Genomic DNA, 72,089 nt, shown 5'->3' with positions numbered 1-72,089 from the left:
AAGCTGGACTTTTACTGCATTCACTCTATTGCCAGCCTTGTGATGTTTATCATTTAATTATTTTCTTTTTTAAAGAAATAAAATAATTAAGCAAAACAAAAAAAATTAGAGTAAGAAAAAAAAGAAAGTAAAATACAAAATAAGAGTGAGGACTTTTCACACAGGTTACAGTTTTAATAAAGGATGAGGATATTTCTTTATAATCATCTGTGCATAATCCACACATGTAAGCAATTCTTAGATAAAGTTTGATCCCCAACTTCCCTGCTGCCTATTTATTTAAAAGTTCTCTTGTTTATCAGTCTAAAGTAGCGGTCACCAACTGGTGGTCCGTGAGAAAATTTTGGTGGTCCACAGAAAAATTATTGGCATTTTTTTTAGATTGCACTAAATCAGGGGTCCTCAAACTACGGCCCCTGGGTCAGATACATGCAGTGAACCTTTATGTTGCTGCAGAGAGTCTCTCCCTTCTGTGTCTTTTTGTGTGGGTCAGAGGGGGACAGAAATTCTGACTTGGGGCCTAATTCAGCCTCCTGGTGTGGGGCTTTGAGCAAAGGCTGGAGGGAAGCGCCACTGGTGGTGAAGAGCTGGAGGGCCTCGTTCCAGTGGGACTGCATCATGGCCTGGAACTGTCTGACCATCTCAGCCCGCTGAGCCTCCAGGTGCCAGTACCTGGCCTTGTACTCCCGCAGGTCTTCCCTCTGCTTGGAAAGCCTGTGCTCGTAGTCCTCAGTGAGGTGCTTCTGCTGAGCCTCCTTCTCGGTCAGATCCAATTTGAACTGAGCTGTTTTGCCAACTCTTTCTGGTGGTGGCTGCTTAGCTCCAACAACTGTTGGGGCCTTAAGGAGCCTGGATGGGGAGGTGAGGAGTGGCTGGCAGGGGAGGGGCAAGTAGAGGCTGGCGAGGTGCCCCTAAACGTGAGTGACATTGAGCTGGCCATGCCCACCCAGTCACATGACCACCTAGTCATGCCCACCCGGTCATTAGGCAGATCATATTAGTGGTCCGCGGGATTTAAAATTATGAATTTAGTGGTCCCTGAGGTCCGAAAGGTTGGTGACCCCTGATCTAAAGTCCCATCTTTCATCTGGGGGGTGGGGGAGGTCATTTTCGCCCTCCCAGGCTCCAAGAAAACCTCTGGAGCCTGGGGATGGCAAAAAATGAGTCTGCCGGGCCCACCAGAAGTCGGGAAACAGGCCATTTCCAGCCTCTGGAGGGCCTCTGGGGGGGTTGGGGGAGGCTGTTTTCACCCTCCCAAGGCTCCAAGAAAACCTCTGGCCCCAAAAATGGGCCTACCAGGCCCACCGGTAACCTTTTTGCCATCGCATGTCAAAAGCAGAGTGAGCACGAGGGGGTCACGCGCGCATGCACAGGGGTTGGGACATGGGGGGTATTGAATTATGGGTGTGGGCACGTGCGCACGTGACACCCACCCACCCACCTGCGCTCCCCCCGCTTTTGGCACACGATGGCAAAAAGTTAGCCATCACTGGTATAGGGTCTCCTTCTTGATTAGATTGGAAGACTTCCAAGCTCCCTTCCAACTCTGTTGTTCTGTTCTGTTCTGTTCTGTTCTGTTCTGTTCTGTTCTGTTCTAACCCTGATCAGCAAAAGGCCATGTTTCATTCTGCCACATATATTTTGCCAGATTTCTGATTTCCCCAATGTCCTTTTTTTTTTTTTTTTGCCTAACAATTATGCTGTGCAACTCTCTTTCTCCCCTGGCCTTGCTCCCCGAGACACGCATGCCTGTGGTTTCTCACGTCATTATAGCATTTCTTCTTTTTTTTTCTCAGACAAAAGCAGAGAAAATTCTGCAGGTAATTATCTATGTTCCAGCGGTTATGCAGACAAGAACGATGTAGTGAATGCCTCAGTTGGCAGTCGTGAAAGAAAGGTCATGGGGGGGGGGGGCAGAAATCCCATAAACTGAACACATTAACCAGAAAAGAATATTTTTGTTAAAGGTTTAAACAAAACTGACGTTGAAGTTGTTTCCCCTATTTGGAGCAGCATTTCATATTCCGTCTTGAAAATATAAAAAGGCCTAATGTTAAGGGGAAATAAGCAATTTTTCTCACCTAGAACACCAAAATTATTTTATAACAAGATAATGAAATAAGATACTGATTTTTTAAAAAAATATTCTACAAAGGTACGAATGAAAAAGTCCGTTTCAGAAAAAAAGGAACTTGTTCTTATGGCTTTTTTCGTGATAATATCTCATTTCTTAATAAGCTGGCATGCACAAACTTTATCAAAGAAATGATCATGGTTTGGACAGAAAAAAAAGAGGGGGAAGCATCTCTCATTTCCCACCCACCCACCCACACACACACTCACTTAATGTGGGATCTCTCTGGTGGTTGCCTAGCAACTGAGTTTTCTTGCTCTTCAAAATGGTGGCTGGGCTTCGCTGAGTGAGGAAAACCTAGAAGGTTCAAGAAGGGGAAGGTCAAAAAAGTCAGACGAACCAGTGCAACCAAAGACCCTACACCAGTGATGACCAACCTCTTTGGCACCAAGTGCCCAAAGTACACACGTGTGCACACACCCATAATGCAATGTGTGCTTGCGCACCTGACCCCCCCTGCATGCGCCCCGCACATGTATGTGCAATGCCCACATGCGCAACGCCCGCATGCACGTGCCCACATGCACGCACCCTACCCCATGCATGTGTGCACAGCCCCCACACATGCACCTGTTGTGGCTCCGATCCCTGAGCCCATCTTATCGGAGGAAGAAGGCTCCGAACATGAAGGAGAGGAGCCGGCCAGGCCTCCCTCTCCAGGCCCCTCCTCTCTGGCAGTGCCTCAGGTGCCTGCCGAGGGAGAGGAGATTGGCCAGGAGCCAGGTGTCTCCGATGACAGCGATGTGGGTGATAAGTCGTTCCTGGATCCACGCCAACGAAGGCGAGATAAACGTTTGCAGCAGATGAGGAGGCGTGCCAGGGATTAAGCTGAGTCACTGGACCACACCCCACAGGCTATATAAGAGAGTGTGGTGGCCATTTAGACTCTGTGACGGACAAAGCTAACTTCTGGGTAGTCACTTTGTACAACGCCTGAATCTGCTGAAGGTTTCTGTTTGAGCTGGACTGTTTTTGAAAACTGTGTGTATTTGTTGGTGATTATCTGGTGGAGGAAAACTCCCTCTTCTTGAAGTAAAGCACTTGGCAGACGGTTATCGTATTGCTGCCAAGTTCCTGATAACGAACCTGGTGTGTGCCAAGTAATTCTTTAACCCCCGGCTGGCTGTTTGTGTGTGTGTGGGGACGGGGACAGAACAGCACCCCGCCCTTCCCCACACATGCGCACGCATCTCCCACATGTGCCCCACACCCCGCAGAGCTGAGATGGGGTGAGGGCTCGTATGCCCACAGAGAGGGCTCTGTGTGCCACCAGTGACACGCGTGCCGTAGGTTCGCCATTACGGCCCTACCCCTATTTGCCTAGGCATGTGCCTGCAATCTCTGGGGCCAAATGTTCTGTTGAAGATCTTTGGTTGGGTGAGTAGAATCCCCATGGAAGGTTTGTAATTCACTCTGTACTTGTAGAACTGAACGAAATAACTGAGTTGGAAGGGATCTTGGAGGTCTTCTAGTCCAGCCCCCTGCTCAAGCAGGAGACCCTCTACCATTCCAGACAAGTGACTGTCCAATCTCTTCTTAAAAGCCTCCAGGGATGGAGCACCCACAATGGCAATTTGTTCCACTGGTTAATTGTTCTCACTGTCAGGAAATGCCTCCTTAGTTCTAGGTTGCTGCTCTCCTTAGTTAGTTTCCATCCATTGCTTCTTGTCTTGCCATCTTGTCTTGCTTTGGAAAATAGGCTGACCCTCTTCTTTGGGGCAGCCCCTCAAATATTGGAACACTGCTATATTGTAATGGTCTGTCCCCTTAAGATACAGGAGGAGGAGAAGCAGCAGAAGAAGACGACTAGGCAATGGTCAAAGAAGAAGCAGTTTAATCCCCGGAAGACACAGGTGATGGGGTGAAATGTATAGGCATAACAACATTCTTTCCAAAGGAAAGTCGAAGTCCCTTCCCCTGCACCTACCCACATGTCCATTACATGGTCCAATCAGGTTACCATCCTAACTGGAGTTGCTTCCCAGCCACGCCTCTCCAGGTGCAGGATGAACGTCCTTGATTCCCAGGGGAAAGAATGTTGTTATGGCTATACATTTCACCCCGTCGCCATCCAACCCCCCTCCCAGTTCCCACAGAATGCCCATCCACCAAGTGTGGCAGCCCTGAAGATCCAAAGAAAAAGATGGACTCCAGGGCTGACAAAAGCGGGATGTGGCACAAGGGTAGGATAGCTACCGGTTTAACCACCGGTTTGCTAAGCACACGCTTCACATGCACAGTTTGGAGAAAACTCACCTTCCGCATTGCTGCCAGAAAGAAAAACAGCTGAGGAGCAGCAATCCATTCTGCCGCGTCGATCAGCTGCATTTCGGAAATGGAAATATAGATGAGTATAACCCAGGGGCAGGCGGCCTGGTGGGCCCACTTCAAAATCAGAGCGAACTGGTTCACTCACGGCTGAAAGTCAGAGCTAACGGCTCACCCGAACCGGTCCGAACCGGTAGAATCCCACCGCTGATGTGGCAAGCAACTTAGAATGGACTCTCCCTAACTTCTAAGATTGTAAAGTTGAGTGGGGAGAGAGATGTGTTTTCAGACTTGCAATTTCCTGTTCCTGTAACCTTACTATAAAGATAGAGCTAGTTGTTTGGGATATGTTTTTTGGCTGGACTATCTCACCAGGCTGACATCAATCTTGCAAATCTGGAAGTACGTTCCTCCCTCACCCCTGCCCAGCCCCATTGCGTGTTTCAGGCAGTGTGAATGTAATAATATGTGGGGAGGTCCTTGGGAGATGAGAGGAAGAGCTGCAGATTAATCAGTGATCAGATAAGTGATAGAAAGTGGCAGTGGTGAAATCCACATTTTTTTACTACCGGTTCTGTGGGTGTGGCTGGGTGGGTGTGGCTTGGTGAGCATGGCAGGGGAAGGATATTGCAAAATCTCCATTCCCTTCCCACTCCTGGGGGAAAGATATTGCAAAATCTCCATTCCCACCCCACTCCAGGGGAAGGATATTGCAAAATCCCCATTCCCTCCCCACTCCTGGATGAAGAATACTGTAAAATCCCCATTCCCTCCCCACTCTGGGGCCAGCCAGAGATGGCATTTGCTGGTTCTCCGAACTACTCAAAATTTCCACTACCGGTTCTCCAGAACCTGCCAGAACCTGCTGGATTTCACCCCTGGAAGGTGGTTCCTAGCTCAATAGTAGCAACTGTGAGAGGGATCTAGGAGTCCTATATTTTAAAATATTATTTACCTAAAAGTTAGTCCTGCCTAACTAACAAAATGACACAGCTCTATAGGGATACATTATACCTAAGTCTACATCTGACAACATTACTTAAATCCTCAAAATTATTCCAAAATATTTCCAAATAAAGAACAAATAAAGTGTTCTTCACAAGAAAGTTATTCGGTTTAAATGTATCTGATTTGTTCCCTTTCTTTAGAAAGTATTTATTTTTATTTATTTTATTTTATTTATTGAATTTATATTGCCGCCTATTTGCCCATGGCAACTCAAGGCGGCTTACATAATTTAAAACCACATTAAAAAAAAACCAATAAAACTAATAAAAGAATCAAATAAATTAATATAATAAAATCACCCCCACCTTCCGATTTCCTCCTCCTCCTCCTCCTCCTCCTCCTCCTCCTCCTCCTCCTCCTCTTCCTCCTCCTCCTCCTCCTGGTTTTCACAGGGGCTGCACATAAATCTTGATATTACTCATTTGACAGGCTTATTAATTTGCAGGTGGGATAAGACACAATTCCATAAAGATAATTTATTTCCAAATCAGCTACTTCATATTGTGCAGGATTTTGATGGTTTTTTCCTTATAAGAAAATAGAATATATTATTGATTCTGACCAGTCCTCAAAGCTTCCCTTCCCATCCTTCCAGGTTCTACATTTTTATTACACCCTGAATAGATTCAGAAGACGAAAATTTAAGAACTGAAGGTAAAAGAAACTTATATTGTTTTAGGCTGGTTGGTTGTGGTTTATTATATGGAATCTGGAGAGCTTTAGGATGTTGAAATGGGTTCATTGCTCCTTGTAGCCAATATACTACAGCACTTAATATTCCAGGAAAATAATGATTGGCTGTTAAATCAGTTTCATCCATTTACTTTATTCAAATTCAAATTTCTATACCGCCCTTCTCCTTTCGGACTCAGGGCGGTGAACAGCCAAGATAAAAACATCTATACAAAACATCACAGTTAAAAAATAAAGTTAAAATAATTTATAAATTTGGCCCATAATTTAAAACTTGTCAATTTAAAATCAATATTAAAATTTTAAAACTAACCCTAAAATCAAGACAGACCGGCTAACTGGAAAAAATAAGTTTTTAGGGCCCGACGAAAAATCCGAAGGTCGGAGATCACTCGTATCTCTGGGGGTAGATTGTTCCATAGGGTAGGTGCCACCACAGAGAAGGCTCTCCTCCTGGGGGTCGTCAGCCGGCATTGTCTGGCCGACGGCACCCTGAGGAGGCCCTCTCTGTGGGAGCGAACCGGCCGGTGGGAGGCTATTGGTGGCAGAAGGTGGTCCCGTAAGTACCCTGGCCCTAAGCCATGGAGCGCTTTAAAGGTGATCACCAACACCTTGAAGCGCACCCGGAAGTCCACCGGAAGCCAATGCAGCTCGCGCAGGAGAGGAGTCACATGGGAGCGCCCCGTCGCTCCCATAATCCCCCGCGCAGCCGCATTCTGCACCAATTGGAGCCTCCGGGTGTACCCCAAGGGGAGCCCCATGTAGAGAGCGTTACAATAGTCCAGACGAGAAGTGACGAGTGCTTGAGTGACCGTGCGTAGGGAGTCCCGGTCCAGAAAGGGGCGCAACTGGCGTATCAGGCGAACCTGACAAAAAGCCCCCCTGGCCACGGCTGTCATATGCCCTTCTAAAGACAGCCGCGCATCCAGGAGGACACCCAAGTTGCGGGCCCTCTCCGTGGGGGCCAATGATTCGCCCCCAATAACCAGCGATGGCGTCAGCTGGCTATACCGGGACGCCGGCAGCCACAGCCACTCGGTCTTGGAAGGGTTGAGTCGAAGCCTGTTTCTCCCCATCCAGACCCGCACGGCCTCCAGGCACTGGGACATCACTTCCAAGGCATCATTGGGATGGTCTGGGGTGGAAATGTACAGCTGAGTATCATCAGCGTACTGATGGAACTCCACCCCAAAACCACGGATGATCTCACCCAGCGGCTTCACATAAATGTTGAACAGGAGGGGCGAGAGGACCGACCCTTGCGGCACCCCACAAACAAGGCGCCTTGGGGTCGACCGCTGCCCCCCTGTCAACACGGATTTCGACCGGTCGGAGAGATAGGAGGAGAACCACCGCAAAACGGTGCCCCCCACTCCCAGTCCCTCCAGCCGGCGCAACATGATACCATGGTCGATGGTATCAAAGGCCGCTGAGAGGTCTAATAGGACCAGGATAGAGGAAGAACCCCTATCCCGGGCTCTCCAGAGATCATCCACCAACGCGACCAATGCCGTTTCCGTGCTGTACCCAGGTCTGAAGCCGGACTGGAGCGGATCCAGATAGACAGCTTCATCCAGGTACTGGGGAAGCTGTCGCGCCACCACACTCTCAACAACCTTCGCAATAAAGCGAAGGTTGGAGACTGGACGATAGTTAGCCAAAACAGCCGGGTCCAGGGATGGCTTCTTGAGGAGAGGCCTCACCACCGCCTCTTTCAAGGCGGCCGGCAGGACACCCTCACTCAAAGAAGCGTTAATAATCCCCTGGAGCCAGCCTCGTGTAACCTCCCGGGAAGCCAGCACCAACCAGGAGGGACACGGGTCCAATAAACATGTGGTTGCGTTCAGCCGCCCCAAGATCCTGTCCACGTCCTCGGGAGCCACAGGATCGAACTCCTCCCAGATAACACTCTCAAGGCCTGCCTCAGTCATCTCGTCTGAACTAACCCAGTCGGCGGCCAAGTCTTCCCGAATCTGAGTTATTTTATCATCCAGATACTGTACAAAATCCTCAGCTCGGCCCTGCAAGGGGTCCTCCCGCGCTCCCAGATGGAGGAGGGAGCGGGTCACCCTAAACAGGGCGGCTGGGCGGTTATCTGATGACGCAATAAGAGCGGCAAAATAGCTAGATTTCGCCGCTTTTATCGCCACTAGGTAGGTCTTAATATGAGACCTTACCAGTGTCAAGTCAGACTCGGAACGACTGGCCCTCCAACCGCTCTCTAGGCGTCTTTTCCGGCGCTTCATCACCCTCAGCTCCTCGGAAAACCAAGGAGCTAAGTGAGTTCGGAGCCGGGTCAGAGGCCGCAAAGGCACGACCCGGTCCAAAGCCCCGGCAGCCGCCCTATCCCAGGCGGCCACCAGGTCGTCAGCCGAGTCATGAGCTAGAGTCTCAGGAAATGGCCCAAGCTCCATCTGGAACCTATCAGGGTCCATCAGGCGCCTGGGGCGGAACCACCTGGTCGGTTCCGCCTCCCTGCGACGGGGTACGGCGGTCAGAAAGTCAAGTCGAAGGAGCGAGTGGTCAGACCATGACAAGGGTTCAATAGCTACATCCCCTATATCAAGGCCACTCAACCACTGACCAGAGATAAAAACTAAGTCCAGAGTGTGTCCCCCCATATGAGTAGGGCCGTGAATTACTTGGGTCAGGTCCATGGCCGTCATGGAAGCCATGAACTCCCGAGCTACCTCAGATGTCTCACCGATGGATGGCAGGTTGAAATCCCCCATGACCACAAGTCTGGGGGTATCAGGCGCCACCTCGGCTATAACATTGAGGAGTTCGGGCAGGGTCGTTGCCACGTGGCAGGGAGCCAGGTACGTGATCAACAGACCCATCTGCACCCCACGACCCCACTTCACAAAAAGGGACTCACATCCGGCTATCTGAGGTACAGTGGTCTCCCTCGGATCAAGACCTTCTTTTAAAATGACCGCCACCCCCCCGCCCCTGCCCTGAGCTCTCGGCTGATGAAATGCACGGAAGCCTGATGGGCACATCTCCACGAGGGGAACTCCCCCCTCATGGCCCAACCAGGTCTCCGTGATACCTGCCAGGTCCGCTCCCCCCTCTTGAATAAGATCACAAATGAGGGGGGCTTTATTTACTACGGACCTGGCATTACATAACATCAGTCGGAGACTCGGGCGCTGAGACTCTAAGCAGCCTGGGGAACGGGAAGAGCTAAGGGGACCGGGGCACGCAATCGCTCGAAGATAGCGAGCACGTGCCCCCACCACATGATATGGCCCCCTGCTCCCGCCATACCTGCCCCTCCCACTCAGCGTGCTAATAGAGAAGCCCTCACTAGAGGGCATTCTAACAGTCCCCTTTCCCCCAGAGTCCGAACCCCCTACGGCACCATTAATAGCAGCCGGACTGGTCTCCAACCCCCGTAGGTTTTCCCCCAAACCCACATAACCTCCCCCACCCTCAGAACCCCTTAAAAGTCTAATTAAAAAAGTCTTTAAAAAACCCCTCAATCCCCTTTTTGCGACATGCCACCTCTCGGGGTCCCAAGATCCGTCATTAAGGTGGGCCCTCGATAACATAGAGGGCCAGGCCTGCGAGAGGGGGGAATCTCGCAGCACAAGAAGCTTTGCCCTAGAATACATTTTAACACTAGAGTGATAATACAAGTTTGGCCTAGACATGGCCTAGGGGTCTATAATGATGGTTTCAAATGTCCAGGAAGCAAGACTAAGATAATCGGAAGAGTCACCATTACCCTCTCACGGTAATGGGTAGGAGTCCTCACGTTCAGTCCAGCTGAGGGGAACAATCCAACCACCCTCTCACGGTGGTTGGCCATCCTAATCAGGCAAGATGGAAAAAGTCAGAAAAAGTCCAAAACCACCCTCTCACGGTGGTTTGGCGTTCCTGGCCCTGAAAAGATGAGTCCCGTCCACGGCGAACGTAGTCTGGAGCTGGCTCCATCCATCCTCCCGTAACTGCCTTGTCCTCCATACAGCCAGGAGACAGGACGAAAGACAGAGCCAGGTCCCAAGCTCTGGGGAAGAAAGTCCACATTGGCCGATAGGCCGATAACAGGGCCTAAAAAGGGAGGGGGGGGAGGCCATCCATAGCGACCCAATACTTGAGCCATCCACCAGCCTCTCCAACCCCAGGTCTTTCCACACAGACCCTTAATGTCAGCCATGTATCCTTCAACCCCTGAGCACAATGGGGTTCAACTCCCCCATTTCAGTGTCGAGGCTTGATGTTCCTCTCCTCTCCTCCAACGCCAACAACTCTCCAGCTCTCCAGCACCACCTCCGCCCTCGACCTGGTTGCCACGCAGCAGCCGCCATTACCACAGCGTCGTCCTTGGCGTTGGCCACACCTGAGCTCCCAGCGTTCCCCAGCGCCCCCGGAACATCCAAAAGAAACCCCCAGGGGCATCCAGGGTCAGGGGGGAGCTCGCTGGGCATCACCACCGCCGCCGCCGCCGCCACCGCTCTAGCAGCCGCCGCCTCGGTCAAACAGGGAGAGAAACGGCGGAGCCAATGCAGCCGGGCTGTCAGCGTTCAGCCTCGGCGTTCTTACACCCGCGCCGTCTTCCGCTCACTTCTCCCCAGCCACGAGGTTCCGGAGGGCGAAAAAGCCCTCATCAGGCTGGGGAGAAAGTCCTCAAACTGGAAACGGGGTTGCCGATGTTCATGGCAGCCCCAAAAGACCCCTGCCAGTCCACGAGCCGCCCATCTCTAGACGCGATCTAGATGGGCGTCGCCATCTTGGGGCATGTGCAGAAGGCGTATTTAGATATGCAGACTTCGTTTTTCCAGTCTGCAAGACCACTAAGAATTCTGGAAGAGAAAGACAATATGAAGGATGGCGTGCTGGAGAAGACTTGTTAGGATCAAGAAAAAGTAACCTTTTAACAAGAAGCAATAGGTGGAAATTAATCAAGGAGAGAAGCAACCTAGAACTAAGGAGAAATTTCCTGACAGTTAGAACAAATAATAAGTGGAACAACTTGCCTCCGGAAGTTGTGAATGCTCCAACACTGGAAGTTTTTAAGAAGATGTTGGATAACCATTTGTCTGAAGTGGTGTAGGGTTTCCTGCCTGGGCAGGGGGTTGGACTAGAAGACCTCCAAGGTACCTTCCAACTCTGTTATTCTATTCTAATAGGTACCTTTACCATTTTGAGAACATCTCTTAGGAGCTTTCACAAAATCGCTTCCATAGCTAGTCAAATAATACACATTTACCGGAAGGAAGCTGAATGAAAATTTCACCACTATCCTCTCTAGGTCTCAACGTGTCTTTTATCTGAGCAAGTTTCCAAGAAAAGATATTGTTTTTGATCTAAGGGCCTAGTGAGACCCACAGGGGTTCTTTTAAAGAAAGAAGATAGTACAGGAAGGCTGAGGTGCAGTTTCCCATTTAATTATTTTTTAGGCTATCCTGGTTTTATTTGAGGAGGCAAGGATTTCAGACTGACAGGTCTGGTTGTCACCTGGAATCCCACCATGGAAAGGTTCCTCATAAATAACAGAAGTACGTACATCCAACTCTCAGTTCTGCTAATTTCAGGACCGTGGAGAGTTTGTTTTAATTTGCCACAAGGCAGTTGGAGCATTTGGTCATGCTTAACCAAGACTGCTTGCTGTTGACTGTAGAGTTTTAAAAACCCTTGGCCCTTCCTAGAACTTCAGACGTCTGCATGGCTGGGAAACCACAGAGATCACTGAAGAAGCACACTCTGAGCTGAGTTATCACACAATGGGAGGGCTCCATCCTCAGTGTGAGAACATAAAAGGCTATGCTTAGGGCTTCCTTGAACTTGGGTAAGCAAAGAGGCATGAGATCTGATGGAGCAAAACAGAGGCCTCACTTCCCCAGTTCTCCAGTTGTGATATGATGTAATATAGAATAGAATAACAGAGTTGGAAGGGACCTTGGAGGTCTTCTAGTCCAACCCCCTGCTTAGGCAGGAAACCCTACACCACTTCAGACAAATGGTTATCCCACATCTTCTTAAAAACTTCCAGTGTTGGAGCATTCACAACTTCTGGAGGCAAGTTGTTCCACTGGCTAATTGTTCTAACTGTCAGGAAATTTCTCCTAAGGTGCTTTTCTCCTTGATTAGTTTCCACCCATTGCTTCTTGTCCTGCCCTCAGGTGCTTTGGAGAATAGCTTGACTCCCTCTTCTGTGTGGCAGCTCCCTGAGATATTTTAACACTGCCATTATGTCTCCCCTAGTCCTTCTTTTCATCAAACTAGACATACCCAATTCCTGAACCTGTTCTTCATATGTTTTAGCCTCCAATCCCCTAATCATCTTTGTTGCTCTTCTCTGCACTTTTTCTAGAGTCTCCACATCTTTTTTACATCGTGGCAACCAAAACTGGATGCAGTATTCCATGTGTGGCCTTACCATGTATGTTAGCTGAACATTTTTTAAAAAATGTAAGTATCAGGGAGGAAGGAGATTTTGGAGGGCGCAAGGTAGGAGGTCCACAACCATATTTCCTGCCTGATGTCAAGTCATTTGTATCTCTTGGTTATTGGTCAAATGTATAAACTCTAGATAATTACAAATTGTTCCACTGATCAAATCTTTGACGTCAGAGATCAAAACAAAAATGTTGATGATCTTGACAAAATGCAGGATTTCATTTATTTTGTGTTGAAGGTACGCAAATTTTCCCAGTGCTTCTATCGGAAGACTAAGGGAGAGTGTATTTATCTATGGCAGGGTAGAAAAAGACACTATCTGGTTAAATAGAAGCTGAATGCTTTCGCTACTGAATGTTGCAATAAGATTGCTGTTGTTCTGTTTTTGTTTTTGCTTTTTTTTTAAAAAAAAGCAGCAACCAATATTGAACTTTGCTGCAACATCTTCCAATATCTCTAGGCTGCAATTCTCTCCTCACCTCAATAATCTTGTTACACCTGCGCGCTTTCAAATATTAGCAATTTTCGGAGTCATCTCGGTGAGCTATTTTCCATGTACTCAACTGTATTCTACATGTTTATTTATTTTATTTATTTATTTATTTTTGAATTTGTATACCGCCCTTCTCCCTGAGGACTCAGGGTGGTGAACAGCCAAATAAAAACATCAAATACAAATATTAAAATACAGTTAAAAAAATGTATATAAATTTGGCCCCATTAATTAAAACAATAAACCAAACAATTAAAAAACACTTAAAAAGAGTTAGGCCAGCCCGGCTTGTTGGAAAAAGGTTTTAAGGGCACGGCGGAAGGCACTGAGGTCATGGATTCTCCTTATCTCAGGGGGCAACTGATTCCAGAGGGTGGGAGCCCCCACAGAGAAGGCCCTCCCCCTGGGGGTCACCAGCCTGCATTGTTTGGCTGATGGCACCCCGAGGAGGCCCTCTCTGTGGGAGCGCACGGGTCGATGGGAGGTCGTCGGTGGCAGCAGGCGGTCTCGGAGATAGCTAGGCCCTATGCCATGGAGCGCTTTAAAGGTGATAACCAACACCTTGAAGCGCACCCGGAAGACCACTGGGAGCCAGTGCAGCTCGCGCAGGAGCGGTGTTACATGGGAGCACCATGCTGCTCCCGTCACTACCCGCGCTGCTGTGTTCTGGACCAGTTGGAGCCTCCGGGTGCTCTTCAAGGGGAGCCCCATGTAGAGAGCATTACAGTAATCAAGGCGAGAGGTCACGAGGGCATGAGTGACTGTGCACAGGGAATCCCGATCAAGAAAGGGCTGCAACTGGCGGATCAGGCGAACCTGATAAAAGGTCCCCCTGGTTACAGCCGTCAGATGTTCCTCCAAGGACAGCTGTGTATCCAGGAGGACTCCCAGATTGCGAGCCCTCTCTGTGGGGGCCAAAGACTTGCCCCCAATAGTCAGTGATGGAGTCAACTGACTATATCGGGATGCCGGGAACCACAGCCACTCAGTCTTGGAAGGGTTGAGCTTGAGCCTGTTCCTCCCCATCCTCCCCCCATGTTGCTTCTATGTACTAAAAAAATTGCTTTCTTTTGTCCCAACCAGTTAGAATCTAAGTCACTGGAGTACAGGCTACTCATGCCTTGGGAGGGGAGGGTTTCTGGGTGTAGCTGCAGAGTGTTGGTGGATTGAGTGGGAGGCAAAGAGTCAAAAGAAGATTCAAATATTGGAGGGTGATAGAAGCTTTCATGATAGGGAAAATTAGAGTTAGTTTCACCTTTCTAAGTGCCTATATGATGTACTCAATAAAGGATCTCTTGAACCTGAACAAAGTGTCAGAGTCCTAACTTCCCGGAGTTCTAACAAGTTTCCTCTAAGGAATTTTAAGGGTGCTGAAGACTAAAATGGTAAAGGTTCCCCTCGCACATATGTGCTAGTTGTTCCTGACTCTAGGGGGCGGTGCTCATTTCTGTTTCAAAGCCAAAGAGCCAACACTGTCCGAAGATGTCTCCATGGTCATGTGGCCAACATGACTAAACGCCAAAGGCACAGAACACTGTTCCCTTCCCACCAAAGGTGGTCCCTATTTTTCTACTTGCATTTTTTACGTGCTTTCAAACTGCTAGGTTGTTTGGAGCTGGGACAAGGAACGGGAGCTCACCCCATTACGCGGCACTAGGGATTCGAACAGCTGAATTGCTGACCTTGCGATTGACAAGCTCAGCGTCTTAGCCACTGCGTTGGTCAATAACAGCAATCAGGTTTAAGCTGGGAAATGTCAGGCCAATCAAAGAATGTCAACCTGCAAAACAACTTCAGCGGAAGCCATTCTTACTTCATTTCTTGGTTGCTATTCAAGGGGGAGGGGAGAGAGCATGGGGGGAGGGAGGAACTCAGAAATGTGGTACCTCAGGTAGCCATAACATCTACCAGCTGGCATGAGAACCAAGGTCATGTCAATGGACATCTGTCAACGTTGACCGGGAACCTATATCTGGACTGATTGGCCCATGTGACCTGAGAGACATAGGGGGTGGGGAGGTCTCATTCTTTTAACTATCCCTAAGCAAAGGAATAATTTAGAGTTAGTTTCACCTTTCTAAATGCCTATATGATGTACTCAATAAAGGATCTCTTGAACCTGAACAAAGTGTCAGAGTCCTAACTTCCTGGAGTTCATTATCAGAATGATGAAACAGAATAGAGCTGGAAGGGACCTGGGAGGTCTTCTAGTCCAACCCCCTGCTCAAGCAGGAGACCCTATGTATGTGCCATTCTTCAGGGGAAGGGTTTTTTTTATTACTACCTTGTTTATTAAGTTCTTTCTCATATATCCTGTATCCTGAAATGTATTAGTTTATAACTTTAACCTGGCGCCTAAGCGCCCTGGCATTTTCACACCTTTTGGGGAATGTAAGGGGAGGGAGGGCCATGTGGATTCCATTGTTCGAGAACCAGCAGAAGGATGACCCTGAGAAAGTTCCCTTATCTCTTTCTCAGAGCGACCGGTACAATAACATCTTCACACCTGCGGATTGGCTGAATCCACATCGGACTGTTGGGAGGGTTTTCTAATTCCTTTATTCTAACTGTATGGCCTGAGGGCCCTCAGACCTTGCTTTCTCTTTCACCCTGCTATCACCTCTATTCAGTAAAAGGTTCCCTTTGAAATGCTAAGTTTCAAGAGTCTTTACTTTCTTGAATAAGAGGGATAGGCCAGGCCTTACACCCTATACCTGTGATGGCGAACCTATGGCACGTGTGCCACAGGTGGCATGCGGAGCCATATCTGTGGGCATGTGAGCGTTGCCCTAGCTCAGCTACAGTGCGCATGTGCACCCCGGCCAGCTAATTTTCGGGCCTTCCGGGCCCACCAGAAGTCAGGAAACAGGCCATTTCTGGCCTCTGGAGGGCCTCCGAGGGGGCTGGGGAAGGCCGTTTTTGCCCTCCCCAGGCTCCTAGAAAGCCTCTGGAGCCTGGGAAGGGTGAAAAAGGGGCCTACTGGGCCCACCATGTCATTGCATGCCAAAAGCGTGGGGAGCATGTGGGGGGGCTCATGCGTGTCAGCACTTCAACCTGCATTTACTCTAGTGCTGACATAAGAAGAAGAGGGGCTAGCTGGCAAGAGGATGCTTGACACTTCACCTACTTATTTTCCTTGAAGATAATATCCCCTAGGAGATGAGAGGGAGGGGGGGCATTCCTGGGAGCTTAGGTAGTAGATATGGGGAGAGTGATTTGGAAGAAGGCCAATGAGACACAGAGATTTGGGGAATGGAAAGGGAGGGTTTGGGGTCAGGAAGCCAGAGCTGGCTACGCCACGATCAGGGCCAGATTGTCGTGCTTAATAAAATGAAAGATTTCTTCAAAGAATATCTGTTTGGAAATGCAATTTATTTTATTTGAAGATGATATCGAAACCTGACAGAGTGCATGTGCGGGGGGTGGGGGCATTGAATTATGGGTGTGGGCAGCATGTACGCGACCCCCCCTACTCCCCCTGCTTTTGGCACCCAATGGCAAAAAGGTTAGCCATCACTGCCCTATACAATTCGAGACAAGTGGATTCCCAGTCTCTTTTTAAAAGTCGCCAGAGATGGGGCAACCTACAATTTCCGGAGGCAAGCCATTCCGCTGATTAATTGTTCTCATTGTTAATGAATTTCTCCTTAAAGTTAAAATCTTAAAATTAAACTTCCTTTAATGCTGCGTTGAAGTCAGCCATGGCGCTTTTCCTATGTTTTCCTCTATCGTGAAAGGAAGTTTTGTTCTTTCTACATTATTCTTAGGGTGCTTGAGAGTGAGTTTTGCATTTACCTTAATGGTGTTTTGGCAGTGATTTTATCGTTAGAGACAGTGTCAGCCGGGCTCTGATTGCTACTGTTGTTGCCTGCTAAGCATTTTTTCCAACACTCTATTGACTTTCTGGTCTTCCCAGGTGAGAAAATGAAATGCAAGGTGGCTTAATGGAAGCATGGTAAGTTAAGGAAACAGAATAGCATAATGAAAGATAGCAAAATTGAATCCTCTGAACTTTGCAATAGGAGTGAATATTTATTTGGGGGAGCCAAAAGGACAAACCCAGAAGGATTTTATATGTAAGATCTATAAATCACAAAAGAAGGTTTCTGGGTGGCTTATAAATCTTACATATAAAATACAAGCTATTATAATAATTCATTAGAATAGCAAACCAATTCAGTCTCAGCTTCCTTTGCTGTAATATATCTAATTATATTTAAGGAATATTGCATTCCCTTTTTATGACTCTGTAATTCCTTGTTTTGGGGTAGAACCAGGCTGACTAGATGGAGCTGAGCATTTACTGGCTGGATGCCCTTCCTGACTCCCCGCAGAGTTCACAGCACAATCTTTTTTTTTTTTCTTTTTTTTTTTTGCGGCCAAGAAAAGAAACATCTGCTGCTACCTAGGATTGAACTCTCAATCTTTTCGAGTGGGAGGCAAGCGTCTTCACCACTAGGCCACCACCCTTCTCTCTTTATGGAATATTGCACTGCCAATTTGTAATTCATCCCTGAAGAAGCCATGTTTTCACCTGCTCGCAGAAGACCATGAAAATGGAAGCCATCAGGGCAAGTTATGCTACAGAAGAGTTGTTAAGAGAAAACCAGCCACCATCCCCTCCCACTATGCTTCCTGATAGGTAAGCACTATTAGCAGGTGTCCCCATTAGTTGTTTGGGGTAAGACAGAGAAAAATTGTTGGCAGAAGCAGGTCTGTTGTTTAGGCCTCAGGCCATATAGGGCAGGGGTATCAAACTGGATTTCTTTGAGGGCCAGATCAGCATTGTAGTTCTCCTCCGTGGGACAGCTATGGGGGAGGGAGATGGGATGGACACTTCCTGAAGCACCCTGCTGGCCAAAACAGGGTGTGGGCGAGCACACGAGCCCCCCCCCCCCCGTGCCCCGTTTTCAGCCTGGACGGCCTCCTGTAGCACCCTGCCTGCCAAAATGTGACACAGAGGGCCTCACGTGTACCCCCGTGCCCCCTTTTGGCTGGTAGAGTGCTGCAGGAGAACATCCAAGGTGAAAACGGGGTGCAAGGGGGGCACACGAGGCCCTCTTGTGCCCTGCTATAGCTGCCAGAGGCATTGCGGGCTAGTCCTTTGCTATTTCCAGGCTGGCCCTGCAGGCCAGATTTAAGCACTCTACAGGCCAGATCCGGCCCATGGGCCTTGAGTTTGACACCTCTGATATAGGGTTTTGTAGGTAGCAACCAGCATGTTGAACTACATTCAGAAACCTACCGGTAATCCGTGCAGTTCCTGGTGTAACATGACAGTATCATGACTGACCCCTGAGCATGCAAGCCATTGCATTGCAACCTATATGAAGTTTCTGGCTAGACCCATATAGAAAAAATTCTTGTAATGAAATCTGGAAAAGACAAAAGTGTCTTCAGGTAAGGTCACAACTGATGCATTAACTGAAGCTCTGCAAAGATTCTCTTGACTATGCTGTCTACCTGGTCTTTGAGAGAAGCTAGAAACTTAATAGGACCCTAAGATTGCAAACCCGATCTTTCTGGGGAAGCACAACCCAAGAAAAATCAATTATGGTGTAATCCTAGAATGACTTGGCCTTCAGCCATTCAACACGTAGCTGTCAAGCTCCAGGAGAATCAGGAGATCCAGACAGTTCAAATGGATATAAAGGATCATTGCAAGTTTAAGCTCTCTACAAGAATCTGAACTACTAACAGCCAAAGGAAATTAGTGGGAGATAAAAGTAGAAGGAATTCAAAGTGGGCTGGATTTAGATCTCTTGTGGGCATGAAGGGATTCAAGACTGATGACACATTTGACCCCTCCCTCAGGCTCAGTCTGGTCCATCTGGGAGTTATGTGCTGACCCCAGAGCCTCCAGAGTCTGATAGCAGCGAGGCAGAGGAACAGGGGGAGTCTGTTCCCAGTGCGTGGATGTGCAGAGCTGCCAGAAGGCAAGAACAGTTAAGAGAAAAGGGGCAACTCGGGAGTAAGGCTTGGAGATGATTGGCCATAAGACATAAAGGTGGAGCAAAGGTACATGAATCTTTGCAGGAAGCAACTTTGTTCATTCTGGTCAGTTTAAACTCTGAAGCTCCGTTTTGACTTTGTGCTCCATTTGGCCTTGAAAAGCTAATTGGCAATTAGGTATTTGGCAGCACTTCAAGGGAGATAAACGTGGGTGCTTATCAGCCTTATCCCGAAAGACTGTGGCAGACTTCTTTCGGACTATTCACAAACTGCTTGGGACTCATTACGGGCTGTGAATGAACATAATTCACAGCTGTTGAAATAAAAAGAGGGTTTTTGGGACTAAGCGTGTGATTGTTACTGACTCAGGAAGCCTTGGTCAGAACAGACCCCAACTATGGGTGTCTCTGGAGAAGCCAAAAGTATCCACAGTTCTGAAGGCGCACCAAGATGTCCTTTCCAATCCATAACCCAGGGGTCTGCAACCTTAAACACTCAAAGAGCCATTTGGACCTGTTTCTCACAGAAAAGAAATCACCAGGAGCCACAAAACCTGGGTGGGCGTGGTCAACTCGACATCACTCCCTCCCACCCAGTCACATGACCACCACCACCCCCTCAGCCACGCTTACCCAGGTTTTGTGCCTCCTGGTGTTACTTTATGTAATCGCCCTTACCTTCTTAGGCCAGGCGAGGAGTGACTGGGAGGGGAGGGCAAGGGGCAGGGCCAGCCAGTGGTGGGTTCAGCAGACAGGGAGCTACAGCAAGGGGATGAAAGAGCCACATGCAGCTCCAGAGCCGCAGGTTGCAGACACCTCCCCTAACCAAAATGTATTAAACATCAACTGACAAATTGCGCATGTGGTTCAAGAATAACCTGATTATTTTTCTCACACTCTACACCGCAACTTGTCTCTCTCTTCCCTGCCCTCTGACTGTTCCTTATGTAACAGAGTTGAGTGTATTTAAAAAAAAAAAAAAAAAAAAACCAGCTCAGAAGTAGAACATGATGAATTAAGGAAGCCCCATTAATTTTTCATTTTGACAGATGATAGTGCGTCAAAAGCGGGAAAGTTGTGCCTCGTATCAAAACTCTGAGAGTTTATTCTTTGTAACATCAACTTCTGTGGTGATTTCCCCCCTACCCACCCACCCACCCACCCTTCCTTTGGCCTGAATTAAGTAACGGGCACCAAAAGCATGTAAAATTCATGGCTATCTATAATTTACATGCCGAGAGATAAATAATGAACTAAACCTTGTCATTCAATTAAGATTGCATTTGTCATCAAGCCCTATGTTGCTTAATATGGAACTCCTTCCTTCCTTTCTTTCTACAACCAATGTAATATAAAAAGACGACTTTAAAAACTGGGAAAAGCTGTTTTTTGTTTTTAAAAAAATGAAATAAAAGTTGGACACTGAAAGCCAAATCTGGCTCTAGGTTCTGCCTCAGTTTACCTTCCCAATAAGCAACTGAGTCAGAAGATCATTTAAAAGCAGTTTATTAGCGTACCCTGATAAAGTGGGATCTCTCTATATGAAAAAGGAGAGAGAGAACCCCAAACCCCATGTTTCCCTCCTTTTTTTACAGTTAACACAACAAAGACAGTGCAAGAGGAAAGTGGATTTGGCAGAATAAAAGTAACCTCCCCTTTGCAGTTACATCAGTGGTGGGATTCAAGCTGTGTAACAACCGGTTCGCTGAGGACACACATATGGTGTGTTTGAATTCCGCTCTAAAACTTACCTTCTGCTGCAGCCCCGGTGAGTAAAACAGCTGAAACATGGCAATCCACTATGCTGCGCCAATCAGCTGGGCTTCAAACAAAGGAAATAAAGGTAAGTAAAGCGCAGCTGATTGTCAGAGGTTCGCTCGCAGCTGATCGTTGGAGCTACCAGTTCACCCAAATTGGCCCGAACCTGTAGAATCCCACCCCTGAGTTACATGTAATCAAACATGTTAGGCATTTGCATCCCATAATATCACACATGTTCATTAAAATGAGGTCTGACATCAGGAGGGGCGTAATTGTAAGGAAAGGGGTTATTTAAGAGTTCATGAAAGTGATAGGCCAGACTTCAGGTTGTACTAAGTAACTTTTTCTTATCTGGAGCTGGTCTCCAGCTTGTTTATCAGTTTAGGAATGTTAAAAAGCTAATAAATCTGAACATCATTTTAAAAGAGAGAAAATAAATCAAATTAAAATGCACTGTAACTTTGCTAGTTAACAAATAACAAAACCCATGTTATTTGCCCCTCATCACAGGGCTGGGCTGCTGGGGGTTCACAGGGGTTCGGGAGAAACTCTAGGTAAGATTCTGTGCAGTTCAGAGAACCCACAAATCCCAGGCCTGGCTGATCCCGCCCACCCTCCCATCCCCTCCCAGGAGTCCCCCACATGGCCCGTTTTGGATGCAGGAAAGTGCAGGGTACACATGGAAGCTTGGGGAGACCTACCAGAAGTTTGGGAGGGCCTCCTGAGCCTGGGAAGGCCGTTTTCAGCCTCCTGGAGGCTCGAGAAAAGCCTTTGGAGCCCAGGGAGGGCAAAAATGCCCCCACCACAGTGGTGCAGGAGGCTGACTAGGCCACGCCCACCATGGCCACACCCATCCAGCAACCAAGCAAAAAAACCCTTGTTAAAATTTTTGAAGCCCACCCCTGCCTCAACACCCTTCTGGAAAACATCTGGCTATTTGAGAGAATGGTTCATAGGAACAAGTATATAGATCTCTTCTTTAAAATAAATCCTATTGAGTTCAGTGCAATTTAATCCCAAAACAACACAGATCCCAAAATCTTAACTACCATTAATTCAGGCCAGAGGACAACAATTCTTCCTAACCATATTTCTGCCTTAGAAAATTATGCAAAAATGCTTGCCTGGTTCAGATCTATTAAATATTACGGCTTTCTACAAAATTCGCCTTTATTCAGTTGCCACGAAGTTGTTAGGCATGAAGAATCAGGACCACACTTTAAGTTTCAGCTAAGCTGATTTTGCTCATGCTTATACACAAAAAACTAGTCAACTAACAGTAAAGGTAAAAGGTAAAGGTTCCCCTCGCACATATGTGCTAGTTGTTCCCAACTCTAGGGGGTGGTGCTCATCTCCGTTTCAAAGCCGAAGAGCCAGCGCAGTCCGAAGACGTCTCCATGGTCATATGGCCAGCATGACTCAACGCCAAAGGCGCATGGAGCACTGTTACCTTCCCACCTAAGTGGTCCCTATTTTTCTACTTGGGAGATGGTAATTAATTATTCTATTCTATTCTATTCTATTCTATTCTATTCTATTCTATTCTATTCTATTCTATTCTAGCCTAGCCTAGCCTAGCCTAGCCTAGCCTAGCCTAGCCTAGCCTAGCCTTACTCTACTCTACTCTACTCTACTCTACTCTACTCTACTCTACTCTACTCTACTCTACTCTATTCTATTCATTAGGATAGGGGTCAGCAATCCACGGCTCTGGAGCCGCATGTGGCTCTTTCATCCCTCTGCTGCAGCTCTCTGTCACCGGTCAGCTCCACAATTGATAGGGTTTTCGGTTAGGATAGGTAGAGGAAGAAGGACACCGCACTAGGAGGAGACTATGGCGGGGGAATCAGCTTTCCAGTCAGCAGAGAAAAAAGGACGCCGTACTAGGAGGAGATGGTGGGGGAACCGGGCTTCCGGTTAGGACTTTTGTGGCTCTTTGAGTATTTAAGGTTGCCTACCCCTACACTAGGAGATGGTGTGTTCTGGAAGGAACAATACTAATGCAACACTAATGTCAAGAAGAGGGAGAGAGAGAGAGAGAAAGAGAAAGAGAGAAAAAAGAATATACATAGTGGCATTTAAAGCTGATTATTAAGTGGGAGAAGGGAGGGGGATTGATCACATTAAATCCCAGGAGAACTCTAACTTCTGAATGTCCCTACTGAAATAAGCATTACCAGTCGTCCTTAAAGAGGAAAACATATTTTCCTCTTTGAATTAAATAATCAGTTTAACCATTCCTGCTTTATCTTCCTTGCTGTGGAAATAATGTGTATTTCTATTTGCACCTAGTAATCTTTGTGAACTGTCACCATTTTTCTTTACAAAATTCACTGTATCCTTTCAAAAATCTTTGACTTGGATTATGCCTAACTTTGGATAGAGATTTGTACCCGTTAGCTTTTGTTTTTAGGTTTTAGGATTGGTTAGTTTATTCGGTGTGCATGCTTCTTTCTTTCAATACTCTTCAATATTTTAATACTCTTGTAGGGCCCAAGCCTCCCAATTCATCAATATTCTATAAGAGAAAGTAAGGTATCAATTCCACTTGCCAGAATTCCCAACTCTAAGTCTTCAGAACCAAGATGATGACTTTCCTAGTTGATTTTCATAAAACAGAGATACTGCTACCTGTGCTATTTTCTTCGCCTGACATCCATCCATCTTGCTAAGACATGGTAAACGTATCCATGTTTCATAGACAAAATCACAGCTGGTTAGCTCAATGCTGAAATCACAAACTACAATTTACAAACCACAAGGATATATAATGATTGATATAACTCTCTAAACTGTAAATTGTGGTTTACCCTTCAGAGTTAATTTTAAGTGAAAATCAAACAAATCATGTTATGGATAATCACAATAGGTGTAATGTGTATAACCCTCCAAAGACATCCCAGTATTATAACTCCAAATACTGGATAAATTTTCAAGTTATCCTAGACGATATATCTGTATTGTACCCTCAGTCCATAGTGGTATTACTACGACAGGGGTCTGCAACCTTAAGCACTCAAAGAGCCATTTGGACCCATTTCCCACAGAAAACAAAACACCAGGAGCCACAAAACCTGGGTGGGCGTGGCCAACTCGATGTCACTCACTTCCACCAGTCACATGCCCCCCTAGCCACGCCTACCCAGCCAGTCATTAAGGCAGAGAACTAGTTGTTAAAAAATACCAAGAACCACAAAACCCTTTTGACACCTCTCTCTCTCCCTCCCTCCCTCCCCCTCTCTCTCCCTCTCTCTCCCCCTCTCTCTCTGTATCTCTCTATCTCTGCCCTGGTTGCTTCTCCATCCCCTGTCATCGCCCTTACTTCTCAGGCCAGGCGAGGAGTGACTGGGAGGGGAGGTTGAGGGGTGGGGCCAGCAAGTGGTGGGATCACCAGACAGGAAGCCACAGCAGAGGGCCCAAAGAGCCACATGCGGCTCTGGAGCCACAGGTTGCTGACACCTGTTCTAACCTCTCCTGTTTGTTGATTGGGTGGCTTTGAATTTCTGTCCCTTAATATGTCCTGCCTTGGACTCACCCAGGTGACAAACCTTTTTTGCAAGTTTAGGTTTAATACCGTGCCTCGATGGCTTCCCTTTGAGTTTTGTTTGAAGGTTGCAGAATCTAATGCAATCATGATGCTCCCATTTGCAATTTCACTTGGGTATGGTTAGGATGGTTGCCCAGCATGATGGAAGCATCTGATAACTGCTTTTGACAATTGCATGCCCAAGGGATACAGGAGTGGGGCAGAAAGCCTTGAGCACCAGCGGTATTTAAAAAGGTGTACATTTGATTCTGGTTAGTCCCTTCCAAAAGAGGACCTTTTTCTTTGAGAAGTTTTATTGGAGATGATCAAGCTAAGTGGAGTGGATCATGTTAAGAAATTGCTCTGTGGGAACATATGTAAGAAGGCTTTTCAATCCAGGGGTTGGAGCAAGCAACTGTTGCTTGATACAATTCAGGGAAATGTAATCAAAGGAGTATGCAGATATTAATATCTGACTTACCTTAGAAGAGAGTCATAGATCTAACCCTAATCCTTATCTAAAGGTAATATCAAAGATTGATATTACAAAGTTTGCCAGTTTGGTGTAGTGGCGAAGAAGCTGAAATTTATTTAATTAATTAAATTTAATTTAATAATTTAATTTAATTTAATTTAATTTAATTTAATTTCTATCTCACTCATGGAGTGACTCTGAGCAGTGTACAATTAAAACATATCAACCTAAAAAGCATATTTGTAAAAATGCAAAACAGCAGTAAAGAAGCGAGATTAAAAATGAGAATAAAATAATTTAAAAATAAAAAGTGGGGAGTGGCTATTAAGGGGCCAACCACCCTCGGGGTTTCTTAGTGCTCAGTGAGCCCCAGATGAGTTGACAGGATCAGGCTTTCAAACTCCTCCAAAAGGCCAGGAAAGTGGAGGCCTGTAGAAGAAGGAGTGACAAAATCTGGGGGCAGAATTAAAAGAGAGATCAGCCTAGAATCTCTATGTAGCCACAAGCAAACTAGTTCCAACCCCCCTTAAATTTCCTTGACCCTTATCCAAGGGTAGGTTTCTACCGGTTCAGACCAGTTCGGGCGAACCGGTAGCTTCAATAATCACCTGGGCCCGCCTGCCCGTCCATGCACTTTACTTGCCTACATCTTTGCAGCTGATTAATGCGGCAGAGCAGATTGCTGCACCTCAGCTGTTTCAATTCCCTAGCACTAACGCAGAAGGTGATTTTTCATTCAATTGCGCATGTGCGTGTAGCACAAAACCAGTTGTTAAACCGGTAGGATCCCACCACTGCCCTTATCCCAAAGATGCTTTTTCGGAAGCAAATCCAAAACAAATTCTTCATAAACAGTCCTTCAACCCTATCACAAACCTTTGTCTTCTTTGGCACCCTGCCAAAGGCTTTTCTTGGCAAAGCCCCACGAAGTTCAGAAATAAGACATGCTGACAAGAAACAAATGTGTCAACGTTGCTTTCCTACAAAGAGCCCAAGAGCCGTTGCTGCTCTTTTAAGCCTTATGGGAAGGGCCAATCATCTCCTGGCCTTACTCCCGAGTCGTCGTTTTTGCTTTAGCTGCTCTTGCCTTCTGGCAGCTCTTCACATGTTTGCACTAGGAACAGGCTGCTCCTGTTCCTCTGCCCTCTGCTATCTGCTATCCGGAGTCCTCCCATTGCTCCCAGATGGCCCTGGCCCCATCTCTGCCTCCAATGCAGAGCTGTCATCTGGGTCTTCCCCTGATTCCAGGACTGGCCCATTGTCCTCCCCAGCCTCCTCACTGTCCGACTCTGCTGCCAGCTCCGCAGGTTGCTGGCAGACCACAACAGATAGATAGATGGTAGGTAGGTAGGTAGGTAGGTAGGTAGGTAGGTAGGTAGGTGGGTGGGTGGGTGGGTGGGTGGGTGGGTGGGTGGGTGGGTGGATGGATGGATGGATGGATGGATGGATGGATGGATGGATGGATGGATAAATAGATAGGTGATAGAGATGATAGATAAGATAGATAGATAGATAGATAGATAGATAGATAGATAGATAGATAGATAGATAGATAGATGATAGATAGATAGATAGATAGATAGATAGATAGATAGATAGATAGATAAAATAAGATATACAAAGAGAGAGAGAGATACATGCACAGAAAGAGACTTTGATTTTTATATGCTGAAGTAGGCAGTTCTTTTATATGTACTCTATACAACTTTTATCTTGTCTACAATAAAGCAATAAAGCAATGCACCTCCCTGTGTTGTGTCTTGAGTTTTTGCAGTAAGCAAATTCCTGAATATGGGGGGTTAAGTGTTCTGAGAGCTGAGATTTATTTCCTTACCAGGTGTGAAGTCTGACAAATACAGATAACATGTGTAATACCCAAATATGAAGAAATGCAGCCATGGAATGTGAAATTGGTTTCAGCTGATTGCATTTCTTGGGGGGGGGAGGGAGATGGAAAGGTATGTCCTCTGTTTTAAATGTTAGTGGATGGATTTAATTGCTGCCAAAGGCCAATGCAGTGTGAGTTTACAATGTTAAAAATATAAAGAGCATGAGCGTAATAAATGTAATAAACATACTTAGTGGAGTTATACCATTGTTAAGAATTACTAATATGGCACAAAAGAATATTCCAGATTCTCCAAAATACTTTCATCAGGCAAGTGGTTAAAAATGGAGACAGCGAGGAACAATGATAGTTATGCTTGAGCAATTGTAGCTTTTGTATCAATCAGAAGAGCACGGAAAAAAATATCCCCACAAAGATGTGCCTAATAAAGAAGATTGAAGAGTTGGAAAGCAGGTTGAGGCTCTCTGGCCCATTGTGTTCCTGGAAGCTAAACAGTTAAGTGTAAAAAGAACAGCAGTCATCCATCTCAATGCATCAAATTCCTCTTCCATCCTCGCCTATTCTAAATAAGGACATTTAAGGTAAGAATGCTGCTGATAATCAAATCATCATTCCTTCTGACAATCTCTTGCCACAGGAGGAAATATTGTGGGCATTAATATTCTCCTAACCTTGGAAAGAAGCACAGAAATCCAAATTATTTCAGGAAACATGCAGTTCAAAATCAGTCTCAAGATAGCAGTGGGAAACCTGATTGGAATTTGGCACAAGATTTTCTAGGATAGAATACAACATAGAATGACAGAGTTGGAAGGGATCTTGGAGGTCTTCTAGTCCAGCCCTCTGCTCAAGCAGGAAACAACTACATCCTTCCAAACAAATGGTTGTCTGATCTCTTCTTAAAAAGCTCCAGTGTCGGAGCACCCACAACTTCTGGAGACAAGTTGTTCCACTGATTAATTGTTCTAACTGTCAGGAAATTTCTTAGTTCCAGGTTGCTTCTCTCCTTGATTAGTTTCCATCCGTTGCTTCTTGTCCTGCCCTTAGGTGCTTTGGAGAATAGCTTCACTCCCTCTTCTTTATGGCAGCCCCTGAGATATCAGAACACTGATTTCATGTCTACCCTAATACTTCTTTTCTTTAGACTAGACATATCCAACTCCTGTAACCGTTCTTCATATGTTTAGCTTCCTCATTTCAACCCTGGGCTACAAATATTCTCCTTTATTGGAGTTGAGTCTTTTTCTTTCCTAAAGGATCAAGCTGGGGCAGGTCTGACAGTCACCTTGTAATGGAGATAGGCAGCAAAATAGATAGATGATGATGATGATGATGATGATAGATGATAGATAGATAGATAGATAGATAGATAGATAGATAGATAGATAGATAGACAGACATAGCAATAGCACTTAGACTTATATACCACTTCACAGTGCTTTACAGCTCTGTCTAAGCGGTTTACAGAGTCAGCCTCTTGCCCCCAACAATCTTGGTCCTCATTTTACCCACCTCGGAAGGATGGAAGGCTGAGTCAACCTTTAGCCTGGTGAGATTCGATCTGCCAAACTGCTGGCAGCCGCTGATCAGCAGAAGTAGCCTGTAGTACTGCACTCTAACCACTAATCCACCGCAGTGGATAGATGATAGAGATAGATAGATAGATAGATAGATAGATAGATAGATAGATAGATAGATAGATAGATGTAGGGAGGGAGGGAAAGAAGGAAGGAAAGAAGGAAGGAAGGAAGGAAGGAAGGAAGGAAGGAAGGAAGGAAGGAAGGAAGGAAGGAAGGAAAAGAGAGAGAGAGAGAGAGAGAAAGAAAGAAAAAAGAAAGTGTTATGTATTGATACTTTTAAGCGGGAGTTTCAAACCTGCCTATGTTTCTGATTGGCTGACAGTCCCTCCTGGATTGTATATAAGGAGGGCTGCAGACTCTGACTTTTTGCTGAAGTCTCACTGTAAATTAAAGAGCTGTTGTCACTTGCTTGGTTGTGCCTCTCGTTATTCCCGAACCACTTCATTGGCGACGAAGGTGGGATAGAGGTCACAAGAAGCGAACCAGTGAGACCACGAGCTTCAGCTAGGCGACGAGGCGAACTACAGGAGGCATACCGAACATGTCTGCCTACGTTCCGCCCAAGCCTTTTGATCCGACCCGCGAAAAATGGGTCTCGTACCTAACGAGGTTCGAATGCTCGCTCGAAGCCAGCGACATGCAAGGGCTCTCCGCTAATCGGAAGAGGGCCCTCTTCCTAAGCCACTGCGGACCGGACGTGTTTGAGATGGCAGAGTCACTGTGTGAGCCAACACCGATCCAGACCGTCTCCTGGGACACCCTGATGGCCACCCTCCGGGCTCACTATGCTCCCGTGCCCTCCAAGTTCGTGCAACGATACCAACTCAGACAGCGCGTTCAGCGAGAGGGAGAACCGGTCAGCGCATACATGGCCAGCCTGAGAAAAGCCGCAACCCATTGCGACTATAGAGACTTGGACGATGCGTTGCTTGAGCAACTTATCTGCGGTGTTCGGGACATTAGGCTGCAACGGCGCCTGCTCGCTAAGCCTGATTTGACGCTTGCTGGAGCCCTGGACGAGGCCAGGGCTCATGAAGCCTCCACAAAAGCCGCAGAAACGCTGCAGCATCCGCTGACCAGCAAAGACAACCCCAAGTCTGCCCCGGTGCACAGAGAAGACGCCGGATCCAGCTCGGAGTCCGAGTCGGATGAGGACGTTTTCCGAACGGAGCACCAGAGAAAAGACACAGGCAGCCCACGGCGAAGCTGTCCCAGCTGTGGAGGGCACCATGATAGACTGTCCTGCAAATACAGGGAGGCTATCTGCAGGCGTTGCGAGAAAAAAGGGCACTTGGCGCGAGTCTGTAGAGCCATTCTGCCCAGAAAACACCAACCACGTGAGCGCCGCAGCCAACCAGAATCAACGCGCCAGAAACAACCAACGAGAGAAAGCGGCGTGAAAAAACGGCGCGAATTTGAACCTCGAGATGGCCGCAGCATTCACATAGACCAGGCCAGCGCGGAAATCGAGGACAAAGTCAGCACAGTGGTCAAAATCAACGGCAAGCCATGGTCAATGGAGATTGACACCGGATCAGCTCTCTCCATAATGTCATGGGCGACCTTAAAGACCCTCCTGCCGTCGTTCCGGAAGGACCAGCTCTCCAAACAGAGGCTGCACATCCTAGACTACCAGGGGAACCAAGTCCCCCTCGAGGGCGTGGGCATGTTCCGAGTCACCTACAGAGACTACGAAAGAGACCTGCCACTGACCATTGTCACGAAACAGCTTCCCAGCCTTCTCGGCATGGGGTGGTTCAGAGCCCTCGGCATGGGCTTCACCGGCGTCCACCAGATGCTCAAGTCATCGTTAAAAGACAGTCTCCTGACCGAGTTCCAGGACGTTTTCGGGGACACGTTGGGCAAGTATGTGGGGACCCCTATCTCTCTTAATCCAGACCCCAACGTAGCCCAAATAAGACTCAAGGCGAGACGGGTGCCCTTTGCATTGAAACCAAAGATCGATGCGGAACTGGACAAATTAATTAAACAGGGAATCTTGGTTCCCGTTGACCACGCAAAATGGGAAACCCCCATAGTGACCCCAGTTAAGTCGGACGGCTCAATTAGAATTTGCGCTGACTACAAGTGCACGATCAACAAGGCTTTGCAGCCGAGCGCCTATCCGGTGCCGATCGTGCACCATCTACTACACTCCCTGGGGCCCGGAAAAATTTTTGCCAAACTAGACCTGGCCCAGGCCTATCAACAACTTCCTGTCGACGATGCCACGGCTGAGGCACAGACAATAGTAACCCATAGGGGTGCATTTAAATGCACCAGGCTCCAGTTCGGGGTGAGCGTCGCACCCGGCCTATTTCAAAGCACCATGGAGCGCCTGTTACAAGGGCTTCCCGGGGTGGTGCCATATTTTGATGACGTCCTAGTCAGCGCTCAGGACGAACAACAACTAGGGGACAGAGTGAGAAACGTCCTGTTCAGATTCAGGGAAGCGGGACTCAAATTAAAAAAAAACAAGTGTATGATAGCAGTCCCCTCCGTTGAATTCTTGGGGTACAGGGTGGACAGCACAGGCATCCACCCTACCGAAAGCAAGGTGAGAGCGATTAAGAGTGCACCTGCCCCCAAGACCAAAGCAGAGCTCCAAGCCTTCCTTGGACTGCTCAATTTTTATTCAATGTTCCTGAAAGACAAGGCTACCGTCGCAGATCCCCTACACAAGCTATTGGGGAAGAATGTACCATGGGTCTGGGGGAAACCACAAGCAGCCGCTTTTGAGGCTGTAAAGAGACTTCTATCGGAAGACAGTTTCCTAATCCAATACAACGCGGCGCTACCGCTGGTATTGGTTTGTGACGCCTCCCCCGTAGGAGTTGGTGCCATCCTAGGCCATAGACTGCCGAACGGCCTAGAGGCGCCCATTGCGTTTTACTCTCGCACTCTGTCAAGCGCAGAGCGGAACTATAGTCAATTGGACAGAGAGGCTCTGGCTGCAATTGCGGGGGTTAAAAAGTTCCACGAATACCTCTATGGCTGGCAATTCGAACTTGTGACTGATCACCGGCCCTTGCTAGGACTTTTGGCAGGTGACAGGCCCACCCCCGCTGCTCTTTCCCCACGTTTGACTAGATGGGCTATTTTTCTTTCGGCCTATTCATATCAGCTCGTACATTGACCCGGATGGACCCTGGGTCACGCGGATGCCCTCAGCCGCTGCCCCCTACCTGACTTACTGACCAATCCAACACCAGAGGCCTCCGTCCTCCTACTGGACACATTAACTTTGGGACCTATTTCCTCTGCCGAAGTGGCAAAAGCCTCAGCCAGGGACCCAACCATTCGCACTGTGATGGGGTGGGTGCTTAAAGGGTGGCCAGTCAAGGTGGACGGGGGGGACTACCAAGGTTTTGTAAACAAACGAAACGAACTGTTTAAGCAAGGTGGTTGTTTATTGTGGGGTGACAGGGTGGTAGTGCCAACGAAACTACGAACAAGGGTCTTAGAATTGCTGCACGAAGGGCATCCGGGCATTGTCAGAATGAAAAGTTTAGCCCGCAGTTATGTTTGGTGGCCCAACATGGACCAAGTTATCTCCGAGTGGGTGGGAAAGTGCAGACCCTGCCAGGAGTCTCGCCCCAATCCCCCGGTAGCGCCCATCCGAGAGTGGGAGAAACCAAAAGGGCCATGGGGGAGGATCCATATCGATTTCGCTGGCCCCTTCCATGGGCAAACATTTTTAATTGTAGTTGATGCCTTTTCGAAATGGCTCGAAATAATTCTAATGCCCTCTACCACAGCCGAGGCAGTCATTAAAGCCCTTCGCAAGCTATTTGCCACACATGGCCTACCGGATACGCTAGTATCTGACAACGGCCCTCAATTCACAGCAACCCTGTTCGAAGGTTACTTGGCCGGACTGGGCATTCGCCATGCCCTATCGGCCCCGTTCCACCCGGCTTCTAACGGATTGGCCGAACGTTTTGTAAGAACGGCCAAAGAGGCCCTATCCAGACTAGATAACGGGGACTGGCAGGCCAGGATAGACCAATTCTTAGCTGTCCAGCATGCCACACCATGCACAGCCACAGGGAGAAGCCCAGCTGAGCTCCTCATGGGCAGGAAGCTTCGGTGCATGTTAGATAGGCTTCACCCTAACTACTCGCACGAAAATTTCAAGGGAGAGACCTCTGGACTAAGACAGTTTCAGGTTGGGTCCCCGGTGTTCGCTCGCAACTATGCCAGCGGACCTCTATGGGTTGCAGGAACCATAGTGGGCATAACAGGCCCGAAATCTTATACGGTAGACGTAGGGGTAGACAGACTCTGGAAGCGCCACATAGACCAACTGAGAAAAAGGGTAGTCGGTGAAGCAAACATCAATTTAGACATCTCCGAGCCTAACTATAACAACTTTCCCAAAACAGCTAACTCAAGCCCGGGTTCGCGAGAATACTTAGCTGACAAGCCCTGGTTCCAGCGCTGCCCCAGCGAGTCGCCACTCCCAACCGGGGATAACCACGTCCCGGACAAAATCCAGGAGGTTCCATTGGCGGAGCCGGGAGAGACAGAAAGTCCCTCCGACCAGCTCGATGCCCCACCAAACACTGAACTGCGCAGGTCAACTAGGACGAGAACTCGGCCTGGGCACCTGCGAGATTTTGTGTGTACTTATGTAAATATTTGAATGTTAGTGCCTTCTGGGAAGGGAGGGGTGTTATGTATTGATACTTTTAAGCGGGAGTTTCAAACCTGCCTATGTTTCTGATTGGCTGACAGTCCCTCCTGGATTGTATATAAGGAGGGCTGCAGCCTCTGACTTTTTGCTGAAGTCTCACTGTAAATTAAAGAGCTGTTGTCACTTGCTTGGTTGTGCCTCTCGTTATTCCCGAACCACTTCAGAAAGAAAGAAAGAAAGAAAGAAAGAAAGAAAGAAAGAAAGAAAGAAAGAAAGAAAGAAAGAAAGAAAGAAAGAAAGAAAGACAACACATGAAAATATGAAGAACTGGTGCCAGGATTCGCATTGCCTTTCCTATTTCATCTGTTCCCCTCTCACCTTCCTCTTTGGCATCACAAGAAAGCAAGGCACAGTGGAGATGCCAAGCCACCGGTTAATAAAGTCATCTTGGAGGAAGAAGGACCACATTAAAATGTTAATCGTGAGATGATACAGTTTAATAGAGAGAAGGACAGGCGTCAATAAATTTTTGGTTAAGAACAAAACCAGCTTGGATGTATGTTGTTACTTTCTCTCCAAGCCTCTGGGGTCTAATTTAAAGCATAGAATTTGCAGTCCAGTGCAGCCGATAAACTCCAAGGAGAGCTGTCGGTTGATTACGGAGTTGCTCTTATCGCTGTCATACATATGCAAGTCTTCCCTAATCTTGTCACTGACTTGCATGGGGCAGCCTTCCTTCAGTCCTTTTGCATTGTTCTGAGTGAGTCACTCGCTGTTGTATCCATTTTTCTACCCGGTATCTCTGCCAGACGTTTGCTGTTGACAGCTTTCCACGATGCAGCTATCGGTTTAAGTCTATAATATTTGTATTTATTTATTCAGGCAGGCAGCTCTGGGGCGGCTTAGATGGAGCAGGAAGGGGGGGGGAGGAAATCTCCCAAAGTGGGTTGTGACGCCATTTGAAAGACAAAATAAAATACAACAATAAATATTCAATATCTTCGTCGCTAAAGCAGCGGAGAAAAAAGCATCAGCTTCAGTCAGGGCTGGAAAAACAGCAAGCTAAAATTAAACAAGGGTGGACCGGGAAAGATAAATCTTTAAAAGTCAGCAGAGAGAGGCCATTGCATGGGCAAAATATTGTCAAGCTCTGGGGCCCCAAATGAATTAAATGCTTTGGAAAACAGAATCCTATCCACGCATCCAGTTTTTTTTACTGACATTCTGGACAGTGTATTCGGTATCTAGATTGAAATCTCCAGACAGACATTAAAAATGCTTCTTCATGCTGACTTTATGATTATTCTGCCCAAATTTATCAATGTCCCACCCCTAACCATTCAGATTTCTCCACCGATTTCCGGCCTAGTTTATTACATAAGTAAGACTGGAACCATTCAAGAAAGCCGAAAAAAAGTCCCCACCAAAAACAAATGAAAAGAAGGATTGAAATATGAATTACTTCCTAACCCTGGCAAATGGCCCAACGATATCACTCATTCAGCAATCATTAAACAACCCAGGGGACACAAAAAAAATGGATGACACAAAGAAATCAGAAAGATGCTAACAATGATTTAACTTGACTTGAACACTGGGCCCTATCTAACAAAATGAAACTTAATGTAGAGAAAAGTAAAGTCTTACACTTAGGCAAGAAAAAACAAAAGTACACGTATAAATTGGGTGAAACCAGACTTAATAGCAGTGACTGGGAGAGGAATTGTGGAGTCTTAGTGGACTACCAGATAAATAGACAAAAAAACCAATGCAATTCTAAGATGCATTAACAGGGATACAATCAAAATCAAGGGAGGTACTAAAACCACTCTATAAAGCCTTAGTAAGACCCCACCTAGAATACTGCATCCAGTTTTGGTCATCACACTATAAAAAAAGACGTTGTGTCTCTAGAAAGAGTGCAGAGAAGAGCAACCAGGATGATTAGCGTACTGGAAACTAAAACATACGATGAATGGTTGCAGGAACTGGGCCTGGCTAGTCTCGTGAAGAGAAGGACCAGGGGAGACATGATAGCAGTCTTCCAATATTTGAGGGGCTGCCACAGAGAGGAGGGGGTCAAGCTATTTTCCAAAGCACCCGAAGGCCAGACAAGGAATAAGGGATGGAAACTGATCAAGGAGAGATTCAACCTAGAAACAAGGAGAAATCCTGACAGTGAGAACAATCAACCCATGGAATAGAAGTTGCCTTCAGATGTTGTGGGAGCTTCATCACTGGAGGCTTTCAAGAAGAGGCTGGACTGCCATCTGTCAGAAATGGTGTAAGCTCTCCTGCTTGGGCGGAGGATTGGACTAAATGCGCAGCAGAGACCTGACGACCAGCTGGCCAGCAGGAGGCGCACATGTATGCGTGGCGGAGCTGAATTCTGCATGTATGGGGCAATGGCTCGCGTGCTTATAAAGAGGGCGCTGCATGCCACCTGTGGCACACGTGCCATAGGTTTGCCATCACTGTGCTACGTCTTTTGGTATTGAGTGTCAAGTCATCCCTCGACACAACGCCATCCCAGGCGAGGGGCCTCCGAAACAAATGCATCAACAAATCACACAGACGGTTCCAGAGGAGCTGACATTTGGATCCCATTGCAGTAGTTTATTGATGTGAATACAGGGTTACTGTTATGTTCTTTACTTATTATTCCAATTCTTGAATACAGCTCATCTGTCTGGAACCCGCACTGCATATCGGACAAATACAATCGAGAGAGTCCAGAGATATTTTACGAGAAGAGTCCTTCATTCCTCTAACCGCAGTAAAATACCTTATGCCACCAGACTCCAAATTTTGGGCTTAGACAACTTAGAACTACGCCAACTTCAGTCTGACCTAAGCATAGTACATAAAATTATCTGCCACAATGTCCTTCCTGTCAATGACTACTTCAGCTTCAACCACAACAATGCACGAGCAAATAATAGATACAAACTCAAGGTAAACCGCTCCAAACTCGATTGCAGAAAATATGACTTCAGTAACAGAGTGGTCAATGCCTGGAATGCACTACCTGACTCTGTAGTTTCTTCCCCAAACCCCCAAAACTTTAACCTTAAACTGTCTACTGTGGACCTCACCCCATTCCTAAGAGGTCTGTAAGGGGTGTGCATAAGTGCAGCAGCGTGCCTACCGTCCCTGTCCTAATATTCCTTCTTACTCTTACTCTTTTCATGCATTCAAATTATGTTCATACTTTTACCTGTTATCTTATATATGCTTGACAAATAAACTTATGATTATGATTTTCTCTGTGCTAAATTACTAGAATTAATACCCTTCTGATTCCAAAGCAAGAATCGTTGTTTGTGGTTGCTGCCTCTGTTTTATCGTTGTATCATTGTATTTTTATGACAACGGTAAGTTGGCCACCAAATTGTTGCTTTTTCGAGCTTTCCTTTCTTTACCCTGTGGACTTGGAAAAAGGGGTGGAAGATCTAAGAGTTTGCCCTATTTTATGACCTTTTTTGCCATGGTTGTCATAAATATGAGTCAGTTGCCAAGCGTCTGAATTCTGATCACGTGACAATGGGAATGCTGCAATGGTTGTAAGTGTGGAAAATGGTCATAAGTCAGTTTTTCAGTGATGTAGCGACTTCGGTCACTAAATGAGCTGTTGTAAGTCGAGGACTACCCATATTTAATATATAACAGGTCGTTGTTTTGTTTCGTTTTTGCTTTATTCTGTTTGTTCTACATGCCCTTCCCCCACCTGAGGACATTCCTGGTTCGATTCAAAATTAGCAAAGCTTTTTGGCCAAAAATAAAATATATCTGGAAATTCTAATTCTCCAACAGTCAAATCATTGTCAAAAGGACATTATTGGCAATAAGCATTTGCGATTCTAACAGAAAATATATGTGGCCCCTTTGTTGGCTGCATTACAATTTAGCAGAAAATAGAAAGCATTCCATCTTTGAGCCAGAAAAGATTTATGGCTCAAGCTGTCCATATCCTTAATTTGCAATGGTTTTAATTTTATTTTATCTCCCTAAGAAGATTGAGTTATGTTAGTAATATCTCATCTACCGGGATAAGGTACCCTTTCTGAAATGAGAAATGGTGACGGATCTTTTGCTCACTTGTAATGCTGCCTTGTTTTTATTCACACGGGTATCACAGCTTCCAAGATGAAGTTTCACAACGAGAAAAAAGGTATTGTTAAATCAATAGAAGCCAATAACATTCCCAATTATTTAGAGGACACCCATTTTGATTTAGTGAAGTTAATCTGCAGATTTTTGACACTCCAGTTGGGGGAGAGGGGAGAGAGAAAGAAAGTGTGCCCTCACACACGGAGATGTTTTCACAACCCTTTTTCCAAATTGAAATTTCCACGTAGTTTGAATTTGCCAATCTTCCTCTTGTAAAGGACTCCAAAAAAAAAAAAATGCATGTGATTTCCAGCTTTCTTGGTGTAATTAAGGGCTTTGTGATGGCTTTTTTTTTCTTTTTGTTGCTCTATCAAAATATGGGAAAGCAATACTTTACTGCCACAAAAGATTAATTCAGATTTAGAAACTGCTGTGTTGTAGCGTTTTATTTATATGGAGAACATGTCAAGAGAACACCAATGATATTAGCAGCCTTGTTTCTGATCATAGAACATAGAATCATAGATTAACAGAGTTGGAAGGGACCTTGTAGGTCATCTAGTCCAACCCCCCACCCAAGCAGGAGACCCTACACCATTTCTGAGAGATTGCAGTCCAGTCTCTTCTTGAGGATTCCCAGCTTCCAGGGATGAAGCTCCCACAACTTCTGAAGGCAACTTCTGTGCCATGGGTTGATTGTTCTCACTGTCAAGAAATTCCTCCTTATTTCCAGGTTGAATCTCTCCTTGATCAATTTCCATCTATGATTTCTTGTCTGGCCTTCGGATGCTTTGGAAAATAACTTGACCCTGTACATCTCCACCCCAGACCACCCCAACGATGCCCTTGAAGTAATGTCCCGGTGCCTGGAGGCCGTATGGATCTGGATGGGGAGAAACAGGCTCAGACTCAACCCATCCAAGACCGAGTGGCTGTGGTTTCCGACGTCCCGATATAGTCAGCTGGTGCCATCGCTGACTATTGGGGGCAAAGCATTGGCCCCCATGGAAGGGGCTCGCAACTTGGGTGTCCTCCTGGATTCACGGCTGTCTTTAGAAGAGCACTTGACGGCCGTGACCGGGAGGATTTTTCATCAGGTTCACCTGATTCGCCAGTTGCGTCCCTTTCTGGATCGGGACTCGTTACGCACGGTCACTCATGCCCTCGTCACCTCCCGTCTGGACTATTGTAACGCTCTCTACATGGGGCTCCCCTTGAGGACCACTCGGAGGCTCCAACTGGCGCAGAGTGCGGCCGCGCGGGTGGTGATGGGAGCGACGTGGCGCTCCCATGTAACGCCTCTCCTGCGTGAGCTGCACTGGCTCCCGGTGGTCTTCCGAGTGCGCTTCAAGGTTTTGGTCATCACCTTCAGAGCGCTCCATGGCTTAGGACCTGGCTATTTACGGGACTGCCTGCTACCACCAATAGCCTCCCACCGACCAGTATGCTCCCATAGAGAGGGGCTCCTCCGGGTGCCGTCGGCCAAACAGTGTCGACTGGCTGCCTCCAGGGGGAGAGTCTTCTCTGTGGGGGCACCTACTATCTGGAACGAGCTCCCCCCTGAGATACGGAGGATTCCGGATCTGCGTACCTTCCGTCGCACGCTTAAGACGTTCCTATTCCAGCAAGCCGGCCTGACCTAAACTTTTCCTCTTTTAAATTTGGTTTTAAATTACTGGGGTTTAAAAATGGTTCAGCCAAATTTATTTAATTTGTTTTATCTCTATTTTAAATTTTGTATTTATATGTTTTATTTTATGGCTGTTCACCGCCCTGAGTCCTTCAGGAGTAGGGCGGTATACAAATCTAATAAAATGAAATGAAATGAAATGACCCCTTCCTCATTGTGGCAGCCCCTCAAATATTGGAAGACTGCTATCATGTCTCCTCTGGTCCTTCTCTTCACTAGACTAGCCATGCCCAGTTCCTGCAACCATTCTTCATATGTTTTAGAAACTATAGACCAATTTCATTACTCAACGTGGATTATAAACTATTTATGTCAATACTGGCACAGAGACTCAAAGCAATAATACATAACTATATACATCCAGACCAAAACGGTTTCATACCTAGGAGACAAATCAAGAATAATTTGAGAACGATTATAAATATTTTGGAATATTATGATCAGAAGATAGATAAAGAAATGGCCATAATCTCCCTTGATGCCCAGAAGGCCTTCGACAACTTAAATTGGTCTTTTTTCATAAAACAACTTGAGTTGATGAACTGTGGAGAGAAATTTCATAACTTGATAAAAAAAAAAATATTCCCAACAAACAGGAAGATGCTATTATGTCTCCCCTGGTCCTTCTCCTCACTAGACTAGCCTAGACTAGCCTAGAACTCAAAGGTCTTCTAGTCCAATCCCCTGGTATCCTAATAGTATCAACCCCCTGATACCATTCCAGACAATAGCCTGTCCAGTCTCTTCTTGAAAATCTCCAGTGATGAGTACCTACAACTCCAAGAGGTAAGCTATTTCTTTGGTTAATTGTTCTCACTGTCAAAAAAAAAAAAATCCTTACTTCTAGTTGGATCTCTCCTTCATTATTTTCCTTCCGTTGCTTTTCGGCGTGCCTTAAAGTGCTTTGGGGAATATACAGATAACAGAATTGGAAAGGATCTTGGAGGTACATTGCACTTTATAAAGCGGTACTATAGATATTCTCGATCCATAGAAAGTATAAATATCGGCTATTTTCTCTAGCTCAGATTAAACGGAAGTGTTTAGGACTTCGGGTCAGCAACCTAATCGCATAAAAGGAATGGAAAAGTTGGGGAAACTGCCATTTCCCCTCCCCTGAATACAGGTAGTTCTCAACTTACAAGAGTTCATTTAGTGACTGCTCAAAGTTACAACGGCACTCCAAAAATGTGACTTATGACCTTTTTTTCACATTTACGACCGTCGCAGCGTCCCCATGGGCACATGATCAAAATTCATATGCTTAACAACTGACTCAGGATGGTTGCAGTGTCCCAGGATCATATGATCCAGGGGTGAAATGCTCCCGGTTCGGACCGGATCGCCCGATCCAGTAGCGATGGCGGCGGGTGGTTTGGAGAACCGGTAGCAAAAATCCCTGTGTGCCCCCCCCATGCCCAGCTGAGCCGCACGATCATTTCCGACGAAAAAATGCTTTTAAAAGTTTTTTTAAAAAGCCTCTGATGATCGCGCGGCTCAGCTGGGATCATCAGAGGCTTTTCAAAGCATTTTTTTCTGCAACCTCTTGGCCAAAGAGGTGGTAAAAAAAAATGCTTTGAAAAGTCTCTGATGATCCCAGCTGCGTTGCCTGAGAGGTATTTTTTAAAAAGCCTCTCTGACAATCCCAGCTGAGTTGCCTGATCGGCAGAGGCTTTTCAAAGCATTAGAAAAAATGCTTTGAAAAGTTAAAAAAAAAGTTGGCCACGCCCACCCAGTCACATTAAACCCCCTCTACCAAGCCACACCCACAGAACCGGTAGTAACAAATTTTACATTTCACCCCTGATATAATCCCCTTTTGCGATCTTCTGACAAGCAAAGTCAAATGAAGCAAGATTCATTTAACAACCATATTACTAACTTAACAAGTGCAATGATTCACTTAACACTTTCTGTGGAGTCCTTGTGATCTCTGAGCTTGTAGACATTTCATTACCTGACTAGGTAACATCATTAAAAAGAAGTGTGGGGTTTGCCCCCTTTTTATATGCAGTGGCTTGGTGGGAGAGTGGTTTGTTTCTTGGTAGAAAACAATAAAGTATTGTTTTCTGTTGGCTTATTGGACTGGTATTAATCCCTGCTTATCTAGGTGTGGGCTACTGAAGAGCATGTGTTCTGGTCTTCTTGTTATTTTCTTAGCTTTTATATTGTCTCTTTTGAATGGTTTGTAAACGTGGCTTATCTCTATGTGTATATGGAGGGCTGATATGTCTGAAGACCAAGCTTCCAGGAATTCTCCTAACATTTTTGGATTTATCTTGATAGAAAAAGGGACATGGTGGCTCAATGGCTAATGGATGCTGAGCTTGTCAATCAAAAGGTTGGCAGTTCAGAGGTTTGAATCCCTAGTGCCGTGTAATGGAGTGAGCTCCCGTTCCTTGTCCCAGCTTCTGCCAACCTAGCTGTTCAAAAGCACATAAAAAATGCAAGTAGAAAAATAGGGACCATCTTTGGTGGGAAGGGAAAAGCGTTCCGTGTGCCTTTGGCGTTGAGTCATGCCAGCCACATGATCACGGAGATGTCTTTGGACAGCGCTGGCTCTTCGGCTTTGAAACGGAGATGAGCACTGCCCCCTAGAGTCAGGAATGACTAGCACATATGTGCAAGGGGAACCTTTACCTTTAGGATGCTTACAGTTAAAAGCTATTTCAAATAAATATTCAATCGACCGATTTTTTTAGCTCTACAAATCTGAGTCAAAAGATGCTACAATGTTGGCAGGGAATCCATCTTGACTAACAATCCTTCATGGAACACCCTGTTAAAGATGTAATCATAGTGATTCACACTACAACACTAGAGGTGTTAAGGAAGTTTATTCATTAGTGTTACAATGGTCAAAATCAAAGAGGTACTTCTTTAGTTCAAATCAAATCAAGATTTGATCAATACAGTCACCTGGTAGACTCTGGAAATCTTGTGAAACACTGCAGCAAGCAAGGACACGCTCCTCTTTGTAATGGTCTTTCTTCCATTTTGGAAATACAATATGTGTGTTCTTTCTTTATCATGTCTATCGATCAGTCTTTGGCTAAGGAGCTGTAGGCTTCAACTCCCAAAATTGTAAAGCCAGCACATTTTAAAGTTGTTCTAGTTGAGCAACATTGTGTCAACCCACAAAGCATCCCTGGTCTGCTCTCAAGCTGCCATAGGCCAGGGGAATGGGAAACCGGCGAAATGGCACGGCAGCCAAAGACACAGGCACATTCCATGCTTATCTCTCTCAAGGCTGTATCCCAGGGTTACCTACAGCAGCTGGAGGGGAATTACCTCTACAACCCACAAAATTGCTCTGTTGGTGAATGTGATTGATGACACACCCTGGGGGGAGGGAGGAAACAGGGTCATAATTGGGGCGTAAATTACATAGAGTCAGAGCTGGCTTCACTTGGGAACAGGCCAACATGAAGCTCCTAATAAATAACTGGATTTCTTTGGTAGCTTGGCTCAAGGTTCATGATTTAATTAGGGCATCCATCGGAACCCTGACACATTGCTTTAGATCAGGGGTGTCGAACTCAAGGCCCGTGGGCTGGATCCGGCCCGCGGGGCTGTCCTGGAAACAGCAATGGACTGGCATGGTGATGTCTTTGCCAGCAAAAACAGAGCTTGGGGAGGCTGCACATGCCCCCCCCAGCCCCATTTTCTCTGGCAGAGGGCTATCAAAACAAAGTAAAAACAAAACAAAAGGAGAAATGTTTCCCCTTTTGCATTTGAGCATGCAAGAAGGGACAGGAAAGGAGAAAGGGAAAGAAGAAAGACAAAGAAAAAGAAGGGAAGATGGGAAGAGAGCATGGAAGGAAAAAGAAGGAAAGAGGGGAAGGAAGAAGAAAGGAGAATGGAGAGGGAAGGAAAAAGAAGAGAAGGGAAGAGAAGGGAAGAGAAGGGAAGGGAAGGGAAGGGAGGGAGGGAGGGAGGGAGGGAGGGAGGGAAGGAAGGAAGGAAGGAAGGAAGGAAGGAAGGAAGGAAGGAAGGAAGGAAGGAAGGAAGGAAGTTTATAATGAGAGGGAGGGTGTGTGTGAGAGAAGTCCTGCCTTAGCACTTTTTTTTTTTTTTAATTTGATTTATATGCCGCCCTTCTCCGGAGACTCAGGGCGGCTTACAATGCGTTAAGCAATAGCCTTCATCCTTTTGTATATTTATACAAAGTCAGCTTATTGCCCCCACAAACTGGATCCTCAATTTACCTACCTTAGAAAGGATGGAAGGCTGAGTCAACCTTGAGCCTGGGGAGATTTGAACTTGCAGTAATTGCAGGCAGCTGAATGTTAATAACAGGCTATTAGTCTGCTGCGCCACCAGGTGCTCTTGGCACTTGGCCATCACAGGTGCCCCGACATGAATGACATTGAGCCGGCCACGCCCACCCTGGCCACACCCACCCAAGCCCCCCTTCCAAGGTCAAATACAACCCTGATATGGCCCTCAATAAAATCCAGTTTGACACCCCTGCTTTAGATCAGTACTTCTATTGGATGTTGGTCCCAATTTGGATACCAAAGCATCCAGATGTCAAACATCAAAATATTTTTTTTATGAGAGACAGATGTTAAACAACTCACTTTTCACTAGTCCCTTTCTTGGCTTTTTGGGAACAGATTGAGAAAGGAAAGCAGCAGAATGGAGAAATTCCACAACTACCTAGAGCTAACGCCCCCCAAAAGATTGGTTGGGATGTAGCAAGTGAACAATGAATTTGCTATTAAACCCATGAATTCCTCCGCACATTTTGATGAAAAAAAGAATCATCTCCAAATACAATATTCTCTCTCTCTTTTTTTTTTTAACCAAAGGATTGCTGGGTATTTGATGATATTTCATCTTTTGACAGTAATTGATAGCTGAGATGCATTAGTTTCATATCTGGCAGCATCTGATAGCTGGAGTGTTACAATATTTAATATTTGATAATTGACATGCAATGAGCTTTAATATTTGTTAGAATCTGACAGACCGCATGTAATCAATAAGGAGATGACAATTGATGGGCTAATGAGATTTTGGGTCTCATGCTGTTCTTCATTCACTGAAGGCTGAAGAAAAAAAATAAGAAAAAGATTTTAAAAAATCCCGCTCTAGACATTCAACCAAAGTAATCAAAAACTTCAAACTGAAAATAGTCAGAGGAGCAAATTCTTCAAAAACATTTTCAGAATAACAGACTTGGAAGTCTATGGCAATTCTCCGTCATCCAAGTCATGGTTGCCCCAAAGGTCCTTTTTCAAGAGGCAACTGGACAAACGTTTAACAATGGTATTAGTGGGATAGGATGTAAACTTAAAATATATATCAGTGGTCATGGAGTAGTAGATCAAATCCCAAAGGTGCTTTTTTTCTCAAGAGGCAACTGGACTTTCCGGTTTTTCTTTGAAGACTTTTTGCTTCTCACCCAAGAAGCTTCTTCAGCTCTGACTGGATGGTGGGGAATGGAAGGATTTATACTCCTTGCATCCTTTTAGTGGGTGGTTAAGGCCACCTGAAGGTGTATCGGTGTCCTGAAGTGACCTGAGTAGTGCAAATGGGTGTGGAGCCTTCTTGGAACCGTTGAAAGGACTGTGTGGTAGATTGGAGATAGATGATGTCGTATCCAGTTGCCTCTTGAAAAAGCACCTTTGGGACAACAGAGTTGGAAGGGACCTTGGTGGTCTTCTAATCCAACCCTTTGCTCAAGCAGGAAACCCTCTACCATTTCAGACAAATGGTTGTCCAATCTCTTCTTAAAAACTTCCAGTGTTGGAGCATCCACAACTTCTGGAGGCAATCCGTTCCACGGATTAATTGTTCTTATTGTCAGGAAATTTCTCTTTAGCTCCAGATTGCTTCTCTCCCTGATTAGTTTCCATCTATTGCTTCTTGTTTTGCCTTCTGGTGCTTTGGAGAATAGATTGACTCCCTCTTCTTTGGGGCAACTCCTGAGATATTGGAACACTGCTATCATGTCCCCCCTAGTCCTTCTTTTTTCTAGACTAGCCAAACCCAAATCCTGCAGCCGTTCTTCATATGTTTTAGTCCCCATGTCTTTAATTTTAGTTGCTCTTCTCTGCCCTTTTTCCAAAGTCTCAACACCTTTTTTTATAATATGACCAAAACTGGACGAAGCATTCCAAGTGTGGTTTCATCTGAAATCTCTCCTAGATCAAGACTAAATCATTCCACAGATTAATTGTTCTCACTGTTAGTTCTAACTTGCTTCTCTCCTTGATTACTTTCCATCCATTGCTTCTTTGTCCTGCATTCAGGTGCTTTGGAGAATAGGTTGATCCCCCCTAAGTCCGTGATGGTGAACTTATGGCACACGTGCCACAGGTGGCACACAGAGCCCTCTCTGTGGGCATGCCAGCCGTCACGCCAGCCCAGCTCCACCATGCATGTGTGTGTGTGCCTCCCACTGGCCAGCTGGTCTTCAGGTCTCTGCCACGCATGCGTGGCGGGCAGGGCATATGCAGGAAGCTTTCCAGGCCCAAAATAGGGCACGGGGGTGGGGGGGCTCACATGGCACCGGGGCCTGAGCGCCCCCCCCGTGCCCCATTTTGGGCCTCGAAAGTCTCCTGCACAAATCTGGAAGCCAAAACGGGGCGCTGGGGCGGGGCGCATGCATGGGGAGGCGTGCACATACATGGGGGCGGGGCACATGCATGGGGGGCACTTGCATTGCATTTGGGGATTCTGGCACGCACGCATGCACGCACTTTGGGCACTCGGCACCAAAAATGTTAACCATCACTGCCCTAAGTGATTCTGAGACTTCCTAACTATCTGGAAGTCTGGATCTTTTCATCTGGAGGGGGATGAGCGCTGGAGATGTATATAGCTTGACCATCTCCCCTCTGAGTCTGTAGCTTAACCATCTTGAGGCATAGAAACACACACAAAAGAGAAAGACCTGCCACCTTATATTTTATGGGAGGGCGATGCAAATGCTTCAGCTTCAAAGACAGAAAGGGCTCCAGGGCATGTCCTGTCTTTGAGTGACAGATGCTCAGCATGTACACTCCCTCAAAAGCAGCTTTATGCCTCCGAAGCCAACCTGCCTCATGGACCTGTTCTGCTGAGGGCAGAATAGCTGGGAAGAGGAGAAGAGGGAAGGAAGAGAGGATTGGATCCGCAAAAGAAAAAGACGGATGGCTCCAGCCTTTTTTTTTTTTTTTTGGCTCTGGCAATGCCCACCTCAATTCTATGCCAGGTTGGCATTTGTTTGGGTTCTTGACAAATGATTCCTGCAGGAACGCATCCCTGCTGCCCTTTGCTCGAGGCATAATAATGATCATATCCATCCGTAGCCTTTGTTGCTCGAGGCGCATTTTGCACAGAGCTCAAATCTGTCTTCGAGCTTCCACTCAGAAGTGTAAAAAAAAAAAAAAAAGTGGCCTTCTAATAAAGATGTAGTCAGCAACTCCACTTTGCCGGGAGGGGTGTTCCAAAGATCGGTAGGTATCTAATCAGAAAGCTCTTGTCTCATGCTTCCCACTGATGCTGGCACTGACAAAAAGGTTATTTTCACATTTGTAGCATCCAATTACATCCCATCCAGTTCTTGATGAATTGCCCGGGTCTAACCAGAAACGATGAGCCCTTGAGTCTAAGCAGCCTTCTTAACTTTCAAATGCATTCCGCCTGACTGTGTTAAGTCTGGTGTGCTTTCCCCACCACCACCACCACCACAACCTGAATCTCAACAAGCACAACATGGGAATGCAAAGCTCATCCCTTGCAATCTGTAGCAAAGGTGACCGTAGCGTAATTAACCTCCTAACAATACACAGTTCTGACTGATAGCTTGAGCTGGGCTTTCTGCACCTTCAGAATATAAGACAGGGGTTGTGAAACGCAAAGCCCGTGAGCCGGATCTGGCCTGTGGGGTGATTAGAACTGGCTCGCCAGGCCACCCTGGAAACAGCAAAGACCGGCCTGCGGTGCCTCGACCCAGCCTAGGCTGACTGGGCATTGATCTACAACCTGGTGGTGACTGTTTTCGTTGGCAGCGTGCTGGAGGAAGCCATTGCAGCCAGAAGTAAGTAAGTAAGTAAGTAAGTAAGTAAGTAAGTAAGGAAGGAAGGAAGGAAGGAAGGAAGGAAGGAAGGAAGGAAGGAAGGAAGGAAGGAAGGAAGGAAGGAAGGAAGGAAGGAAGGTGTTGTGGTCCTCCAGCAGCCTGCGGAGCTGGCAGTGGAGTCGGAAAACGATGAGGCTGAGGAAGAACAAAGCCAATCCTGGAGGCTGGGTAAGGCCCAGACGAGGGCTCTGCGTCGGAGGCAGAGATGGGGCCAGGACCATTGGGGAGTGATGTGCAGACTCCGGAGCCTCCAGAGGCTGACAGTAGAGAGGCAGAGGAACAGGAGGAGCCTGTTCCTAGTATGAGAAGAGCTGCCAGAAGGCAAGAGCAGCTCAAGCAAAGGGGATGACTTGGAGTAGGGCCAAGAGATGATTGGCCCCTCCCATAAGGCTTAAAAAACCAGCAATGGCTCTTGGGCTCTTTGTTGGAAAACAACGTTGATAGACTTGTTCTTGTCTTGCTGCACTTATCTCTGGTCGGCATCTTCTGCTTTTGAAGTTTTGCCAAGAGAAGCCTTTGGCAGTTTGCCTAATTATACCAAGGTTGATGATTAGACTGAAGAATTTGTATTATGAAGAATTTGTTTTAATTTAGTTTGGACTACGCTGAAAATGAATTAATTCTCAGCTGTTCTAATAAAGTCTATTTGTTTTGGAACTGTTTGCGTCGACTACTACCTACTTGGGCCTGGGTCACAACAGAAGGAAGGAAGGAAGGAAGGAAGGAAGGAAGGAAGGAAGGGAGGGAGGGAGGGAGGGAGGGAGGGAGGGAGGGAGGGAGGAAGGAAGGAAGGAAGGAAGGAAGGAAGGAAGGAAGGAAGGAAGGAAGGAAGGAAGGTTATAATGAGAGGGAGAAAGGGTCCGAGGGAAGTCCTGCCTTAGCACTTGGCCACTTGCAGCCCTGCTGCCCTTTCGCCATCCCCTTGTCTCCTCCTCCTGACCCCTCCTGATGGTCTCCCATCTTATCACTGAAGATGCTTTGGTTACAAAGCCAGGTCTTCTTGCGTGGAGAGGGAGTGGGCCTCCCTTTGACCCACACACTTTGCCTTCCCGCACACACTGGAGACAATGGATCCTCCAGCCCTGCCCGGGCCACTACAGGCACCCCCGACATGAGTGATGTTGAGTTGGCCATGCCCACCATGCCCCCTCCCCAAGGTCAAACACAACCCTGATATGGCTGTCAATGAAATTGAGTTTGACACCCTGATATAAGAAGACCTTTGGTGCATAAGGCCAAGGTCATTCAGTCCTACCTCCTGGATCCCACAATGCCTTGCCACCTGTATTTGGGATGCCCTGAAAGTAGAGATCCTTCTTCCCAGAGTTGCTTCCCATAAACTGGGATTTAAGATCTCCTAATTGCTTTTTTTTTTCTATTTTATTTTGGGGCGTGGTGGCTCAGTGGTTAAAGAGGCTGAGCTTGTCAACTGGAGAGCTGACAGTCCAGGTTTGAGACCTGAGCTCTGTGCAACAGGTTGAGCTTGCATTCTTTGCCCCAGCTCCTGACCACCTAGCAATTTGAAAGCATGCAAATGTGAGTAGATAAATAGGAATCACTTTGGTGGGAAGGTAACTACATTCCATGGGCCTCGGTGTACAGCTGTGCTGGCCATGTGCCCATGGAAATTGTCTTTGGACAACGCTACCTCCCTCGGCCAAGAAACAGAGATAAGCAGCATGGAGGACTGAAGATGGCTCTGTGAAAAGCAGAGGTGATGACTGCAGGAAGAATGAAGAGCCAGTGAGTAGACCAGTTCTTTGAACCTCTCCAGACAAAGGAGAGGACCTGAGATCACCCACAAGTGCTCCGGACAATTGGTCCTCTGAGGAGATTGCAAGACAGTGGTTTTCAGTGGGTTATGAGCAGTAGAGACAAGGGAATATTAATCACAGTTGGTGCTTTTGAAAGGACACCAAGTTTACATGTTCTTTTCATAATCACATTTGGAAATGGCTTATTAATTACTGTTCAGTTATTAAAAACCTTTGGATCAATGGGTCTTAAACACCGGGTGTTTGCCTTCAATCCTTAATAAAACAAAATATTAACCAGAAACTTAAGAATTAACAAAAGGTTAATTAAAACTTTAATCTTAAAAACCAGCAAATGGTCCATTTGATAAATTTGAAATAAGATTTTTGAATTAATTATACTCCTTTCTATAGGAAAATGCTTTTTTCTATAGGAAAAAAAAATAAGGTTTTAAAAGTTGGACACAAAAGGGAACTAAATATTTAAATTAAAGAAAACGGATGCATAAACTTGACTGACAGTCACAGACTGGCACAAAATATTCTAAGCGTGGAAATATTGAAGGATACTTTTTAAAAAATGGAGTCCAAAATTATTATTAATAATGTCGATGGGAATATCTGTCTCAATAGACTGTGTCTCAAAGATGTCATGGAAGAGGAACAAGGTTTACCTGACAGGAGAAAGACGGAGTTGAAAGTGAACTCACAAATGACAAGCTACAAAAATGACATGGAAAAAAGATGTTACACTGGACATACAAAAGAAACGGGCTGATGTTTTAATCATTAAAAGGGACAGACAAACAATAAACCAAGAGAAGGATCTGGATAATTTTTCTATATATATATATATATATATATATATATTAATTTGATATATATGCAGCCCTTCTCCGGAGACTCAGGGCGGCTTACAATGTGCTCAGCAATAGCCTTCATCCTTTTGTATATTTATACAAAGTCAGCTTATTGCCCCCACAACTGGGTCCTCAATTTATCTACCTTAGAAAGGATGGAAGGCTGAGTCAACCTTGAGCCTTGGCGAGATTCAAACCTGCAGTAATTGCAGGCAGCTGGTCTTAATAACCAGCTTAATAACAGGGTGCCTTAGACCACTGTACTACCAAGGCTCTTACAATATTGGACTTGCAAAAGCTCTGTGAGCTTTGTTGCTTTCTTGAAGAGTTTTTACTACCAATTAGCAGGGGTGGGCTTCAGGTCCTTTAGCAACGGGTTCGCTGCCCTGTTGCTGGGTGGGTGTGGCCATGACCACGGCGAGGGAGGGCGTTTTTTGCCCTCCCCAGGCTCCAGAGGCTTTCCTCGAGCTTCCAGGAGAGTGAAAACAGTTTCCCCTGGGGTCCGGAGGCCCTCCGGAGGCCGGAAACAGGCCCATCTCCAGACTTCCGGAACCTTCGGTAGGCCCGTTTTTTACCCTCCCAGACCCTCCGCGCGTCCCCTGCACTTACCTGTAATGATGAACAGGCCACGTGGAGACTCTTGGGAGGGGAAGGGGAGGGTGGGCCTGGCCTGCCAGGGGTGGCATTTGGGGGTTTACTGAACCCCGGCGATACTTGGCTAGAGGATCACCCAAACCCTGCTGAATCACCAGGAGCCCATCCCTGCCAATTAGATTAGATTAGATTAACAGAGTTGGAAGGGACCTTGTAGATCATCTATTCCAGCCCCCTGCCCAAGCAGGAGACCCTACACCATTTCTGACAGATGGCAGTCCAGTCTCTTCTTGAAAGCTTCCAGTGATGAAGCTCCCACAACTTCCGAAGGCAACTTCTGTTCCATCGGTTGATCGTTTCTCACTGTCAGAAAATTCTTCCTTATTTCCAGGTTGAATCTCTCCTTGATCAGTTTCCATCCATTATTCCTTGTCTGGCCTTCAGGTGCTTTGGAAAATAGCTTGACCCCCCTCCTCTCTGTGGCAGCCCCTCAAATATTGGAAGATGCTATCCTGTCTCCCCTGGTCCTTCTCTTCCAAACTCTTCCAAACTCTTCCAAACGTGGCAACCTCTGAGCAAGGTTTACCTAGTTTGGTAATGAAATGTCTGTAAGAAAACCAGTAAGATCACAGAGTACCAAGGACCCCCACATGTCAACCCAGAGCTACAAATATTCTCTTCCATTGGAAGAAATGAAAAGAAATCAAGTTCCAAGACATTATTGTATTGATCATCACTGAGCATTGATGATGTTACCTAGTTTGGTGATAAAACGTCTGCAAGCAAACAAACCAAGCTCAAAGACCGCACATAGAATAACAGAATAACAGAGTTGGAAGGGACCTTGATGGTCATCTAGTCCAACCCACCTGTTAAATCTCTTTAAAATTTCCAGTATTGGAGCACTCGCAAGTTCTGGAGACAACTTCTGCATGACATAGTCCTTGAAGCAGCACAGTTTAAGAGCAACCTGTTCTGCCCCAGCTATGGACCCCAAAGAACGCAGCACATACAAAGTCTGTACAAACCTTAGTTTACTAAATTAAATCAGTTTTTTTTTTCAAACAAAGGCTGTTAATTAGCTTTCTTAACAGACTGTAAGAAACCAAAGATAAAGTAATCACAATCTTACTATGGTTGGCAGAAAACCCAGAAGCAATTTTGCAGAGAATCCAGACGCGAAGGAGAGTGAACTAAAGTTGTTCCCTACAAATTGCTTCAGTTGGCGTTCCTCCTTAAATAGGCTAAGGGAGTGGCCAATTAGCCCCAAGCCTTACTCTCGAGGAGACCTCCTCCTGAGGAGCCACTCCTGCCTTTTGGCAGCTCTGCGCGCCCATGCATCGAGAAGAGGCTCCTCCTCTTCATCCTCTTCACTTAAAGGAGCTTCTGGAGGTTCTGAAGGCCCTGGCTGAATCCCCTCCTCTGGCACCACATCTTCTCCAGCCTCCTCATTGTCCGACTAGAGTGCCAGCTGCACAGGCTGCTGGCGCAGCACCACACCAGCCTCCTCGCTGTCAGAATCAGCCACCAGCCGCACAGGCCGCGTATGGGCCACAACACAACCATGGAACAGACCGAAATCAAAACAGCCCCATTTTAATGACCTTCCCTTTCTAAATGACCTTGGGCCTCAACTCTCCCACTCTGGGCTCCCCAACTATAATTTTAAAATATTAATTACTTTTTTGAAATCCCCTTCTTTCAGTCCATTCCCCCTCCCCTCCATGTGATAAATGTGACAAGCAAGGAATGGTCATTCTTTTCACCTGCTATCCATCACAGGGATAAGAAGCATTTATACCACATGTCAAAAAGAAGGATTCTGCTAGATCGGGGGAGAGTTAAGGTTTGAATTATTATCAGAATTAGTACTCTTTATTAACTCAGAGACTCCAAACCTCCCCAGCCATTATAACCTTAGTAAAACATTAAACTAGCTTAAAACTTTTACTTCTTTCTTTAAAACTAAATTAGTTTTATGCAGGGGTGAAATCCAGCAGCTTCTGACAAGTTCTGGAGAACCGGCAGTGGAAATTTTGAGTAGTTCTGAGAACCAGCAAATACCACCTCTGGCTGGCCCCAGGGTGGGGTGGGAATGGAGATTTTGTAATATCCTTCCCCTGCCATGCCCACCAAGCCAAGCCCACAGAACCGGTAGTAAAAATGTTTGAATTTCACCACTGAAAATAACCTTTCGCTTCAACGCAATGGAGTCAAGGGTCTCGAAACAGATTAACAGAGTTGGAAGGGACCTTGTAGGTCATCTAGTCCAAACTCCGCCCAAGCAAGAAACCCTATACCATTTCTGACAAACAGCAGTCCAGTCTCTTCTTGAAAACCTCCAATGATGAAGCTCCCACAACTTCCAAAGGCAACATCTGTTCCTGCCACTGCGTTTTTGTATTTACCAGCTGAGCTCATATTTCTGGACTGTCAGACTTTCCGTAGCTTGCCAAAGTTCTTATCAGTAACTGATACTAAACATGTCCACATTCCTTTCTTTCTATTTCACACACTTTCTTTGTTCTCTTCCCAAGAAGTCCGACCACAGAGAGGTGGCCGGCAGGAACGTTGCCAAAATGTAATTATTTAGATTAGTAAGATGTTTTATTTTCTTTATAACAAATAAATGAATTTTTCTTAGAAAATATCTTCGGGGTTCATTTTCTTAAAGTATACACAAGGAAAATGCCACGATCCATGTCTCTAAATCAAGGTACAATTACCCAAAAGCAGAATGGGATTAAATAACACCCTGACAGTTCCATTGGTTGATTGTTCTCACTGTCGGAAAATTCCTCCTTATTTCCAGGTTGAACCTCTCCTTGTTCAGTTTCCATCCATTATTCCTTGTCTGGCCTTCAGGTGCCTTGGAAAATAGCCTGACCCCTTCCCCTCTGAAACAAGTCCGTCACAATACAGCAGACATAAATAAGAAGCTAGATATACAGTAATTGTCAATCATCTGAAAAGTTATCTTTTTCTCCCTTCCTGGTCCCCTTCTCCTTTCCCTGTTCTGCTGAAAATACATAGAACATAGAATAATAGAGTTGGAAGGGATCTTGTGTTTCATCTAGTCCAACTCCCTGTTTAAGCAGGAGATCCTATACCATTTCTGATAAATGACTGTCCAGTCTCTTCTTCAAAGCCTCCAGTGATGAAGCACCCACAACTTCTGAAGGCAAGAAATTCCACTGGTTTATTCTTCTCACTGTCAGGAAATATCTCCTTAGTTCCAGGTTGCTTCTCTCCTTGGTTAGTTTCCATCCATTGTTTCTCATCTTTCTTTTTGGTCCTTTGGAAAATAGTCATCTTTATGGCAGCCCCTCAAATATTGGAACACTGCTATCATGTCACCCCAGGTCCTTCTTTTCACTAGAGCAGACATCTCTCATGAATTGGAAACTCTTTTTTGAGTCGTATATAAGTGACTTCTGACCCAGGAACCTGGAAGAGATTCATCTGCATGTATTTTGCAGATGCTTCAACAAAGTTGAAGCTATAAAAAAGATGTTGAGACTCTAGAAAAAGTGCAGAGAAGAGCAACCAGGATGATGAGGGGACTGGAGCAGGGGTGAAATGTAAAATTTGTTACTACCGGTTCTGTGGGCGTGGGTTGGTGGGAGGGGGTAATGTGATTGGGTGGGCGTGGCCAACTTTTTTTTTTTTAACTTTTCAAAGCATTTTTTCTAATGCTTTGAAAAGCCTCTGCCGATCAGGCAACTCAGCTGGAATCATCAGAGAGGCTTTTTAAAAATGCCTCTCTGCAAATCAGGCAACTCAGCTGAGATCGTCAGAGACTTTTCAAAGCATTTTTTTTACCACCTCTTCGGCTCTGATGTTTTCCCTTTTTCATTTAATGGCAATGGGGGGGGAACAGGAGATGGAAGAGAACATTACACCATCAAGAAAACAGATCCTTTATGTGCATCTTCTTGGCTGCATCATCACTAACAACGAACAAGATTGCAACCGGCTGCGCTGATTTTAAAGCAGAAAGAAATGAAAAAGCCTCCAGATAGAAGTCTTCTGATTAATGTATATAATTAAATAAATGCAGTGAGCTGGAATCACTTCAACATCCACAGAGGGTCAGAGGGGAAAAAAGCATCGAAAAGCAAGAGGAGAAAGAATGGGTGGGAACTAACCAAGGAGAGAAGCAATCTAGAAGCAACTTCTCATGATTCGTTCAGCCATTTTACACTGCAGGCTGAGGTAGGTTTCAGCAGGTTCTGACCAGTTCTGGAGAACTGGTAGTGGAAATTTTGAGTAGTTCGGAGAACTGGTAATAAAAATTCTGACTGGCCCCGCCCCCATCTATTCTCTGCCTCCCAAGTCCCAGCTGATCAGGAGGAAATGGGGATTTTGCAGTAACCTTCCCCTGGATTGGAGAAGGAATGGAGATTTTACAGTTTATCTTTCCCCTGATATGCCCACCAAGCCACACCCACCAAGCCACGCCCACAGAACTGGTAGTAAAAATTTTTGAAACCCACCACTGACTGCAGGGGAGAAAGAAGTGATACAAGGGAAACTCTATCCAGTCCTGAACTCTTGTGTGATAAGTTGGAGAAAGGGATGTGATGCAGGACTGTTAGCAAGACAGATGCAAATACTTTATAATCGATTTAACACATTAACAGCATTGGAAGGGACCTTGTAGATCATCTAATCCAAAAACCCTGCCCAGTGGTGAAATCCAAATTTTTTTACTACGGGTTCTGTGGGCTTCTGTGTATAAGAATGATGGTTGAAGAATGAAGACACATAGCTTATGAATTTAGGCAACCTGTGGTGATGAAAATATTGCTCAGTGGAAGCCCATATGTGATGTTATCCAATCCTAACATTAATATTATGGAGATCCAACTCCTAAATTCCTTTCCTCATTCACATTACAGTACCTAGAAAATATAATTTGGATCTGCTCTGACCACAAATAGTGAAGAGACGTATAACCTTAAAATGAAACTGATGTAATGGGGGCAGTGGTGAAATCCAAATTTTTTTACTACTGGTTCTTTGGGCGTGGCTTGGTGGGCGTGGTGTGGCTCGGTGGGCGTGGCTTAGTGGGCATGGCAGGGGAAGGATACTGCAGAATCTCTATTCCCTCCCCACTCCAGGGGGAAGGATACTGCAAAATCCCCATTCCCTCCCCACTCCTGGGGGAAGGATATTGCAAAATCCCCATTCCCACCCTACTCTGGGGCTAGCCAAACGTGGTATTTGCTGGTTCTCCTAACTGCTCAAAATTTCCACTACTGGTTCTCCAGAACCTGTCAGAACCTGCTGGATTTCACCCCTGCCAGCAACCCTCCAAAAATAGAGGAATACAACTTGGCTGCCGTGATCCACAGAGCTGTGAACTCTACTGTAGCACATCACCAGATTGATGAGATCGGCAACACCCAAACACCCCACAGCAATTTAAAAGTAAGGTCACTTTTATTGACAGGCCCTTGAATAGATTTTAGCCCCTTGTATATAATACTTCGAAAAGACTGGATAAAAGAGAGGAGTGTATTTGTATTCAGGTTTGGCTTCTTGCTGTGAAATGAAGGAGAAAACAAAAATATAGAAATCAGGACAAGAAGTAATAAGAGCAGTGCTAGAAGGACAACTTAATTCTCACAAGGACACCCACTTTCGGCTTTTCACAACAAATGCTGCATGAGCAACGGGTTCAGATGGAAGAGAGAGAAATTTCTCCTTTGCAAACCAATGCACCCTTTTCCACCTGCTATGTGAGCTGAAAAGTTTTATTTTTTTTTTAATATTCATCGGTTCTCAGAAGCAAACCTATAAATCGGGGGAAAGGCTCACAAAAGTGTATCCTTCTTGGCGACAGCCATCTGCAGATATTTATTTATTTATTTATTTGTCATATTTCTATGGCGCCCACTCTCCGAGTACTCTGGGTGGCTTACACCAAAGACAGTATACTAAATAGCATATTGCCCCCTGACAATCTGGGTCCTCATTCTACCCACCTCGGAAGGTTGGAAGGCTGAGTCAACCTTGAGCCGGTGAGATTTGATCCACTGATCTGCTGAACTAGCAGTCAGCTGAAGTAGCTGCACTACTGCACTCTAACCACTGCACTACCTCGGCTCTTATGTTATCACCCTTGAGGAAAAACATTTGCAAAAGAAGGGTTACATTTAGGCAAGTGGAAAAGAAAACCCATTCATCGTAGAGAAAAGTAAAGTCTTACACTTAGGCAAAAAAACCCCAAAAGTACACATATAGACTGGGTGAAACCAGGCTTAATAACAGTGGCTGTGAGAGGGATCTTGGACAACCAGCTAAATATGAGCCAACAGTGTGTGACAGCAGCCAAAAAAGCCAATGCAATCCTATGCTACATTAACAGAGAGATACAATCAAGATCAAAGGAGATACTAATACCACTCTACAAAGCCTTAGTAAGACCACACCTAGAATACTGCATCTAGTTTTCATCCCCACGTTATAAAAAAGATGTTGAGACTCTAGAAAGAGTGCAGAGAAGAGCAACCAGGATGATGAGGGGACTGAAGGGTAAAACACACGATGAACAGTTGCAGGAACTGGGCCTGGCTAGTCTAGTGAAGAGAAGGACCAGGGGAGACAGGATAGCCTCTTCCAATATTTGAGGGGCTGCCACAGAGAGGAGGGGGTCAAGCTATTTTCCAAAGCATCTGAAGACCAGACAAGGAATCATGGATGGAAACTGAAAAAGGAGAGATTCAGTCTGGAATTAAGGAGAAATTTTCTGACAGAGAGAGCAATCAACCCATGGAACAGAAGTTGCCTTCAGAAGTTGCGGGAGCTTCATCACTGGAAGCTTTCAAGAAGAGACCGGATGGCCATTTGTCAGAAATGGTGTAGATTCTCCTGCTTGGGCAGTGGGTTGGACTGGATGACCTACAAGGTCCCTTCCAACTGTTAATGTATAAAGATCTGTAAAGATCATTGGGCTAAGTGGGAACAAAAAAAACTCGTATTTGGAAAGGGGACACAGAAACTGGACCAAAATGAATTTTTAAAAAGAAAAATAAACATGCAGCAAAGTGTTTTTCCATCATTTCACTTGCTAAACCTTGGTCGGTCCTAGGACTGAAATCAATTTTAAAAAACCCTTATAGTCACTATTTTAGGTATTAACTTGAAAAGTAAACTTCTTTCATGACTTTTTTTTTTTTTGAGACATCCCCAGGACGATGTTTAAGCATAATTTGAATGGAATCAGAATAGAGAATGTATTTTAAAGGCATTGCTGATTGGGTATGTCTAGTCTAATGAAGAGAAGAACTAGGAGTGACATAATAGCAGTCTTCCAATATTTGAGCAGCTGTCACAGGGAAGTGGGGGGGGGTCGACTTATTCTCCAAAGCACCTGAGGGGAGAACAAGAAATAATGGATGGAAACTTACCAAGATGAGAAGCAACCTAGAACTAAGGAGAAATTCCCTGACGCTGAGAATAATTAATCAGTGGAACAACTTGCCTCCAAATGTTGTGGTTGCTTCATCACTAGAGATTTTTAAGAAGAGATTAGACAGCCATTTGTCTGAAATCATATAGGGCAGGGGTCAGCAACCTTAAACACTCAAAGAGCCACAAAAGTCCTAACCAGAAGCCCCTCATTCAATTTTGGAGCCGACCTGAAGAAGGCATCTTGTAAGCACTGTGCCTGCACGGAATTCAGAGATGCTTTCAATGAATAAACATAGTAGTGGCCAAAATTGTGGAAACCTTTTGGGAAAAGTGTATTTTTGATGGCTAATAGAGAGGGCTGGAAAGCACTGTGAAGCAGTATATAAGTCTAAGTGCTTTTGCTATTGCTAATAACACCACTTTTTTGGGGGGGGGAGTTTTAAGAGAATCCTCTTCCACTGCTGGAATGGCCTGGGAATAGCCCAGACCTTCACCCAATTGAAAATCTATTTCACTTTTCTTCTTTATACTGTAACTGCTATTCTAATAGCAAATCCTTCATAAAAGTTATTGCATTACATCAGTGGGGAAATCCAAATTTTTTTACTACCAGTTCTGTGGGCATGGCTTGGTGGGTGTGGTATGGCTTGGTGGGCGTGGCAGGAGAAGGATACTGTAAAATACCCATTCCCACCCCACTCTGGAGCCAGCCAGAGGTGATATTTACTGGTTCTCTGAACTACTCAAAATTTCCTCTGCCAGTTCTCTAAATGGCTCAAAATTTCTGCTACTGGTTCGCCAGAACCTGTTAGAACCTGCTGGATTTCACCCCTGCATTACATTCTTGATTAAATTGTCTTTCCATTGATATGTAATTTTATGGTACTACTCCAAAAAGAAGTGGTGTTATTAGCTAGTTTTAGAAAATACACTTTTTCCCAAAAGGTTTTCACAATTTTGGCCAGTACTCTATGCGCAAGAGTTAAAGGGGGTTTTATCAGCAAAATTTTCTGCAAACACTTCACTACTTCAAAGGTTCCACCAGCTCCAATTCTATCTGGAGAAAACTAACTTGGCCATAGTTGCGCGCACCCCTCTTAATCTTTGCATTACATTAATGTCATCTTTGCTACATGGGGCCAGCTTTAAAAACTGCTTGGATGCTTCAGGGGACATAGAATGCAGTTAAAGGAGGGTAACAAATGAAAAAGAGGAAGACTAATTTTATGCTAGTCTGGTTATCAGTAGTTTTGCCAACCCCAATTTAAATGAATCTGCCTAAACTCAAAGATCAGTCTCCTGTTACCTTAGATGAGTCTGGTGGGAACAAAACTGGGGAACTTCTTGGTTGACTCAGCTCTGTGGAGCTTCTTCCTACTACGTGGCTGATTCTTTTGAGGGTATTCGTTATGGAGATGGAGCACTAGATGGTTTATCTATCTATTATCTGCTACAATTATCTGCTAGAATGTCCTACCTGTCAATGACTACTTCAGCTTTAACCACAACAATACACGAGCTCACAATAGATACAAACTTAAGGTAAACCGCACCAAACTCGATTGTAGAAAATATGACTTCAGCAACAGAATGGTCAATGCCTGGAATGCACTACCTGACTCATCCCAAAAAAATTTTGGATTTTCATCCCAAAACCCCCAAAATTTTAACCTAAGACTGTCTACTGTTGACCTCACCCCATTCCTAAGAGGTCTGTAAGGGGCCTGCATAAGAGCACCAGCGTGCCTTCCGTCCCTTCCTAATGTTTCTTCTATTTGTACCTATTTTATGTATCCAATCCATGCTTATACTTATTACCAAATACGTTCTTGACAAATAAAATAATAAATAAATAAATGGTTTTGCCTGGTCTTCAAAAAGCTAATTAGGGTCAGACTTGGCTAGCAGTTAGATGGGAAAAGACCAGAAATCTCAAGTCTGTAAATTAGTCTAAGACCCTGAGGAAACATCCTTGCAAAAGACAATGGCAAACCACAGCTATGTCATTGCCCAGAAAACAATGGAGATATGACCATGTCCATGAAGCCATCAGTGGTTGAATTCGACTTTAGGAAGCCTTTATCTTTAACTGTATAGAAGTAACTTTTCATCTCTCTGTGTTCTAAACCTGTTTTGACTGAATAGTGGTGTTTGGTCTATTGTTTTATCTTTGGCTTTAATATTCTTGGGAATATTATAGGACCGGTTTCCCCTGCTTTCTCATAGGATGTCCTTTTGACTTTCAAAACATATGAAGAACGGTTGCAGGAACTGTCTAGGATATGTCTAGTCTAGTTAAAAGAAGGACCAGGGGAGACATAATAGCAGTCTTCCAATATTTGAGGGGCTGTCACAAAGAAGAAGGAGTCAAGCTATTCTCCAAAGCACCTGAAGGCAGGACAAGAAGCAATGGATGGAAACTAATCAAGGAGAAATGCAACCTAGAACTAAGGAGAAACTTCCTGACAGTGAGACCAACCAATCAATGGAACAACTTGCTTTTAGTAGTTGTGGTTGCTCCAAAACTGGAAGCTTTTAAGAAGAGACTGGACAGCCACTTGTCTGGAATGGTATAGGGCCATGATGGCAAACCTAGGGCACGCGTGCCACAGGTGGCACACAGAGCCATATCTGTGGGCATGCGAGCATTGCTCTAGCTCAGGTCCGGGCCTTCTGGGCCCACTGGAAGTCCCCCCGGAGGGTCTCCGTTTCTGGCCTCTGGGGTGGGGAGGCCATTTTCGCCCTCCCCAGGCTCCAAGAAAGCCCCTGGAGCCTGGGGAGGGTAAAAAATGGACCTACTAGGCCCACCGTGCATCGCATGCCAAAAGCGGGGGGAGAGCAGGGAGGTCGCGCATGCATGCGTGCAGGGCAGGGCACATTGAATTATGGGTGGGGGCACGCACGTGCGTGACACACACACACACCGCTTTTGGCACGTGACGGCAAAAAGGTTATCCATCACTGGTATAGGGTCTCCTGCTTGAGCAGTGGGCTGGACTAGAAGATCTCCAAGGTCCCTTCCAACTCTGTTAATCTGTTAAATCTAGACTATCGGTTTTACTGGTGATCTCTTATCCAACTACTAACCAGGTCTGAACCCAGTTAGGTTTTTAAAGATCAGCCAAAGTCAGCTAGAGGCTAACATTTAATAGAATCTGGATGATAATAATAAAAATATCACAAACAATATGCATATCACAATACTACAAACAACACAGTACTGAACACCAACAAATTACTATTTCAATATGCCTCTTTTTTTCCCCTTTTCTGTGAGCAATAACCAGCTTGCTGCTGTTTGGCATTTGCCAGTGTGATGACCCCAGGCTGAAACCATCTCACCTCTTATGATACTTTATCTTTTCCTCAATTTTTAGTTATTAATACGGACACTTTAGTTATCAAAAATTTGACAGCCATGACGGATTGACCTCCTGCGTCTGGAGATGCAAAGTATCTCAGCTTGTTAAAATAATAGATGGGTACCTGTCAAAGAAACTCTTGAAGTAAATGTGGGCCCTGGAGATATCTCCATTGTAGACGTTTTAAAAACGTCTTTGGCTCCCTTGTATGGATATTAATTAATAGTAATAGCCTCTTTCATTGAGATAGATAGAAATACTAATTACTTCCTAACCCTGGCAAATTCCTCAACAGTATCAGTCATTCAGCAATAATTAAACAACCCAGGGGAAACAAAGAAGTGGGAAAGACGCTAACAATGATTTAACTACTGGGAAGAATAACCTTTTTTTTAAAAAAAAAAAGAATCTTTTGCCAGCCTTGAGTTTTCTATGGATAATGGTGAGTTTAGAAATGGTCACCAAATAGTTGCTTTTTTGAGATTTCATTCCTTTACTCTGTTGACTTGGAAAAAGGGATGGGGGATGGATTGCTAACTACAATTCAAAAGTAGTTGCACCCTGAAAAAGCACCTTTGGGACAGCCATGACCTGGATGACTGAGAATCTCTGCAGACTTTTAGCTATACAATTTGGAATGAACACCCTTGGAGTGGTGTGGGAGTAGGAATGGATTCCCAGAGGAAAAATTGCAGACTACATAAACCAGGAGAACTACTCAGGTGACCCTGAGGACACAGATAAACTTCCAAGTGCTTCAAGGACACTCTAAAAGGATGCAAATGACCAGCTGTCTGCAAGGAATATAAATCCTTCCATTTCCCCACTATCCAGTCAGAGCTGAAGAAGCTTCTTGGATGAGAAGCAAAATGTCTTCAAAAGAAAAAGTAAGAAAGTCCAGTTGCCTCCTGAAAAAAGCACCTTTGGGACAACTATGACCTGGATGACTGAGAATCTCTACAGACTTTTAACCACAATACATTTTACTAACCACTAATCAGCAAGTTAATATGCCCATCCTTGGCAGGGTTGATCCCAAGGGAGGGGAAAGTTTCAAAAGAGAATACTGCATTGGTCGTTCATTAATTGCATCCAGTTTTGGTCACCACACTATAAAAAAGATGTTGAGAGTCTAGAAAGAGTGCAGAGAAGAGCAACAAAGATAATGAGGAGACCAGAAGCTAAAACATATGAAGAACAAGAACTGGGCCTGGCTAGTCTAATGACCAGGGAAGACATGATAGCAGTATTCCAATATTTAAGCGGATGTCACAGAGAGGAGGGGGTCAACCTGTTTTCCAAAGCACCTGAAGGCCAGACAAGGAATAATGGATGGAAACTGATCAAGGAGAAATTTGACCTGGAAATGAGGAATTTTCTGACAGTGAGAGCAATCAACCCATGGAACAGAAATTGCCTTCGGAAGTTGTGGGAGCTTCATCACTGGAAGCTTTCAAGAAGAAAGGATGGGGCGCATGCAGGGGGCATGCACACATGCACGGGGGCCGGGGCACATGTGGGGGGGCTGCTCATGAATGTGCGGGGGACAGGGTGTGTGAATAGGCTGTGTGCACATGTGCGGAGGGGCACATGTGGTGGGCTGCACACATATGCGGGCAGGTGGGGCACATGCACAGGGGCCATGCGAGCATTGCATTTTGGGGATTCAGGCTCGTGCGTGCTTTTCCACTCGGTCCAGAAAAGATTAGCCATCATTGGTATAGGGCCGTGATGGCGAACCTATGGCACGTGTGCCCGATGTGGTACACGTAGCCATGTCGCCTGGCACATGCTGCGTTGCCCGTTCCTCTTCCGAGTTTGTGACACGCATGCACGCATGATGATCTGCTGGTCTTTTTGCTTGCGGCAGTGCCGGAAACTAGAAGAGCTGGTCTTACTGCGTGAGCATGCACGCTGGCCAGCTGATCTTCACATGCGCATGTGCACCAGAAACCCGGAAGAGTAGATGGCTGAAACCGGAAGTTCATTTTCGGGCACGCGCATGTGCCCTGGGCAGCTCCTCTGCCAGGTTGCGGCCCAGAGATGTGCAAAGCATGCATGCGCACTCTCTTTTTGGCACTTGGTGCTGAAAAGATTCGCCATCACTAGTATAGGGTCTCCTGCTTAAGCAGGAGGTTGGACTAAATGACCTACAAAGTCCCTTCCTACTCTGTTATTCTGTTATTCATTCATTCATGCATACATTCATTCATTCAATCAAATTTATACACCATCTACCTCATTGTTTGGAGTGACTATAGGCGGCTTGCAATATATATAAAAAAAACCCGGATGTAAACCATTATAAATGTGAAAACTGATCACAATTACAAAAGATTAAATTACAGAGTAAAAGGTCACAAATTTAGAGCGGAGCAGTGATGCTTCCTCTGTCATGGCACCAACCACACGCCAACTGACACAGCCATCTTAAACACTCCCTAGCAAGCTTCCTTTCGCCTTGTGTCTCACAAATCCTATGTCCAAAGTTTAGTTATTCCCTATAAAACTGCAATATCCACCGAGCTTTCATGATGGATCTATTTTACCAACAAAGTATCTAATTTTCAAGACTGCTTGTATTGACTCCCTCATATTACACTGGCCTCTGTTTCTTTTTTAAAAAATAATTTTATTAAACATTATATCAAACAGATAAAACCTCAGGACCTAATACAGAAATACATTAAAAAGAAAAGAAAAAAAAATGAAGAATCCTCTTCCTGAAAAGGGAAGTAGTAAGGAAAAGAAAGTTCTCCAACAAGTATACTCAGCATTAGCAAGTGATCACTGACTCTTTCGTTTTTGAGTCTCACAAATTTCTTTTAATAAAATAAGCCAATAATAAAACCAATTACTACTATAACCTAATACAGAGAATTAATATTTAAAATCAGAATCATACATAGTTCAATTCAGAAGCAAAAAGTATCAATTAGCATGGTGATTTTTTTTTTTAAAAAAAAAAGGAAATTATGAGCAGTTTGAAAACTAAGGACTTCCACAACTATGAGCTATTTATGATCATTGAAACAACTGTTTCGATTTCTAAAATACTGTACAAAAGTCAAAAGTTTACTATGTAACATACCCTGGGTACAGTGGTGAAATCCAAAATCTACCGGTTCTGTGGGCGTGGCATGGTGGGTGTGGCATGGCTTGGTGGGCGTGGCTTGGTGAGCATGGCAGGGGAAGGATACTGCAAAATTTCCATTCCCACCCCACTCTGGGGCCAGCCAGAGGTGGTATTTGCCAATTCTCCGAACTGCTCAAAATTTCTGCTACCGGTTCTCCAGAATCTGTCAGAACTTGCTGGATTTCACCCCTGCCTGTGTATGCATCTTAAAAATACAACAAAATAAATGTTTGTTGGAAGAAATGTCCATCTGGGTTCAGTTCAGTGGTGGGTTGCTCCCAGTTCGCACCGGTTCGCAAGAACCGATAGTAAAAATTTGTAGTAGCCAATAATAACATTGGCTGGCCATGCCCCCGAACCGGTCCCCAGCCCAGTCAATGCTTGTTTACTCCGCCCACCTCATCAGAGGCTTTTTTTTAACTTTTAAAAGCATTTTTTCTACAACCTCTTCCAATGAAAAAATGCTTTTAAAAGTAAAAAAAAAAGCCTCTGATGATCGCACGGCTCAGCTGGGATCGTCAGAGGCTTTTAAAAGCATTTTTTGTAGGGAAAAAATGCCTTGAAAAGCCTCTGGAGATCCCAGCTGAGTTGCCTGATCATTAGAGGCTTCTAAAAGCTTTTTTTTCTGCAACCTCTTCGACCCGAAGAGGCTGTAGGGGAAAAAAATGCCTTGGTGGGTGTGGATGTGGCCTACTGGGTGTGGCAGGGGAAGGATACTGCAAAATCTCCATTCCGACCCCATTCCAGGGGAAGGATATTACAAAATCTCCATTCCCACCCCATTCTGGGGCCAGCCGGAGGTGGTATTTGCCGGTTCTCCAAACTGCTCAAAATTTCCACTACCGGTTCTCCAGAACCAGTTGGATTTCACCCCTGAATGGAGGGCGAAAAAACCAGAAGGAAACTTCTGACTCTCCAAACTAAATAAAAGACATTATGCAGATCAAGTTGCTTCTTCAAGTACTTTTCTTTAAAAAATAAAATAAAAATAAATCCTCCATCTCCTCAGCACGTCCAACCATGGAGAAGAAATGCATTTGGCTCCAACCCTGGAGGTCCTTCTCAAAGCAATCTTGCTTCTCTAAACAAGGGAAACTCACCTTCACCCCAAACTTCTCCTGCAGAATTAAAATCACGTTGGCCGGTAACATAAAATGTGTTATTAGTTCATTGCAGAGGTAAATGCAGCTGTATCCCACAATTAGTTGAAAGCAAAGAAGCGGACTAGATTGCTTGAACACTTGAGTTAAATTCAGGTCATGGTAGTGTTGGTTAAAGAACATTAAGTTTGGGCATTTGACACGTGCTGGGTTAGTGTGGCGAGAGATAATGAAGAGAGCAGGTAGTAAAGGAAAGCCATCAGCTGCTCCCCTGGAAGCAAATAGATTGCTACCTCCAAAATTGTTCCATTTATCAAACACTGAGGGGGCGTCAAGGACCCCCTCAGAACCAGATGATCTTCTCATTGTCCCACTACATCAAGGACAATCTCAGGTTCCTTGTTGCTCAAAGACCGCATTCCCTCCTTTGTCTCTATTTGATCCATTTTTGGAGTCGCTAATGTCAAGTTTCGTGGTCATCTCGAATAAAATGCATTTGAAACAAAATCTTTGAAGAAAAAACTCCTATTGATTGAGCACGACATCCTAACCTGACTCCAAACAAAGCCACCACTGACTTCCAGCCCCAAAACCCTCCCTTTCCGTTACCCACTCCCCTGCACTCATTGGCCATCTTCCAAGTCATTCTACCCCTAATCTACTCCAGCTCAAAGGAATTCCCCCCTCCCATCTCATCTCCTCGGAAACATTATCTCCAGGGAAAATAAGTAGGTGAAAAGTCAGCTGTCCCTTTCCAGACGCCTTCGCTTCTCCTTCTTACGTCAGCACTAGAGTAAATGCAGGTTGAAGTGCTGACATCTAATCTTCTACTTTCATCCCCTTTTGTTTGCTGGTCAAGTTACATTTCTGAAAGAACAGACACAGTTGATAAATCCGTATACTAGTGATGGTAACTGACTTTCTTGTTTCTGGATATTTAAAAAGTGTGGGGTTTTATTTTTATTTTGTTGGTTTGTCGGATAATTTAGAATAGAATAGAATTTTTTTTATTGGCCAAGTGTGATTGGACACACAAGGGTTTATTATTGAACAACTCATTTGCATCGAAGTAGGTGGACATGTTGGTAGGACAAATCTCCAGATGTGCAAATTTTCTTCAGTCCTCTTTCAAGATGCTTTGTTTGACTCTGTAGCACATTGAATCCTGGGTGCTTTCAGACACATGGGAGAGGAACCAATATCTCAAGGCACTGAGATACAGATAAGGGGTGAAATGTAAAATTTGTTACTACCGGTTCTGTGGGCGTGGCTTGGGGGGTAATGTGACTGGGTGGGCGTGGCCAACTATTTTTTTTTTAAACTTTTCAAAGCATTTTTTCTAATTCTTTGAAAAGCCTCTCTGCTGATCAGGCAACTCAGCTGGGATCATCAGAGACTTTTCAAAGCATTTTTTTTACCACCTCTTCGGCCAAGAGGTTGCAGAAAAAAATGCTTTGAAAAGCCTCTGATGATCCTAGCTGAGCTGGGCGATCATCAGAGGCTTTTTTTTTTTTTACTTTTAAAAGCATTTTTTCGTCGGAAGAGGTTGTAGAAAAAATGCTTTTAAAAGTAAAAAAAAAAGCTTTTGATGATCGTGCAGCTCAGCTGGGCATGGGGGGGGGCAGGGATTTTTGCTACTGGTTCTCTGAACCACCCGTCGCCATCGCTACCGTATCAGGCAATCCAGCCTGAACCGGGAGCATTTCACCCCTGTACAGATCCCCTTCAAAACACAAGAGGGCAGGATGAGAAGTAATGGGTAGAAGCTTGTTAAAGAGAGAGATCTAGTCTGGAACGATAGAGAAATTTCCCTGTCCCCATGGACAATGTTCCTCCAGGCCTTCCTGTCCTCCACCATCCCCCGGAGTCCATTTAAAGCTCACGCTGACTGTTTCAGTGACTCCATCCAGCCACCTCGTTCTCTGCCTTCCCCTTCTTCTTTTGCCCTCAGTCTTTCCCAGCATTAGGCTCTTCTCAACTGAGTCCTTCCTTCTCATTAAGTAGCCAAAGGATTTGAGTTTAATCTTTAGGATCTGGCCTTCTAAAGAGCAGTCAGGATTGATGTCCTCTAGGACTGACCGGTTGGATTGCCTTGCAGTCCAAGAGACTCGCAGGAGTCTTCTCCAGCACCAGAGATCGAAGGCCTCAATTTTTTGGCGCTCAGCCTTCCTTATGGTCCAACTTTCACAGTCATACATTGCAACTGGGCAAACCATAACCTTGACTATACGCACTTTGGTTGGCAGGGTGATGTCTCTGCTTTTTAGTATGCTGTCTAGATTTGCCATAGCTTTCCTCCCCAGGAACAAGCGTCTTTTAATTTCTTGGCTGCACTCCCCATCTGCGGTGATCTTGGAGCCCAGGAAAATAAAATTGGTCACTCCCTCCATTTCTTCCCCATCTATTTGCCAGGAATTGAGAGAGCTGGATGCCATGATCTTAGTTTTCTTAATGTTGAGTTTCAAGCCAACTTTTGCACTCTCCTACTTCACCCGCATTAAGAGGCTCTTTATCAATATATATACTTATTACCAATAAGATTCTAAATGAACTATTTAAAATGAGACTAGGGTAAAATACAATAGTTATAGGATAAAATACAATAATTTAATACATAAACATAGAATAAAATAGAATAAAATGACATCATTCAAGTTCTCAAGTACCAATAAAGGAGAATATTTATAGCTCAGGGTTGAAATCAGTGGTGGGTTTCTACCGGTTCGCCGACGCTCTGCACATGGGCAAAAGAGCCATGCGTGAGCGGAGCAAGTACGTGCAGGCGCGCACTCACAGTTCTGCATCAGTAACGAAGGTAAGTGAAACCCACTAGTTGTTGAAATGAGAGATGCTTTCTGAGCTTGGTTGTTTTCATTACCTGAAGTAGTGAACATCATCAGTGCTAGTTGTTAAGGAATTTGCAGAGATACCCTTGAGAGTAGCAAGGGTGTGAAAGTGGTTGAGAGTAGTTATGAATAAGTACAGTCAACATACAGACACACTGAGTTGTGTAATAGTTTACTTTCAGTAAACAGTAAACAGTAAAGCATAGTCCAATAAATAGTCCAGGTCATATACATATAAATCAGGAGATAGTCAAAAGGACAGTCCAGGGATAATCCAATAACAAAGTCTTCTTACCAGTCATCTTAGTCATTCACAGTTCTTCTGGATTTGCAAACAGTAGCATACAGATATATCAGAGAGCAAGAAAAGCAAAGAGAACAAACCATGTTTCTAGCTCCCTCTTAAGGACATTGGCAACAGAGCTAACCAATCAGGACACAGTATGATGCAATACAGCAGTCTTAAAGCTACATTGATAGTTTATATATTGCCAACCCAACAAGTTAGGTAATAGTCATTTCCTAACACTAGTGACTCAGTAGGTAGATGCCACCTAGTTTGGATAATGAAATGTCTGCAAGAAAACAACTAAACTCAGAGAGCACCTCCTCCTCTCCACAAACCCCACTCCCTTCTCACACTGATAATATTGTCTAGTTGGGTAATGAGATGTCTGCCAGAAAACAACCAAGCTCAGAGAGCCCCAAGGACCCCTCACATTCTCAAATATTTCTTCAAATCATCTTTAGGGGCTACACAATGCCATCAAAATGTGTGTTAAAAGCTCCATGAGATCAATTCCAATGCATATGTTACCCACAGGAATGGCAAAGTGAGGAAAACGTTTGTTGTGCCGTTTCCTCTGGAATTTCCCATCTGCATGCAAAATAAGGATGGTTGAATACTCAACTCTCCACCGTGCTCATTTAAACTGAGATAAGAGAGGTGAAGCCCACATTTTTCAAACTGTTCTTTGGTGCATTACAAAGGGGATGACATCCCGTCTTTCTCTCCGGTGTTCGGAGCACAGGAGCTGCGAAGAGCCGGAAAAAATGCACCGTCACAATGTACATTACTCAGAACAGGACTGTGCAGGTTACAGTATAAAATTGAGGATTAAAATGGGGGTGTTGGGCCAGAGGAAAATATGGATTTATTACAGCCCTGCATACTGAAGGTGTATTATGGTAAATATTGTGCCAAACATTGGAGTGGTGCGCTGGCCTAGAGGTGGAGCTCTGGCCTCACAATCAGGAGGCTGTGAGTTCGATCCTAGGTAGAGGCAGATATTTCTCTCCCTGGGCACACTGAGAATATATCTGCTGAACAAAACTCCACATTGGCGACAGGAAGAGCATCCGGCCATTAAAACATTCTGCTAGCTCCATTCAGTTGCCCAGATTCCACCCCGCAAGGGATTCTGGGGTCGTTAAAAAATGATGATGATTGTGCCAGACATTGCACTGAAAACATATCGTTTTGTTTTGTATCTATGGAGATTCTCAGTCATCCAGGTCATAATTGTCTCAAAGATGCTACTTTTTTTCCTTTCAAAAGGCAACTGGACTGGTTTGTTTGTTTGTTTGTTTTATTTGAGGAAGAAGAGGAAGTCATTTCGCTTCTTCTCCAAGAAGCTTCATCATTTATAACGTAATTTTGTTTTTGTAGTTTAGAAAGGGAACCAGGCCATTAGCTTTGAGCTACAAGGAATAGGATGTGAATTCCTGAAGACTTAAGAAACTGACACCAGCATTCATTAGTGTAGCCAATAAAACATCGTATCAGACACCTCCTCAAGATTGATGGAGATTGAAGCAGAAATCTGATTTTTGTCTTATGGCTAATAAAAAAATCATTTACCCTTTCCAGCCACTGCAGTCTGCCCTGAACTAAAACAAAGCTGAAACTCACTGTATTATTATCTTCCAGGAAAATCACTGGCTCTTTATTCATCGGTGTTTCTAAAAGCTTCCCAGATGGCAAATTACAAAATGGATCCGAGGATTTGAAATAACTCGGTGACCTGAAAAAGGAGGGGAAGAAAGGATTTTTATTATTTATTTATTTATTTATTTTTTGCATCTGGCTCCAGAACATTTTTAATTCTTAGCTCACATGCCTACAAAGACATTGGCAGAAGCAAGTGGCATAAATTGCCAATTTCTGTTGGGTCCTTTTTTAAAGTTGACACCAAGATCACACAAAAATCTCCTCTCCTTCCGATTGTTGTAACCCACGTGGCCACTTTTAGAGAAGTCGTGTTTTATTCCTATACATGCACACACAAACACACACACCGCTTAGTTGCAGATAAATTTTTTCTTTTGTTCCATGCCTGTTGCAACCCCATCCTCAATTTTATACTGTTTACCATTATGTATTATAGGTGTTGGGGGGGGTCCTTCAAAAATTTTAGCAAGGGGTTCTCGGCCTGATTACTGGGTGGGCGTGGCCATGGTAGGTGTGGCCTAGTCAACCTCCTGCACCACAGCAGGAGGGGGCATTTTTGCCCTCCTCGGGCTCCAGAGGCTTTCCTCAAGCATCTGGGAGGGCTAAAACAGTCTCCCCAGGCTCCGGAGGCCTTCTGGAGACCAGAAACAGGTACTTCCAGTAGGCCCATTTTTCACCGTCCCTGAGCCTCCGCGCATGCCCTGCACTTACCTGATCCAAAATGGGCTGCATGGGGACTCCAGGGAGGGGCAGGGTGAGGTGGGCGGGGCCAGCCAGGGATGTTGGGGTTCTCTAAACTGCACAGAATCTTAGCTAGATGTTCTAGCTAGATGTGGACTCAGCCTTCCATCCTTCCAAGGTGGGTAAAATGATGTTGGGGATACCATCCTGACTCTGTAAACCGCTTAGAGAGGGCTATACCGTAAAGCACCGTAAAGCGGTGATTAAAGCAATAAACAGATGACAAATTCTCCAGCTATTGAAGAGCAAAAATACTCTAATGGTTTTAATAATACTGGTTGATCTGTCTTTCATTCTGGCCTCAAGATGAAACATTTCTGGCAGAGGAATCATTTTATCCAAGTCCAAAATATGTTTAAAAAGATGCTATCCATGCTCTTTTTTTTAATCAAACATACAAAATATGGAATAACAGAGTTTGAAGGGAGCTTGGAGGTCTTCTAGTCCAACCCCCTGCTCGATCATGAGACCCTACCATTCCAGACAAATGGCTGTCCAATCTCTTCTTCAAAACCTCCAGTGATGGAGAACCTACAACTTCTGAGCGTATGGATCATACCTGACTGTTTAGACTTCTCGGGTATGTCTGCTGTTTGAGAAGAGCAACCAGGATGATTGGGGGACCGGAGGTTAAAGCATATGAAGAACGGTTGCAGGAACTGGGCATGGCTGGTCTAGTGAAGAGAAAGACCAGGGGAGACATGATAGCAGTCTTCCAATACTTGAGGGGCTGCCACAGAAAGGAGGGGGTCAAGCTATTTTCCAAGGCAACCGAAGGCCAGACAAGGAATAGTGGATGGAAATCAATTAAGTGAGGTACTAAAACCACTCTATAAAGCCTTGGTAAGACCACACCTAGAGTATTGCATCCAGTTTTAATCACCACACTATAAAAAAGATGTTAAGACTGTAGAAAAAGTGCAGAGGAGAGCAACCAGGATGATTAGGGGACTGGAGGCTGAAACATACGATGAACGGTTGCAGGAACTGGGCCTGGCTAGTCTAGTGAAGAGAAGGACCAGGGGAGACAGGATAGCAGTCTTCCAATATTTGAGGGGCTGCCACAGAGAGGAGGTCAAGCTATTTTCCAAAGCACCTGAAGGCCAGACAAGGAATAATGGATGGAAACTGATCAAGAAGAGATTCAAACTAGAAACAAGGAGAAATTTCCTGACAGTGAGAACAATCCACCAACGGAACAGAAGTTGCCTTCAGAAGTTGTGGGAGCTTCATCACTGGAAGCTTTCAAGAAGAGCCTGGATTATCATCTGTCAGAAATGGTGTAGGCGCACTGTAGGGTATCCTGCTTGGGGGGGGGGTTGGACTAGATGACCTGCAAGGTCCCTTCCAACTCTGTTAACCTGTTTCATCTGTTTCTTGCCTTCCAACTTGTATTCTTCTGCAAGTTTCAGAGCTGACACCAATTACTCCGGACCCACAGAAAAGAGGGTTTGCTCTAAGAAGGGTAGGTAGATCAAAGGCAGATCATGGCATTCCCATCCTGCAAATCCTACACCTTGTGCAACATTCTCTCTAGCCTCCGCTTCCAAAGTCGAGGATGCTGACTAAGCCTTCGAGGACAGTCTCCAAATTCTCAGCAAAATCATTTGTAAAACAGAGAGGCAGCACCACTGCTCCTGACTGCATAGCACCAGCACTTCAAATTGCATTCTAAT

This window comes from Pantherophis guttatus, chromosome 14 (genome assembly GCF_059756535.1).
Source record: "Pantherophis guttatus breed Tessera chromosome 14, ASM5975653v1, whole genome shotgun sequence".
Lineage (NCBI taxonomy): Eukaryota > Metazoa > Chordata > Lepidosauria > Squamata > Colubridae > Pantherophis > Pantherophis guttatus.
This window is presented reverse-complemented; position numbering follows the sequence as displayed.